The 60948-nt window shown below is 37.2% G+C and overlaps 4 protein-coding genes and 1 pseudogene across 6 annotated transcripts; 1 reads left to right on the plus strand and 4 right to left on the minus strand.

The window, feature by feature from the left end:
- Positions 1-7412: 7412 nt before the first annotated feature.
- Positions 7413-10996, minus strand: LOC116197784 (receptor-like protein EIX2). The gene has a single exon (XM_031528030.1). The coding sequence runs from the start codon at positions 10853-10855 to the stop codon at positions 7637-7639; it is 3219 nt and encodes a 1072-aa protein (XP_031383890.1). The 5' UTR covers positions 10856-10996; the 3' UTR covers positions 7413-7636.
- Positions 10997-15483: 4487 nt separating this feature from the next.
- Positions 15484-35340, plus strand: LOC116195270 (pentatricopeptide repeat-containing protein MRL1, chloroplastic). 3 transcript variants are annotated; one of them, XM_031524334.1, is made up of 19 exons: positions 15484-16056; positions 26785-27490; positions 27630-27858; positions 28134-28197; positions 28369-28513; positions 28600-28715; positions 29150-29278; positions 29450-29623; positions 29737-29901; positions 30150-30290; positions 30681-30780; positions 31399-31507; positions 31613-31704; positions 32443-32533; positions 32961-33192; positions 33287-33379; positions 33815-33863; positions 34244-34337; positions 34742-35340. In XM_031524334.1, the coding sequence occupies exons 1-19, from the start codon at positions 15739-15741 to the stop codon at positions 34974-34976; spliced, it is 3282 nt and encodes a 1093-aa protein (XP_031380194.1). In that variant the 5' UTR covers positions 15484-15738; the 3' UTR covers positions 34977-35340. The 3 variants fall into 3 exon arrangements, 2 of the variants coding, with proteins under 2 accessions (XP_031380194.1, XP_031380193.1); XR_004154609.1 differs by lacking the exon at positions 15484-16056 and adding an exon at positions 25679-26053 and having other exon boundaries at positions 34244-34452; positions 34742-34883; XM_031524333.1 differs by lacking the exon at positions 15484-16056 and adding an exon at positions 25680-26053.
- LOC116195271 (putative HVA22-like protein g) lies at positions 16421-18690 on the minus strand. Its single transcript, XM_031524336.1, has 4 exons — positions 17782-18690; positions 17577-17675; positions 17406-17462; positions 16421-17291 (listed from the first exon to the last, which is right to left on the minus strand). Exons 1-4 carry the CDS (start codon positions 17808-17810, stop codon positions 17186-17188), a joined length of 291 nt encoding a protein of 96 aa, XP_031380196.1. The 5' UTR covers positions 17811-18690; the 3' UTR covers positions 16421-17185.
- A 320-nt stretch (positions 35341-35660) lies between the features above and the next one.
- On the minus strand, positions 35661-37256 carry LOC116197397 (annotated as a pseudogene).
- Positions 37257-52027: 14771 nt separating this feature from the next.
- On the minus strand, positions 52028-52630 carry LOC116198046 (auxin-induced protein 15A-like). The gene has a single exon (XM_031528357.1). The coding sequence runs from the start codon at positions 52515-52517 to the stop codon at positions 52185-52187; it is 333 nt and encodes a 110-aa protein (XP_031384217.1). The 5' UTR covers positions 52518-52630; the 3' UTR covers positions 52028-52184.
- Between the last annotated feature and the right edge of the window lie 8318 nt (positions 52631-60948).

Genomic DNA, 60948 nt, shown 5'->3' on the forward strand with positions numbered 1-60948 from the left:
GTGCGAATCCCACATCCCTTGTGCAAAGGGAAGATCTGATATTTATATATAAGGCCTAATGGAGATTTATGATTTATATGTAAGGCCTAATGATCTCATAAGCAGTTAGTACTTTTGAGTGATGGAGTTAGCGAGCACGTTGCACTTTATTAGAGAAAAATCATACAGGAGAATAGAAACCCCCCACCCACCCACCCCCCCCCCCCCCCCCAATAAAGATGAATCAAATCATCCATACCCTAAGTCTCCGGAGGATGAGGAATCAAAATTAATTTAATTTTATTTGTTTAATATAATTTTAGACTGAAAATTCAATTAAATAATGAAAAGGGAATCTCGTGAACGGTCAATGAACACCAAATTAATGAAAAAATCAGTTGTTCTCAGTAACCACAAACATAATCAACGGATATAGGTGTTACAATATATATATATATATATATGTATGTAACCAGCCATTTCTTTTTTTGGTTGATTTTAACCACCCATTTCACTACTCCACCACTATTTTCTCCCCCATCTTCTCTCTTTTCACTATTTTCTCTATCCTCTCTCCCTCTCTCTCTCTCTCACCATGCCAGCTACTTCGACTACGTTTGGTTCAATGGAATTGAATAGACGGAGAATAGAATAAAAATTTCTTCATTTTTTTGTTTGGTTAGAGAGAATAGCAAAATTTAGAATTATAATTATGATGTTTGATTGGCTTGAATAAGGAATGTAAAGAACAGAAATAGGGTGAAAAGACAGAAATGCCCTTCATACTAAATCTAATGAATTTTATAAGATAAATAGATAACTCTAATGACAATTTTTATAATTAATAAAAAATAAACATTTTGAATAATTTAAAAGTAAATAATTTTTACAAATTAATTATTTTAATTAAATTACTGAAAATTGTGATTATTAATAAAAGTAATTATTTTAATTAGAAATAGTAAATTTATTAATATTTAAATGCTTATTAATAATAAATTAATATTATTATTTTTTAATTGCAATTATTAGGAATAAGTATTTTTATTAATTAATATGTATAATTATCTAAATAATTAATAAAAAAATTTCTTAATAAAAACATATTCTCTTATAATAAAAAGTTACCGTACATTATAATTGAATTATTAATTAAATAATTAACAAATAATAGCCAATTTTACACCAACAGAGAAACATTCTTCAAATTTATCTTGAAATTTCATGTCTCCCAATTAACATATACAGTACAACATTCATCCCCAAAACAAAGGGACATACGCAGTACATATTGAACAAATGAGGAAAACATACACACAAACATTTTAGTATATCCAAACACGATATAACTACATATCGATCTCCCATGCTGTTTGATGGGGGAATCATTGCCTACAGGCATGCTCGCTCAAAAAGATAGCTCGACGCTAGCAAATTCACCTACAAAAGATTACTTCCAATTAATGAGATCTCAAACTAAGCAAATGTTTAATTATCATGTGAAACTTGTAATAAGAACGTGGGTCCGTACCTTGACAATCTCAGATCTCGAGCTAGGATGCATGACACCAGTCTCCTTAACCATAAGCAGAAAACACTGTGGCAGTAGAAACAAACACACAGCAGAAAACACACATCAGCAGAAGCAGTAGGAACAAACAACACTTTCCACAGCAGAAAATACACATATGAGTTAGCAAACACCATTTCTAGTTACCTTCGGCAGTATGAAACAACACTTTCAGCACTGAGAGGTAATAGCAAACAACACATTTCAAAGTACTGAGGCAGTAGGAACAAACACAACTGGAGATTAACTTCGATTTTTCAAAGTACTGAGGCAGTAGGAATAAACCCAACTGGAGATTAACTTCGATTTTTCAAAGCACTGACGCAGTAGGAACAAACACAACCGGAGACTAACTTCGATTTGGACCAATTTTGAGCAATTTGACCTCTAATTACAACATCTAAGCCTAAGACCCCAAATTGATGCAAAATGGACATTAGCCCCTTCGGCCGAATCATTAATTAAGTCAATTTTACACTAATCAAATCTAATTACTTCAATTGAACCTAATTAATCCAAATTGACACCCAATTGGACCAATACCCACTCGGTCACATCCATTCATCGTCACACATTCATCATGCGTCAATTCGAAAGAAAATTGGAACAATCAACAACAAATTATTCACATTCTAGCCTAATTAAGCCACAGACTACTAATTGACGCAATTAAATAGTAATCAAGCCTAATCGACTAATTGAGGGAGGAATCGCAGTCGGAGGAGTGCTTGAGAAAGCTAGGGCTTCGAGGAGGAATTGCAGAGGGTTGCAAAACATAATGTCGGGGAAACAGAGAGATAAGCGATGGTAGAGGATTGAAATTTCTGAGGAATTGTTAGGGCATTTTTGTCTTTTCACATTTATTTCGGGATAAGTAATGGCTATTCCGGACATTCAAAGGGGCTTTCAAAATCCTTATGAACTTTGGATTGTGATGCCCATTCAGAATACCTATTCCGTATTCCCGTGAACCAAACATCGGAATGTGTATTCCGTGCAGAATATGTATTTTGTTTCTTATCATTTCCTGCGAACCAAACATGCCCTTCTACTCTTTACTTTCTTTCTCCCATGATCCCATGACACAATTTATTCGTTTGTATTTTTAATTAATTTCGTTAATTGCGCACTACATAATAACATGTATATATATATAAGAAAATATATAACAAATAATTATAATTCTTAAGATAGTTTAAAAGCACAAGAAAAAAAATATACGATAGTCTGTGCACAACACGGGTATGTTTTTTTTTTATCATAAAAAAGAATATGATGGTAGTTTTAGTAACTTTATTTATCGAGAAAATAGCCATTTTAAAAATAAGAATAATAAATTCAAAGTTATTAGGTGTAGAGGAAGTTAAAGGTCAAGAGTAATTTTATTGTTTTTAACTACCTTATTTTTCTCCTAAACTCCCCACCATCTTCTCCATCTCATTAATATCTCTCAATCTCTCTCTTTCTTCTCTCTCTCATCCCTCATGTTTCGATTGTCTCGCCTGCTCTTACTCTCTCATCTCACAATCTGCAGTCTTCTTAAAAAAACACTCATTAATATTTTAATTAATGAAAATACTTTTTAAGTGCTATATGATTTAATTGCTATAAAAATGTATATATGTTAGAAAATTAAGAAAATAATTATATTTTTTAAGCGATTATAAAAGGGCAAGAAAAAAGTTACAGAACGCTATGCTTAGCACGAGCATGCATCTTGTATTACAAAAAGGGAAAAGGGTGAAATGATGTGACTTTTCCCAAAATGCCCATTGTAAAATAAAATAAAAATGAGCAATTAAAAGTTAAAATAAATTAAAAGTGAGTACTTAAATATATATGTTAGAAAATTAAGAAAATCAATTATATTTTTTAAGAGTTTATAAAAGGGTAAGAAAAGAAGTTATGGAACGTTGTGCGTCGCAATGCATCTTGTATTACAAAAAGGGTAAAGGGTAGAATGGTGCAACTTTCCCCCAAATGCCAATTGTAAAATAAAAATAAAAGTGAGTAATTAAAAGTTAAAATAAATTAAAATTTGTTAGGTGTAGAGGAAGTTAAAAGGATAAGTGAGTAATTTTATTAGTTTTTTTAACTACCCTATTTTTTCGGGGAATTCAGTGGAGCAATCAATAAGTTTGGTTGCACTATATCATCAAGTAAATTACCAAAAGTGTAAGTAAATATCAAGTATTTTACTAAAACACTAAGTAAAGTAATTCATAATTTTTGTGCTTTATTTCAAAATTTGAATAGGTTACTTCAAAATATATATAATTTGTTTTGAAATATGTACAACTTATTTTCTTTCTCTTTTTTTATTGTAGAAATTACTTTCTTTATTAGTAATTTACTAAATTGTAGTAATTTATCTTACCAAAAAAATTATAATAATTTATTTTGATTGCATGGCACAATCGATTGCAACGTAGACCTTCCCTATTTTTTTCCTAACAACTTCTACACCCTCCCTCCCATTATTCTCTCTCTCTCTCTCTCTCTTTCCTCTCTCTCATGATCTGATCCCTCATGTTTTGAGGCTCTCGCCTGCTCTTACTGTAGTCACTTTATAATTCTCATTTAAAAGAATTAATTTCATTAATTAATATTTTTAATTAATGAAAATACTTTTGAATTGATATGAATAATCTATAAACATGCTAGAAAATTAAGAAAATAATTATATTTTTTTAGAGATTATAAAAGGATAAGGAAAAAAGAGTTATGAGAGGTCATGCATAGCATGGGAAAATATCTTGCATGAATAATTGTTGAGCCTAGTGGCAGATCCAAGACTTGAAGTTCATTGGGTGCAAATGCAATCAACGATCTCTAGTTGTTTTTGAATCACATTATCAAATAATTTTTATATAACATATATAAGAAGAATGAGCGAAAACTTGAAATCTTCATATATCTATATATATATATATATAGAAGGGTAAATGACATCCCGTATCCTAACGTTAACATTTTTTTTTTCAGTTTTATTTTATACTTCATAAAACATGCAACACACCCCAACCTTTAGGTTCAGGTTTCAAATCTATGTCGTTGTTAAAATCCATTCATTTTTTACTGAAAATCTGACGTGACGTATAACGACACTGATGTGGACACATTGTGGGCCCTTTCTATATTGGCTAAGTTGAAGAATTCATCGGGCCAACTTCGAGCTGATGACCGTTCTCATCGCTCAAGCCATCGATTTGAGAGTTCTTGGATGCTAAGGAAACCTCATATACAAGACTACATGTTAAGAGCGAGTTTGGAGTCTAAAAAAAAAAATGAGTCAAAAAATGCCGTAAAATTGGTTTTCATTATGAAAGTTTGAAATTTCGGAGAGTTGTATCTCTTAAACCGTACAATAAAATTACGAGCTGTCAATTGATGTAGCTTCCTTGCGACATGGGGAATCTGACCATGTGAATTTTTCTGATCTAGAACGACTCTAATGGAATTCGCCATTAAAGAAGAATTCATCGGGTGAAATTCGAACTTACATTTCTCATCGCTCGGGCCACCACTTTGTAAGTTATTGGATGTTATGAAAAGCTCATATATAGGATTATAGGTTAGAAGTAAGTTGTGAGTCAGAAAACAAAGAATGGAGCTATGAAAATGTTGTTGAAACTCGGTTTTCATAATTTAAGTTTGAAAATTCGGAGAGTTGTATCTTTCAAACCATACAACGAAATTACGATGGACTCTGATTAGGTAAATTGTTTGGAATAAAAATGATTTTGATGGAATTCGCCATTAATGAGCTCTCGAGTTTTCTCTTTGATATAATGGTGAATTCCATTAGAGTGACACTCAATCATAAAAATTCACATAGTCAGATTACTCTAGTTGCAAGGAAGCTACAACAATTGACGGCTTGTAATTTCGTTCTACGTTTTGAGATATATAACTCTCTGAAGTTTCAAACTTGCATACCAAAAACCAATTTTAACGATCTTTTTATGGCTCATTTTTTCATTTTTTGACTCGAAACTCACTTCTAACATGAAGTCCTATATTTGAGGTTTCCACGTCAACACTGTTACATACTACCTCAGATTTTCCATCGAAAATGGATGGATTTAATAGCGGGATAGATTTGAAATCCGAACCTAAAAGTTAGGGTGTGCCGCATGGTTTATAAAGTATGTGATAAAACAGAGAAAAAGTGCAAACATTAGGATATAAGTTGTGATTTACCCTATATAGAATCGAAAGGTATTTTTGTCTTCCACGGGATGTGAAAAAATATTGTGGAATATCTTTTGTATTTAGACCTAAATTTTACAGGTTTTCTTTTTCTCATATGTATAACAGTGCGAGGGAAAAAAGTGGGTTTAAATTGCGTTTTATACCACATTTTCTTTTTTACTGTCTCCAAAGCAATGGAATTATTTTGAGTTGTCTTATCTGAGTGTCTAGTCACATCCTCTTGCTTTTTTTTTTTTTTATACTGGTCCAGTATAATGTCATCTGATAGGTGCAAAGTTGATGTTCATTCCCAGACTTCAGTTGATGATCGTGTGGGCTTTTTTTTTTTCTTTATCTGGGATCAGTGAGTGAGTTAAAATGAATAGTAAAGAAATGAGTTGTAATTTGCCGTGTTTATGGTCCGCGGGATCTGGACCTGACCTATATAGCGTGGCTTCGGATAATCCAAATGTTGTTTGTTTTACCAAATAATAAATTGTTAAATTTGGGAAAGTATAAAATTGAATTATTATTATTAAAAAAAAACCACAGTACAATTGACTCTTGAGATTTGGTTATTATTTTTTACAAAATATGTCTTGCGTTTAAACAACTATTTTGAGTGTTTCAGGATCGATTGAGACTTTTTAAATAAAGGAAGTGAGTATATCATGTCTATCGATCTCTTTGTTCGGTTGGTTCCATTCAATCAAAACAGGCATGTAAAGAAACCAAGATGAGCCCTAGTCTACGCAACCTATTTAACATGTGATTGTACGTAGCAGTAAATCTCTGTGAATTGCAATATGAGACCATTTATATATATATATATATATATATATATATAATTAATAGAAATATCGGCAATCAATAAAGAATTAAATTAATATGGAAAAACGCACACAAGTTCTAGTATCACTTTTGATACTATTGAAGGTGAAGGGGTGTCAATTGTCCCCATTACTACGTGTGCATGGATCCTTCCCTAATTGAATCGCATGGATACCTATTGTTCATTTGAATATTATGAATAATAATAAAATATTAATTGATTCCGACTCCATAGGCGACGAGTCAAATGAAAGTAAATAGATTTGAATTCTTATTCAAACCAAATAAAAAAAGTGTTATTTTGTTTTCTATTACATCTGATTTTACGTCATTTCATTCCCAATTGCTTTACTGTTTTCATACCTCAAACCAAACGGGTGCTTAATCCTATTGAGTTTTCTTTTCTTATATTATCTACAGTTATAAAGATCGAAAAACACCTTTCATCTTACTTTTAGTTTCCATTTTTTTCTCATAACAGTATAAATTTATTAATTAACCACTTTTGCATTTATGACATGATGGTAATATTTGAGATAAAACAATTACCCATTCTCTCTAAGTTTTCTCCCTCCTTCTCTCTCCCTTCCTTTTCTCTCCTTATTTGTGGTGCCTTTTTTCTTTTTTATATTATTAATTTTTTTCATTTTTATAAATTATTATTACAATCTTCGTTTTGCCAAAAACAATTTAATATCAAATTACTGTGACATTAACATATTCTTTATTATCATCTTTTTAATTTATCCGTGCGTAGTGCAGGTGCGCTCGATCCAATTTTGATTAGTGAATGTGTAAAAGTGGTGGCGATATATATAAACAAGTGTAAGAGTGCCCCTTAATAAGTTAGTGCCCACCAAATTATACTCGAACATTTTTTTTCACAGTATACAATAAATACTCATAAAATAAAGTTCAAATTAATATTCAGCATTGATATAGCATTTACTTCACAAAATAAATACTCATAAAATAAAGCTTAAATTAATATTCTGCATTTAATATATAAACTAACAGGGAACAACCTGAAATGATAGCAAGTCTTCTATGCTCTGCCTCTGCTCATTCTCCTCTCATTCTTGTTTTCAGTTTGGCCACCTTCAATGATACTGCCACATAAATCTTGTTTGCGATTTCTTCGGTGAATGTAAAGTAGGCAGCTCTCCAGCTCTTTTTGAATACCAGAATCCCGATTGCTCCCCAGAATCCAGTCGCAAACCCGAGCATTACAACTCCATAAAATGTCACCTTATCCAACGGATCTGAGCCACCCATGTTTTCCCTGCTCGGGGTCTTTGGAGGCGTGGGTGCCTCCTCCTGACCCGGGCACTTATTTAAAAGTGGATCGCCACAGAGTAAAGGATTCCCCGAATATATAGAATGATCGGACACATAAAGAGAATCTAGCTGACTGCTCTTTGGAATTTTACCTGCGAGGTTGTTGTCCGACAGGTTTAGGTGGCTTAACATTGTCAGAAGAGATATGCTCGGTGGAATTTCCCCTGAAAGTTGGTTCCCCGAGAAGTCGAGCGACTCCAGCCACTTCATGTCCCCAATCTTTTCCGGGATATTCCCTGAGAGAAGGTTGTGGGATAGATTCAAACTGTTCAATAAGGTTAGCAATGTCAGCTCGTGTGGAATCGGCCCGGAAAAGTTATTGCTTGAGAGGTCCAAAGAGAACATGAACTTCAGGTTTGTGGTGTATTCAAGCTCTCTTCCTTTCACAACCTCCGCCACTGGTTGTTGATCCCAATGGATCGAAGGGGGGGCCGGGGCAGAAAGTGCATATTGAGAATCATTCAGTTCAGGCGAGGATGAACGATGAGACATGCCAATCAGGGAGCCAAAGCAACGTGGAATTGTTCCATGCAGGTTGTTACCTGCCAAGTCTAAAATCTGCAATTGGAACAATGAGCACAAATGCATGGGAAGAGTTCCAGTGAAATGATTCTCTCGAAGTCTAAGAGTTCGTAATGACTGAACTTCCCGCCCGATCCATGCAGGTAAAACTCCGGATAGCTTATTCTCTCCAAGATCCAACATCTCCAATCCCAACAGGTTTCTAAAGGAATCTGGGACTTCTCCATGGAGACTATTGTTGTTCAGGTGTAAAGAGCTGACGACAAGATTTCCAATGGAACTCGGAATAACTCCAGACAGTCTATTGGATGAAAAGTTTATGATAGACGGCAAAGTTGCATTCCCCCAACAGTTGGGGATCCAGCCTGATAGCTTGTTTCTCGAAAGGTCCAAAGAACGTACAGACCTTAACTTACACAATGAAGCCGGTATTGGGCCGGTTAAATGGTTATCACTGAGAAACAAATTATACACTTCCAGATTTTCACCAATACTTGGTGGAATCGATCCTGAGATCAGGTTGTAGGAGAGATCCAATAACCCCATTGTTGAAGAGAAGTTCCAAAGTTTCCCTGAGATGAAGCTAGAAGTTGCATTCCCCCAACAGTTGGGGATCCAGCCTGATAGCTTGTTTCTCGAAAGGTCCAAAGAAATTACCGACCTTAACTGACACAATGAAGCCGGTATTGGGCCGGTTAGAAGGTTATCACTGAGAAACAAAAATTCCACTTCGAGATTTTCACCAATACTTGGTGGAATCGATCCTGAGATCAGGTTGTAGGAGAGATCCAATCTCGCCATTGTTGAAGAGAAGTTAAGAATTCTCCCTGAGATGAAGTTATTGGATAGATCTAATGTCCTCAATTTCAGTTCAGTTGCCAACCACTGCGGCATCTCCCCGGAAATGGAGGCATTGGACAGATATAGTGTATGGGCATCCTTTTGTGATCTAATCCACTGCGGGAATTCTGTTCCGAATCTGCAAGATCTCATCATGATGAAATTGAGTCGAAATGGAGGAGCCCAGTCAGAGTCCAACTTGACAGTCAAATGGTTGTAGCCGATGTCTAGGTACTTCAATCCCAAGAGATTCGTGAAATGCAATTCGGAAACCGTGCCTTCCAATGAGTTATAAGAAAGACCCAAGAATTCGAGCCTTGAAAGTTGTCCCAAACCCTCAGGAATAATGCCCGTGAAACGATTGCTTCTCAGGCTCAAGAACTCGAGGCCAAATGCACAGATTCCACTGGAATTTCTACTGATCTCCCCTTGAAGTTGGTTGCCTTCCAAATTCAAGAACCGCAGGCGGCATTTGTCTCTAATGAAAAACGAAAACCCTCCTTCAATGCTGTCAAGCTGATTACCCTCAAGATTGAGATGGACCAAGCCGTTAAGATCGCTGAACCAAATAGGAATGGAACAGTTTAGATCGTTGCCGTGGAGATCGAGATGTCTGATAGATGTCATATTCCGCAAGAAAGTAGGAACGGGGCCTTGAAGAAAATTAAATGAGAGGTCGAGGTATTGGAGTCTGGCGAGAAAGCTAGAGTTGAAGAGACCAGGGGATATACTGAATGCGCCGGGCGAGAAACAAGAGCTCATTGCCAAGTGCGATAGGGAAGGAAGCGTGTTGAGTACCTGCATCAGATCTCGTGCTTTTCTAGCAGGTACACCACTCAAGTCGAGGTACTTTAAGGCCACGAGACGAGAAATCCAGTGCGAATGGGCCAGGAGTAAACCATAATTGGGCCAGAGGGCTTGGAGATCGAGGACCTCTAAGCTGGTGAGATTTCCCAAGTGGGGAGGAACCGCTCCGTGAAAACCAACGTTCGAGAGGTTCAAGTAGCTCAGGTGTTTCATCGAACCTATGAATGCAGGGATAGGAGTGCTGCCAAGTATGCGAAGGCCGCTGAGGTCGAGGTGGTTCAGGTACCTCAGCCTCAGGAGGGAAGGGCTTAGCTCTGAGGCGTGGACTACTGGATCTGATGGTAGCGGGAGTCCCCATGGTGAAGGGAAGGCCCACGCCTGTAAAAAAGGGTCGTTTTTTACCTGTGTTACCTGGGGGAGTATTTCGAGCCTGATGACGTGTCCGGTGGCTCTATCGCAGCTCAGTCCTTCCCAGTCGCAGCAATCTTCTCCTTCCCAGGAGCGGAGGAAGCCATTCGATGAGTTCGACTCCTCAAGACTTTGCTTGAATTCGAGCAGCGCATCTCTTTCTTCTCGTCTGCACGACAGTGCAACTGAATTTCCATAGGAACAACGCCATGAGCTGCCTATGAGGAGCAGCAGCACACAGAATATCACGAAACCCGGGACTTGATGATATCTTCCCATGATCACGGTGCGGAGCCGATTGTGGAGATGTCTTCTATGGATAGACTCTGCCTCTTCTCGGCCACTTATCACACTATAATCATCCATAAACTTGGCTACTGGATGTAGTCAGTCCACGGGATCAAGTCAACATGACTAATGACATCCTCCCAGAACTTATCTTGAAACGTCGGGGTCCATATGACACGGGACTCAGGCATCCTCCCGAAAGCGCTCCTTCCTCGAAATTCTGCCAACTTTCCTGCTCTCTTCAATTTTCCATTATTCGGGCAATTTTGTGCCAAGAGTAGTCTATTTCTTTTCAACTAGATGAAAACTCATGCGTGAGTGACATGTGAAATGCTTCTAATTTTTTCAATTAAAATGATTATGTGATAGTATTATATTGATAGTAATCATATTACGTTGTCATAATTTAGTTTGTGTTGATGAGTATTATTTTTATTCCGCCAAAGTGACAACAAATAAGTTTAATATAGGTCGATCGCCCCTCCACAACCTTATATGACTGTTTTTGTAACATCCCGACAATTTTTTTCAATATACATATTTATAGATTTCATCTATTATTTTATTAAATTGAAAATTTTATATACCTGTACACACGTGTATGTGTGGGTAGTTTAATTTGATTTTATGATAACCTCATATTCCTTATCTTTATCAATTTAAATAAATTAATAATTTTTTTATGTGTACTTATTTGCAAGATAAGCTTTAATTTAACTTTCCATGTGTTGAATTCTCCTTCACCCTTGCCTTTCCACATTCCAACCCAATTTCATCTCGATTCATTTCCTTTTTTCCACCGCCATTCTACTTCAATACCGCACGGCCAAATGCGGTCAAATCCAAATCAATTTCATCCATTTCCACCGCCTTCTCTTCCCTTTAAATGGCCTCATGAACTCTTCTTTGTCATTTAAATTTCCACGGCCAAAACCATTAATTACAGAGAGAGAGAGAGAGAGAGAGGCCATGAGGAACTTAGGGAGAATATTGAGGGAAAAATATGAGGAAAATTCTAGAAAATAGAAAACATTTGGTTTTTGATGTTTAAGGTTCGGGAGATTTGCCAAGGTGAGTAACCTATTCTTAAACTAGTACTTTTATTATCATTATGTCGGTATTTTTAGAATTGCATTATCATGATTATGTTAATGTCACAAATCATGCATATATTTTTATATAATCGATTATGATATTTAGAAATGAGAAATGAGGTATTGAGTTTGGTAAATGAGATTGATGGGAGTCGGTAAGTCATATGGCGCCTTGAGCCAGTCATAAGCCGAGCAGTAGGAAAGGACTTCCTAGAGCAGAGAGGCTGCCAGTGTGGAGCTGCCACTGTGGTCGGGAGTTGGAAATGGGCACATGGATTATCTGAGTTCTGAAAGTCTCGATGACATTTGTATGATATTATTAAATCGTGCTATGATCCGGCTAGTTTAGGTTGTGGTTACTCATTGGGCGTCAAGTTCACCCCCCAAATATATTATCAGTGTTTTTCAGGTTAAAAGTGGCGGTGGATCGTAGCATTTTATCGGAATTTTTACTGGTTTGGTCGAAATTGTAATTGTCTAAGTATTCATAATTTGTATGAAAATTCATGTGTATTTATCTATTTTAACGTGTAAAAATTTTGGATCTTACAAATGGTATCAGAGCCTAGGTTTTTCGATCTCCTGAACCTGTGGAATATAAACTTATTTTCGATTACTTGAATTTTGGGGACGAAATTCTTTAAAGATGGGGAGTTTATAACATCCCGAGAATTTTCTTCAATATACATATTTGTAGATTTCATCTATTATTTTATTAAATTGAAAATTTTACATACATGTACACACGTATATGTGTGGGTCGTTTAATTTGATTTTGTGACAACCTCATATTCCTTATCATTATCGATTTAATATAAATTAATAATTTTTTTATGAGTACTTATTTGCAAGATAAGCTTTAATTTAACTTTTCATGTGTTGAATTCTCCTTCACTCTTGCCTTTCCACATGTCCAACTCAATTTCATCTTGATCCATTTCCTTTTTTCCACCGCCATTCTTCTTCAATACCGCACCGCCAAATCCAAATCAATTTCATCCATTTTCACCGCCTTCTCTTCCCTTTAAATGGCCTCGTGAACTCTTCTTTGTCATTTAAATTTCCACGGCCAAAACCATTAATTACAGAGAGAGAGAGAGAGGGAGAGGCCTTGAGGAACTTAGGGAGAATATTGAGGGAAAAATATGAGGAAAATTCTAGAAAATAGAAAACATTTGGTTTTCTATGTTTAAGATTCGGGGGACTTGCCAAGGTGAGTAACATATTCTTAAACTAATACTTTTATTATCATTATGTTGGTATTTTTAGTACTGAATTGTCATGGCCATATCAATGTCACGGATCATGCATGTATTTTTATATAATCGATTATAATATTTGGAAATGAGAAGTGAGGTATTGAGTTGGGTAAATGAAATTGATGGGAGTCCGTGAGTCCTGTAGCGCCTTGAGCTAGTCATAAGCCGAGCAGTAGGAAAGGGCTGTCTGGAGCAGAGAGGCTGCTAGTATGGAGCCGCCACTATGGTCAGGAGCTGGAAAGGGGCAAAAAGATGATCTAAGTTCTGGAAGTCTCGATGATATTTTTATGATATTATTAAATCGTGCTATGATCCGGCTAGTTTAGGTTGTGGTTACTCATTGGGCGTCAAGCTCACTCCCAAATATATTATCGGTGTTTTTCAGGTTAAAAGTGGTGGTGGATTGTAGCATTTTATTGGGATTTTTACTGGTTTGGTTGAAATTGTAATTGTCTGAGTATTCATAATTTGTATGGAAATTCATATATATTTATCTATTTTAACGTGTAAAAATTTCGATCTTACAAAAACAGTTGGAAAGTATATATTTCAATTGGAAAAAAGAAGAAATAGAATTTAAGAAATCAACTTAGGAAAATAAGACACAGTCATAATATTTTATAACTTGGAGTTGGATATATACATACATATATATACATATGATTATTATAGATTATAAAAAATAAAATCATAAGAAATAATATCTGTTTTTATTCAATATTTAATGGATGTGTATATTCAGAATTGTATATATTTTTAACTTCATACGTATCAAATCTCAATTTCTTGGATATGACGTCTAGCGCAAAATGAAAATTTTCAAAATATCCAATAAGATAAAATAATCATCAATTCAAAATATCAAACATTAATATTTCGATATATTTATGTAGTATCTCATTATTGTTACAAAATTATTTGTGAAACAGTTAAATATTAAAATAAAAAATTTTCGGATTCTTAATAAATAAAAATGCAATATTTCGATAAAATAATTATTTTTGACAAAATAGTAAAAAATAATTGATAAGTGATTGTTCATACTATATTTTCTTCATGTGATATAGTTATCAATATCGAAGAAAAATCCTTTCATGAATTAAAGTTATTGACCAAAACTCCCAAGAATTATATATAAAAATTGGATCATCTTTTGTATAAATTGTTCTTATGTTGTAAGACGTCATCTCATTGTAGGGTGGCACCTATAGGGTCCATCCAATTAGTCAACACTTGAATTTGAAGTGTGACTTGGGGAGCTTCAAACATAATGGAGAAAATACGCATGTAAAAATTCATCAAAAATAAAAAAAGGAGAAATGATCTTCATTCTAGAACCTACCATTTATTTTTGTTAAACATAGTAGAAAGAACCCGCATGTAACAATTCATCACAAAAAATAGGAGAAACGACATTAATTCAATAACCTACTGTTGATTGAATCTATCGGGTCCATCGAATCCTTACAATTTGAATCTCGATTGGGACTTGGAGAGCTTCAATCATAGAGGAGAAAATATGCATGTGACAATTCATAAAAAAAAATGGATTGGAGAGAGAAAAAAAGAGAAAAGAGCGGAGAAATGACCTTCGTTCGAGAAATTACTATTTGTTACTTGTCGAGGAACTCGAGTACTATAAAATACACATTTATAGTCAATTGAAGATATGCCTAAATTTAATAAAAGGAAATACGATATTTAAAATACCGCAATAATAAATATAGACTATATAATTTATATCGTAAATTATTGTGATGCCCTTATTAGACTATATTCTATTATAAATAATCTATATATTGGCCGATGAATACATAATGTATATATTCTAATGCATATTTTCATCCCTTGTATATATTTCATTGAGCTATATACATATAAATTATTCTATTATTAAATAATTAATTAATCAAATTTTAAAAAAATTATATGAGAATATTTCATTCATTTACAAGAATATAACAATTTCCTTAAGGTAAATCGATAATGTGTTAACGTGAGATAGTTTTGTTTTTTATTTTTAATAATGTGGTGCCATGAGATTTCAATTCGGACTTTATTTTCATATATATATATATATATAATAGTTAAAAGAAAAACCGAATTTATCCATGATGTGTGGGAACCTTAGGGGCGGTTTGGATTCAGAGTTAAAGTTACTTTGATTTTGATCGTGGAAATAGACAAATGAGATGTGATTATAAATTTGATTTGAAAAACATGTGCTTTTGTTGTATAGTGTGTTAAGTTAAAGTTAAAGTTAAAATTTTTGAATTGAAAAATGTGTATTTTTGTTATATAGTGTGTTGAATTAAAATTAAAATTAAAGTTAAAATTAATTGTTTTTGAAATCCAAACGAGACATTATCGTACTTGGGCCGCACCATCTAATGAGTTAGATCCGAGGCCGTTGGTCGCCCTTTCAGCATTAGCAGGAGCTATCCCTCATTGGCCAACGGCTGTGCAACGAGGGAGCGCCACGTCAGCAGCTCTGAGCTCACCTTCGTTTCCCTCGTCATCGTCATCCTATTAACCTCCTCCTCTCGCTTCGCCTCTGCTATCCTCGCTCACACTCTCTCTCTCTATCTGTTTCTCTCTCTAGACCTCCATGAAAGTGGGCTTCACCGCGAAGCCGCACTGCCTGACGCTCACCTCCGGAGCTGCGCTTTCTCCAGCCAAGCTCAGGCTGCTGCTGCGGGAGTTCCTCGGGAACTCTCACAAGCTGAGACGTCCCGGCGGGCTCCGCTCCAGGAGGAAATGCCGGAAGCTGAGCCTGCTTCAGCTCCAGTCTCCTCCTTCCTTACTCGTCCGATCTTCTTTCGGCCCAAATTCAGCCCTCGTGGTGGTCGTCGCCGTCGTCACTCTGTCTGCTATCTCCGTCTACTACTTCAACCGGTACGCCAGAAAGATGAAGAACGCCAAACAGGTCGGTAATCGTTCATTCATTCAGCAGTGTGCTCCTCGATGTTTCTTCCGTTCACGGTGCTCCTCCTGCCCCTCCCACCGGTCTTCTTGGTAGAATTGATCGGTGTCCTAAGACGATGTCTGAAAGCATGCACTTATTCTATTGCTTCTTCACAAAATGTGGAACCCTAATCATGGAGCCCGAGTCGGATTTTTAAAACATACACAATCTGAAATCCACATACCCATATACCATAAAAGTTATGAGGTGATTTCCATATCCATCAGTTACATATCTAAACACAAAAAAAAAAAAAAGAGAGTAGAAATGGGATGATCACAGCAGGGCATATGCCTTGGAGTAGCTCCATTTATGAACACCTTTCATTCATCGGCCACAATGAGAAGATTTTCGCCTTCTCATTCGGTTCATTGCTGCTTGAAACATCCCAGTTTTTCCATCTTCTCTAGTAGCTGGACTTCCCTTTAGTTTTCCATTTTCCGAAAACGGCACTTTATCCTGCAATGTTATGTTCACTTCTCTAGCCTTTGACTGACCAGGACTGGAATTCTGGGAAACATTTGGGCCTACGACTGGTGCTTCCCCATCATCACCAAATGACATAGCAGATGATATTAGGGGTTTTGCCTGATGGTCAATGCCTGCTCCAGGTCCTGATTCTCTTCCGCTATCACTTCGATGTTGCTGCAAATTTCGGTATCTAATCTTAAAATTGAAAATCTGATGTTCCTTCAGATGCTCTCAGCGTCAACAAGATTCAATTAACCTTTCTAATATGTTAGGGGAAGTTTTCTCCATTAGTTTACATAATCTGTTCGAATTTGAAACATGATCAAAGGCCTACTTCTTCACCTTATTTGCGTGTACAGGATCATTAGGCTGCAGAGACAGCGAGTGAGAGGAGGCGTACTGAAAAATCTCGAGAAACCTTGCGAGGCCATAGCCCGTAGCCTTTTGCCACGATATAACTGCAAGATCCCCTGCTTTGTTCCTCAGCTCCAGCAATTTCCAATCGATGGCATCTTCATGTTTTGCCAGAATATCCCTGCAGAAATAATTGTAGATGTACTCTGTTCCCTAAAACAAGAGACAAACATAAAAGACGATCCACGGCATAGCCTTGTACAGATCAATACGGACAGAGATTAGTTTTTAGATTTCGAAAGCATACATTTGTTTTGCTGTGCCAGAGATAGATGAAAAATGCCAATTTAGCCTCATCATACAATGGTAACCTTCAAGAGAGCAAGACATAAAACAGCGATTGACATATCGAAGCTTCCAAAAATCTGGTGATAAGATCAAGATTGCACTTAGTGCCTTTACGGGTTCCAAATAGAAACGCCTACCAAGACATGAAAGGGTCCCCGAGTCTCTCACACACTGTAGCAAAAGCTACTAGGATCCTAGAGAAACAAATAAATTACAGTATGTAAATGTCATGGACTTAGGATTTAAACTTAATATTTGAGATGAATATTGGAGACGGCAAAGAAATATCGATGTCCGAGCGTAGATACCAGTATTGACACCAGAACAGAAGCTGCTCGACCTGTGGCTGGTCCTTCTCGACCATCTTAAAGCACTTGAAGGCCGGGTAAGCATAACCGAAAACCAACCTGTTGGGGTGTTTAATTCTTTAACGATTTGTCATAAAAAAAAATAAATGGAAAACGATATGGGTACAGTAGAACAGAAAAATAGCGAAGATGACAGCATACGTACAGAAGCGCACTCGAAAGAAAAGATCCCATCAATGCCTTCCCCGCTCAAACATCAAAGAACAGTCAATTGAGTTTCTCAGAGGACGAAGACCTGAATGCACGAAAGTGAATCTCGGATTAAGAACTGGGAAATTCAAACGGAAAAGATGTGATGTTCCTTCCTAATTTCGAGTTAATTTGATAACCAAAAGATAAAACTAGAAAAAACATGAAAGAAATTGAACAAAAACTTGTAGTGAACTGACATATACTTAAAGTTCATGGTCAGTCATGGAATGGAAGCACAGCTATGATACATCTTTAAAGACGCGTGATTACAGATCAACAATGTAAAACTCACTGGAATGGACTCGTTGCCAGAAGGGGAAGTTTTGCAATGAAAATATGAAATGAAATCACTATAGGAATGCTTCCATTTTGTCTGGATTCTCCGTTCAAAACACAGACTTGTGCCCACAACTAAGTTGATTGCCGAACGCGTTCAACAATTTTCCACAGACTGCCTTTTGTGCATCACTGGAAAACTCTAATTCGAGTGCCAATTTTCAGAGTTTTGTACATCAAACAGTTGGTTTTTGCATGAAAAGCCGAAACAGCACTGGAAGGACTGGGCGTAGAGGGATGAAGACAGACCAGAAAGGGAAGAGAGCGTCTACCGGTTGATGAAACCATGACAAGAACAGGGCAGAGAAGATGTTCCGAGATAACTGCCTGCAACCGTTTTCTATGTTACTTCAGAAGGACTTTGGTTGTCCTTTTGCCATTTCCAGGAAACGGTGTTTTATGGGGAAGCGACGTGTGAGAGACGCAATAACTGTCTTTGAGGATTTCCCTCCCAAAATATTGCTACTTGGTCTGAATGCATAAATTTTAACAGTCGACTCTTATAAAAAAAAATCACAAGAGGAGTTTTATTTTTTAGTGAGTCAACCATAAATTGTGTTTCATGTTACTAGAATTTATGTAAGAAGAGTTTTACTTTTTAGTGGGTTGACCTGGATTAGACAATAAATTGTGTTTCATGTGACTAGAATTTATCTGTATTACATAAATTCAAATCATCTACTTTACAACACGCCCCATAAATCCCACATCGGTTGTGTAAGGGGAAGATATGAGATTTATGTAAGGCCCGATAATCTCATACGCAGCTAGTATTTTTAAGTGACGTGCCTAGCGAGGACATTATATATGGTATCAGAGGACGTTATATATGGTATCAGAGTCGACCATGGCCCACAACTATGCTGGATTGCAGGTAGGAGTTCTGGGGCTACCCACGAGTCCGAATCCGTGAGAGATATGTATTGGACCCCTGCATGAGAGCTTAGTGAGGACGCTGGGGCTAGGGGGAGATTTGTCACTCCCTGTGAATCACACATCCCTTGTGCAGGGGAGAAATCTACGATTTATATATAAGGCCTAATGGAGATCTAGAATTTATATGTGAGGCATAATGATCTCATAAACGGCTAGTATTTTTGAGTGACGGAGGTAGAGCACGTTACACTTTACTAAAGAAAAATCATACAAGAGAATAGATCCCCCCATAAAGAAGAATCAAATCATCCATATCCTGGGTCTCCCGTTGGATGAGGAATCAAAATTAATTTAATTTAATTTGTTTAATATAATTTTAAACTGAAAATTCGATTAAATAATGAAAAGGAAATCTCGTGAAAGGTCAATGAACACCTAATTAATGAAAAGATCAGTTGTTCTCAGGAACCACAAACATAATCAACGGATATAGGTGTTACAATATATATATATATATATATGTATATGTATATGTAACCAGCCATTTCTTTTTTTGGTTGATTATTAACCACCCATTTCACTACTCCACCGCTATTTTCTCCCCCATCTTCTCTCTTTTCACTATTTTCTCTATCCTCTCTCTCTTTACTTTCTTTCTCCCATGATCCCATGACACAATTTATTCTTTTGTAGTTTTAATTAATTTCATTAATTGCGCACTACATAATAACATGTATATATATAAGAAAAATTATAACAAATAATTATAATTCTTAAGATAGTTTAAAAGCACAAGAAAAAAATATAAGATAGTCCGTGCACAACACGGGTAAGTTTTTTTGTATCATAAAAGAAAATTTGATGGTAGTTTTAGTAACTTTATTTATCGTGAAAATAGCCATTTTAAAAATAAGAATTATAAATTCAAAGTTATTAGGTGTAGAGGAAGTTAAAAGGTCAAGAGTAATTTTATTGTTTTTAACTACCTTATTTTTCTCCAAAACTCCCCACCATCTTGTCCCTCTCATTGATATCTCCCAGTCTCCCTCTTTCCTCTCTCTCTCATCCCCTCCTATTTCGACTGTCTCGCCTGCTCTTACTCTCTCATCTCACAATCTGCAGTCTTCTTAAAAAAACACTCATTAATATTTTAATTAATGAAAATACTTTTTAAGTGCTATATGATTTAATTGCTATAAAAATGTAAATATGTTAGAAAATTAAGAAAATAATTATATTTTTTAAGAGATTATAAAAGGGCAAGAAAAAAGTTACATAACGTCGTGCTTAGCACGAGCATGCATCATGTGTTACAAAAGGGGGAAAGGGTGAAATGATGTAACTTTTCCCAAAATGCCCATTGTAAAATAAAATAAAAATGAGCAATTAAAAGTTAAAATAAATTAAAAGTGAGTACTTAAATATATATTTTAGAAAATTAAGAAAACCAATTATATTTTTTAAGAGATTATAAAAGGGTAAGAAAAGAAATTACGGAACGCCGTAACAATTTAATATCAAATTACTATGACATTAATATGTTCTTTTTTTGTCATCTTTCCAATTTGTCCATGCGTAGAGCAGGTGCGCACAATCTAATTTTGATTGGTTAATGTGTAAAAGTGGTGGCAATATATATAAACATGTGTAATAGTGCCCTTAGTGCCCACCAAATTAAACTAGAACATTTTTTTTCACAGTATACAATAAATACTCATAAAATAAAGTTCAAATTAATATTTTGCATGAATATAAAATTTTCTTCACAAAATAAATACTTATAAAATAAACCTTAAATTGATATTCTGCATTTAATATATAAACTAACAGTGAGCAACAACATGAAATGATAGCAAGACTTCTATGCTCTGCCTCTGTTCATTCTCCTCTCATTCCTGTTTTCAGTTTGGCCAATGATACTGCCACATAAATCTTGTTTGCGATTTCTTCGGTGAATGCAAAGTAGGCAGCTCTCCAACTCTTTTTGAATATCAGAATCCCGATTGCTCCCCAGAATCCAATCGCGAAACCAAGCATTACAACTCCATAAAATGTCACCTTATCCAACGGAGCTGAGCCACCCATGTTTCCCTGCTCGGGGTCTTTGGAGGTGTGGGTGCCTCCTCCTGACCCGGACACTTGTTTAAAAGTGGATCGCCGCAGAGTAAAGGATTCCCTGAATATATGGAATGATTGGACACATAAAGAGAATCTAGCAGACTGCTATCTGGAATTTTACCTGTGAGGTTGTTATCCGACGGGTTTAGGGGGCTTAACATTGTCAGAAGAGATATGCTTGGTGGAATTTCCCCTGAAAGTTGGTTCCCTGAGAAGTCGAGCGACTCCAGCCACTTCATGTCCCCAATCTTTTCCGGGATGTTCCCCGAGAGAAGGTTGTGGGATAGATTCAAACTGTTCAATGCGGTTAGTGATGTCAGCTCGTGTGGAATCAGCCCGGAAAAGTTATTGCTTGAGAGGTCCAAAGAAAACATGAACTTTAGGTTTCTAGTGTATTAAAGCTCTCTTCCTTTCATGACCTCCGCCACTGGTTCTTGATCCCAATAGGTCGGAGATTGGACCACCGCAGAACATGCAATTTGAGAATCATTCAGTTCAGGCGAGGATGAACAATGAGACATGCCAATCTGGGAGCCAAAGCAACGTGGAATTGTTCCATGCAGGTTGTTAGCTGCCAAGTCTAAAAGCTGCAGTTGGAACAATGAGCACAAATGCATGGGAAGAGATCCAGTGAAATGATTCTCTCGAAGTCTAAGGGTTCGTAATGACTGAACTTCCCACCCAATCCATGCAGGTAAAACTCCGGATAGCTTATTCTCTCCAAGATCCAACATCTGCAATCCCAATAGGTTTCTAAAGGAATCTGGGACTTCTCCATGGAGACTATTGTTGTTCAGGTGTAGAGACCAGAGGCGAACATTTCCGATGGAACTCGGAATAACTCCAGACAGTTTATTGGATGAAAAGTTTATGAGAGACAGTTAAGACGCATTCCCCCAACAGTTGGGGATCCAGCCTGATAGCTTGTTTCTCGAAAGGTCCAAAGAAAGTACAGACCTTAATTTACACAATGAAGTCGGTATTGGGCCGGTTAGAAGGTTATCATTGAGAAACAAATATTCCACTCCCAGATTTTCACCAATACTTGGTGGAATAAATCCTGAGATCAGGTTGTGGGAGAGATCCAATGACGCCATTGTCGAAGAGAAGTTAAGAATTCTCCCTGAGATGAAGTTGTTGGATAGATCTAATGTCCTCAATTTCAGGTCAGTTGCCAACCATTGCGGCATCTCTCCGGAAATGTTGGTGCTGGACAAACTGAGTGTATCGGCATCCTTTTGTGATCTGATCCAATGTGGGAACTCTGTTCCGAATCTGCAAGATCCCATCCTGATGGAAATGAGTCGAATTGGAGGCGTCCAGTCAGAGTCCAGCTTGACAGTCAAATGGTTATTGCTGATGTCTAGGTACTTCAATCCCAAGAGATTCGTGAAATGCAATTCAGAAACTGCGCCTTCCAATGAATTATTAGAAAGATCCAAGAATTCGAGCCTTGAAAGTTGTCCCAAACCCTCCGGAATAATGCCCGTGAAAAGATTACTGCTCAGGTCCAACCGTCATAAGGACGACAATTGCTCCAATGACCTTGGGATAGGCCTCTGCAGCTTGTTTCTCGAGAGATCTAATTCCATCAAGCTACACAGCGTTCCTAAGGAATTGGGAACTAGACCGGTGAATGAGTTGTGGTTGAGGATTAGGTGTTTTAAACTCTTGAGATTCCATAACCAGTCTGGCAGTTCGCTGGAATACCTATTTTCTTGCAGGCTCAAGAACTCGAGGCCAAATGCACAGAATCCACTGGAACTTCTATCGATCTCCCCTTGAAGTTGGTTGTATTCCAAACTCAAGATCCGCAGGCGGCATTTGTCTCTAATGAAAATCGAGAAACCTCCTTCAATGCTGTCAAGCCAATTATCCCAAAGATCGAGGTGAACCAAGCCGTTAAGATTACTGAACCAAATAGGAATGGAACAGTTTAGTTCGTTGCCAGAGAGATCGAGATGTGTGATAGATGTCATATTCCGCAAGAAAGTAGGAATGGGGACTCGAAGAAAATTCAATGAGAGGTCGAGGTATTGGAGTCTGGCGAGAGAGCTAGAGTTGAAGAGACCAGGGGATATACTAAATGCGTCGAGCGAGCAAGAGCTCAATGCCAAGTGCAATAGGGAAGGAAGCGTGTTGAGTACCAGCATCAGATCCTGTGCTTTTCTTGGAGATACACCACTCAAGTCGAGGTACTTTAAAGCCACGAGACGAGAAATCCAGTGGGAACGGGCCAGGAGTAAACCATAATTGAAATGAAGATCGAGGACCTCTAAATTGGTGAGATTTTCCAGGTGGGGAGGAACCGCTCCTTGAAAACCAACGTTCAAGAGGTTCAGGTAACTCAGGTGTTTCAACGAACCTATGAATGCAGGGATAGGAGTGCTGCCATTTATACGAAGGCCGGTGAGGTTGAGGTGGTTCAGGTACCTCAGCCTCAGGAGAGAAGGGCTCAGCTCTGAGGCTTGGACTACTGCATCTGATAGTTGCGGCAATCCCCATGATAAAAAAGGGTCGGTTGTTATTGTTACCTGGGGGAGTATTTCGAGCCTGTAACCTGTCCAGTGGCTCTATCGCAGCTCAACCCTTCCCAGTCGCAGCAATCTTCTCCTTCCCAGGAGCGGAGGAAGCCATTCGATGAGTTCAACTCAAGACTTTGCTTGAATTCGGGCAGCGCATCTCTTTCTTCTCGTCTGCACAACAGTGCAGTTGAATTTCCACAGGAACGACGCCATGAGCTGCCTATGAGGAGCAACAACACACCGAATAATCATCCAACCCGGGACTTGATGATATCTTCCCATGATCACGATGCGGAAACGATTGTGGAGATTTTTTCTATGGATCAACTCTGCCTCTTCTCGGCCACTTATCACACGATAATCCACAAACTTTACTGTATTTAGTCAGTGAACGGGTCAAGTCAACATGAAAAATAAAATTTTTCAAAATATCCAATAAGATAAAATAATCATCAATTCAAAATATCAAACAGTTATTTACGTAGTATCTCATTATTATTAGAAAATTATTTGTGAAACATTAAATATTAAAATAAGGAATTTTCGGACTATTGATAAATAAAAATGCAATATTTCTATAAAATAATTATTTCGGAGAAAATAATAAAAAATAATTGATAAGTGATTGTTCATACTATATTTTCTTCATATGATATAGTTATCGATATCGAAGAAAAATCCTTATAAGAATTAAAGTTGTTGACTAAAACTCCTAAGAAATATATATATAAATTTGGATATCTTTTGTATAAATTGTTCTTATGTGATAAGACGCCATCCCATTGTAGGGTGGCACCTATAGGGTCCATCGAATTAGTCACGACTTGAATTTGAAGTATGACTTGGGGAGCTTCAAACACAATGGAGAAAAATTCACATGTGAAAATTCATCAAAAATAAAAAAGGAGAAACGATTTTTATTCGAGAACCTACCATTTATTCCTATTAAACATAGTGGAAAGAACCCGCATGTGACAATTCATTACAAAAAAAGGAGAAACGACCTTCATTCAATAACCTACCATTGATTGAATCTATAGGGTCCATTGAATCCCTTACCATTTGAATCTCGATTAGGACTTGGGGAGCTTCAATTATAGAGGAGAAAATCTACCTGTGACAATTCATAAAAAACAAAAAAAATATTGGAGAGAAAAAAAGAAAAGAGCAGAGAAACGGTTTTCCTCCGGAAACTACTATTTGTTATTTGTCGAGGAACTTGAATAGTATAAAACACATATTTATAGTCAATTGAAGAGATGCCTAATTTAATAAGAGGAAATATGATATTTAAAATACCGCAATAATAAATGTAGACTATATAATTTATATCTTAAATTATTATGATACCCTTATTAGACTATATATTTCATTGTAAATAATTTATATATTGGCCGATGAATATATAATGTATATATTCTAATGCATATTTTCTTCCCTTATATATATATATATATATGTCATTGAGCTATATACATATAATTTATATAAACTATTATTACATGATTAATTAATCAAATTTAAAACAATTTATATGAGAATATTTCATTCCTTTATAAGAATATATCAATTTCCTTAATGTAAATCGATGACATGCCAATGTGAGAGAACTCCGTTTTTTATTTTTGCTGACGTGATGGTATGAGAATTCAGTTCGGATTTTGTTTATATATATATATATATAGATTAGTAAAAGGAAAAACCAAATTTATCCTTGATGTGTGGGAGCTTTATGGTCCCGGGACCCCACTATAGATTGAGTTAGATCCGAGGCCGTTGGTCGCCCTTATAGCATTAGCATGAGCTATCCCTCATTGGACGGTCCCCGGTCTCCCGAAACGGTTCCGTTACGGGACCATAAAACTTTCCCGAGACAACTCCTGTGGGTCCCGAAGACTGCCAACGGCTGTGCAACGAGGGAGCGCCACGTCAGCAGCGCATGAGCTCACCTTCGTTTCCCTCGTCATCGTCATCCTATTAACCTCCTCCTCTCGCTTCGTCTCTGTTATCCTCGCTCGCGCACTCTCTATCTGTTTCTCTCTCTAGACCGCCATGGAAGTTAGCTTCACCGCGAAGCCGCAGAGCCTGACGCTGACCTCCGGAGCTCCGCTCTCTCCGACCAAGCTCAGGCTGCTGCGGCGGGAGTTCCTCGGGAGCTCTCACAAGCTGAGGCGTCCCGGCGGGCTCCGCTCCAGGAGGAAATGCCGGAAGCTGAGCCTGCTTCAGCTCCAGTCTCCTCCTTCCTTCCTCGTCCGAGCTTCTCTCGGCCCAAATTCGGCCCTCGTGGTGGTCGTCGCCGTCGTCACTCTGTCTGCCATCTGCGTCTACTACTTCAACCAGTACGCCAGAAAGAAGAAGAACGCCAAACAGGTCGGTAATCGTTCATTCATTCCGCAGTGTTCTCCTCGATGTTTCTTCTTTTGACGGTGCTCCTCCCACCGGTCTTCTTGGTAGAATTGAGCGGTGTTGGTAGTGATACTCTATTACTCTTTCCTAATCGGATTGCTTAATTGGCTTCGGTGAACTACATATTACACGAGAGCTGCAATTTTGAATCTGCCAGTGGTTGGAACTTAGTGATGATCTCATCTTCATCTATAGAAAAATGATGCCGAATTTAGCTTGTCAAGATGATTTTTTTTTCCTTTTAAATTTAAAAGTTAAATTTTCAATGGAGGTATCTGAGGCTGCGGAACTCTTAGAATCATAACAATACTTAAGGTCAGCATTTAAATTGCATCGGATCATCGCAAGCTCCAGGATGTTAATCTTGCTCAGGACTTGAACTTCGATTTTCAAAAGATAGTGGTTCTAGGCTGCTCTTACAGAATGATTGGTTATAATGGTTGTAAGGTGAACCATTGTGTGGAATGGGTTGAGTTTTGCTACACGGAGATACAGATGGCCGATTTCTGATTTGTTATCTAGAGAATTTTCTATGTCCTGTGACAGCCTCTGTGGCTGGCAAGATTAGTGATCACTGTGAATTTATGATGAATTAATAGGATTCTAGGTTAATCGCCTTCTTTCTTTGTAGAGGATTCACTGGTCGGCAATCTTTTGGCTACAATTGATTGGGCAATATGTGTCCTCTTTTCCAGGTGTCTAGTACTCCAAATCTTGGACCACCCCAGACGGGCAGGGATGTCTTGAAAGATCTCAGTTCAAGTCAAATTATAGTTAATCAATCTATTACGAAGAAAAAGTCCGTGAAAACAAATGAAAGTGAAGAAAGCGACCAGAATTTGGTGGAGAGAGAACTTCAGCCGGTGCTGCAATTTGGCGAATCTGCCTCAGTTGGTGAAGAGACTTATGCATCTTCACAAGGCTCCCATCAGACTTCCAATGTTGTTACTTCTGTTGTTGATGACTCCACGATAGATGGAATTAAAGTTTTTCCTTGTCTGACTGTTACGCCCAAGTCAGATGCATTAACACAGCAGATGGCTGCAAATGAACAAATGGAATCCCTGTTGGGAGTAAAAAAAACAGAAGTGGAAAGCGACCATGAGATATTGGGTAAATCTCAGCATGCTGCTACTGATGTGCCCACATCGGTGGGAAAACATGATCATGTAGAAGCCAGCACAAAAGGTGAAACTACTGGCCACAATAGCTTTCATGAAGAGTCTGTTAGGGCTGAGCTTTACACATTCTATGAGTCACAGCAGTCAGAAGCAGAACAGACAAAAGCATCTTCTCCTTCCACTGTGGTGAACGGAAATGTCAACGGCAATGGGCTTTCTTCACTGATGAGGCATTCTATGTTCAAGGGATATAAGTTGTCAACTGATGAACACTCCAATGGTAATGGTTATGCCTCTAAAAGTTCATTATAGTATAAGGTGCATATACCATATTGTTTTTAATGTTTCAGTCCCAACATCTTCTCACATTTTACATTCTATCTAACAGAGTATACTGAAATAAATAGACGTTCTCACAGGCAATGTGCAGAACAATGCAGTTGTCTCATTAAATAAAATAGGTTCTTCACGCAAAAGGAAAGGCACTGGAAAAGGCTCAGGAATTCTAACAGGCAAGGAAAGGAAATACCTGCCACAGAACAACTTTGAAAATCCATCCCAGTTATATGAGTCAAATGGAGCTTTGGATACTGAACACTGGGCTGCGGAGCAAATTAGCACTTACAATCATTTGCTGAGAAGGGGGAGGTAGTCTCTTCTGAGTTGTCTTCACCAGAAACTCTTATGCTACTGTTCTGTTGAATGTGTTAGATACTGCTTGTCCGTCACATCTCCATGCCTTCGTTGCTCAATTGTACAATTGGGAGGTTTCCTTTACCTTTTCATGCTTGCAAAGTGCAATCTTCATGTTGACTTTCTTCATGTTGACTTTTTCATGTTGTGCTTATACTGTTTTAGAGTTGGTAATTACTTCAATAATAATCAAGCATCTTCTCGTCATGGTCTTCATCGACTATCGGCAGGGTGCGTGAATGTGTAAAATTGCTTGAAGATATGGAAGCAGTTGATCTATTAGATATGAACAAGGTACATGTTTGTCTTTTTGAATGCTAGTCGCTACTGCTCCTCTTGTAGTTTGAGGTCTTTTCTTTTCTTTTTTTTCTTCCCCCCACCCACCCCCCCCCCCCCCCCCCCCCCCCCCCCACCAACTTTTTTGCCTCAGTTTGGGTGGAATTTATCCACTACTCGTGATTTCAGGTATATCATTCAAGATTCTATGGTACGTGCAAAAGTCGTAAAGCTGTTGAAGAAGCATTCAGCTTCACCAAGTTGATTAGCAATCCAACCTTGAGCACATTTAATATGCTGATGTCTGTATGTGCAAATTCCCAGGATTCAGAAGGTTAGTCTCTCTTTTAAACTTATCTAATGATATGTGGCTTCTAGCTTCCTGTCTCTCTTAACTCTCGTGTCCATGTATCATTTTAGCTGCTTTCCGAGTTCTTCGGCATGTCGAAGAGGCTGGACTGAAAGCTGACTGCAAACTTTACACTACTCTTATTTCTACTTGCGCTAAATGTGGAAAAGTTGATAGAATGTTTGAGGTAAGTCTGGCGTTTCTGCTCCTCTGATCATTCTACTCAAATAAACTTCAATATGCAGTTGAAATGGTATCTGATTTTTAGTACCTCATTCTTCCTTTATTCAATCAAGATTTAATTGATCTTTTGGCTCTGTCATTCAATAACATGCTTATGTTCGCATAAATCAGTTAGAAAGTATTACTTGTTGCCCAAGGTTGTGGATAATGGACAGTTAATTTCTAATACCTCACTTTTCACTGTTCAAGAGGTAATGCTGAAGTACAAATTGATAACTTCAATTTGAGATACTGCTATTATCATCGAAGTTCTATTTTTCCAGCTGCAAGTCCACTATGATCCTATTATGCAGTTAGTAAAGCTTCAACTTTTTGTAAGTATAATATATTGTCCTTGTTGAGTTTACCCATATTGTTGATTACAATTCCTTTCTTTAGGTGTTCCATGAGATGGTCAATGCTGGAGTTGAACCTAATGTTCATACATATGGGGCACTTATTGATGGTTGTGCTAGAGCTGGCCAAGTTGCCAAGGCCTTTGGTGCTTATGGGATTATGAGGTCCAAAGTACGATTCCATGGTTTTTCCCCTCTGCTTTGAGTATCAGTCGACTGTACTGTTAATTCTTCTTGCTTCTTGGCAATAGTTTATTGGTGGGGCTTAATATATATTTCTCTAGTTATTTGTCCCTTGAGATACCCTGCGAAATCTTTACTGCAGAGATTCTTTGTGCAGTAGAACGTGAAGCCAGATCGAGTGGTATTTAATGCCCTCATCACTGCTTGTGGTCAAGCTGGAGCAGTGGATCGTGCTTTTGACGTCTTAGCTGAAATGAGGGCTGAGATACATCCAATAGACCCTGATCACATAACTGTGGGTGCCCTGATAAAGGCATGTTCACATGCTGGTCAGGTAGGGCAGCTAGCTTCTTACTAAATAAAAGAGTTGCTCTTCTTTTATTGTCTCTCTCATGTGCTAATTCTGGCATTCTGTTCACTTCATTTAGTATCAAATGTTGTTGATAGGTTGATCGGGCAAAAGAAGTGTACAAGATGATGGATGAGTACAACATTAAGGGTACCCCTGAGGTCTACACTATAGCTGTTAATTGCTGCAGCTTGACTGGTGATTGGGAGTTCGCCATGACTGTGTACAATGATATGATAAAGAAAGATGTGGCCCCTGATGAGGTCTGCATTGAGTTTCAGAATTCAATGTTATTATGGTAGAGCAGCAAAGAAAGTAAAGATTTTTAGTCAGTTGACCAATAGCTTCATGATTAAGTTCAATTGATTCTGCTGCTTCCATTCATAATATTGGATTTCCCTTTTGGTAATAAATATATCATGCAATGAGTGGCATTCTTCAATTATCTTACATCACTATTATCATGGAAAACCAAATATTCATCAATCTTTTTGTTTGATACTCAATGCAGATGTTTCTCAGTGCATTGATAGACGTTGCCGGGCATGCTGGAAATGTTGATGCTGCTTTTGAAGCAGTGAATAAAGCGAGGAAAGATGGAATGCATCTTGGAATCATCTCATATAGCTCGCTTATGGGAGCTTGTAGTAATGTATGTCAATTGTGGGCCTGAATCTTGCAGTCTTAAGTCTTCTGATCAATGTAGAAAAGGGCATTATTTTTTATACTTTACTCAAAAATTAAAAAGATGGATCCTGAAATATATATTTAGCAGATAGTTATTATTTTGGTTTTTCTTTTGCCAAGAAATTAATTCAATCAAAACAGAAATCCAACCGGCCAAGCTAGCTGGTTAATCAAGTCAGCAATAGGACAACTGTTAGGACAGTATTGGTTTATATTTTGTGAACGCTCTTGAAGTTCTTCTGTGGCCTCTCCATGTTTTTGTAGTGTTCGCTAGTTCTTAGGAAACTATGACATTAAGATCACACGACCCATTGCTCATATCCTGGAGTAAGAGATTCTTAAACATTTGTTTCAGGCAAAAAGCTGGGAGAAGGCTCTTGAGGTATACGAGGACATGAAGTCTATTAAAATGAAACCAACAATCTCAACCATGAATGCTTTGATCACTGCATTGTGTGAGTCTTAACTAGTTCCATGCTATCACTTTCTGCATATTGCACTTTTTGGATTAGCATTGCGAGTAATCTCATGTAGCTGGACTGAATCTTAATCATTTTGGAGAAGGCATTGTTAGTATGTTGAATGCTTTATGATGGCAAGGCATTAGCAATTTCATATTTGGGTTACCTAGAACCTTGTTAACCTACGATCAATTTTTGATGAATTCAGTGACCTTTTCTTTGCAATAATGCCCATCATTTGACTAAGCTTAAAGGCCTATAAACTGCTCATCAATTTATTTAGACTGATTTAAGACTGCTCGAGACTGCTTGAGAGGTATATTATTAATATACTAGATACAGTTCTTTCTTAAGGTGTTATTGGGAAGCTCTACTTCTGTTCAACCACTAGTGGACAGAGATAGCTTTTATTCGCAGAAGATATTTGAGCTTCTGGCGAATCTCAAACTCCGTACTGTTAAATTATCAATGGTTAAGTTTGATGCCATAGGCTGCATTTGTGCTTCGTTCTTTGGGAGGTCAATGGATGTGAAACTCTTGTTCAGATAAATTATGTACTACGGTATTTCTTGCATTCTGTATGATGAACAATACAATTTTGTTGAAGTGCAGGTGATGGGGATCAGCTACCAAAAGCAATGGACATTTTGAGAGATATGACTACTTTTGGTTTGTGCCCGAATGCAATAACATACTCAATACTCCTCGTGGCAAGTGAAAAGTAAGTGCATTGAAGATATCCTTTCTACAAGATTTTTTTTAACCAAGATTTTAGGAGCTTTTATGTTCTGTCTCTTAATGTGCAAATTTACCCATCCATTTGTAGAAAGGATGATGTGGAAGCTGGCATTACACTTTTCTCTCAAGCTAAAGAGGATGGTGTTGCCCCTAATATTACCATGTGCAATTGTTTGATTGGTAAGTCCGAAGAAACAAGAAGGGGTTCTTATGCCTCTGCTCGGGCAAAAGGAGTTCCTGCAGCATATTTATTCTAATGATGATAAATGTTTCTAGACCTTTCATCTTATTCTACATTGATATTTTTTTTTTCATGAAATGCAACTCTAGATAAATAATAAATTATATTATTTTCTTAAGCGGTCATTCTGGCTGATCACAGGGCATATTTTACAAGCCAAAAAAAAAAAATCTTCTGCAGTGGATATAGTAAATCAATTGCCGTGGTCAAAAGCACAAGCAGAGCTAATTTAAAATGCTCAAATTGAAACCTCTGATTTGTCTATTGATGAGATATTCCAGACGCATGTGACGTTTAGTTGGTTGTTACTGAAAATGACAGCTAGGTCTTTATTCTTTTTTTCATTATAAGGGAGGCCTATAGGCCTAGTACAATGAAATAGAAATCCTAATTACTAATACAGGGGCACAAGTAGTCTCATGAGATATCAAACCTGGAACCCCCTGGTTACTTCTCATTAACCTTGTTTATCTCTTGAATCTACAAATGCACTTGCCATTCTGTAGAAGTCAGGCTTAGTTGCCTATGAAGAACTGCAGATTTACGTTTATCATCCTGTCAGTCAATAAAGTTATACAAACTTGTAACATATGCAGTGCTTTTAGGAGCATTATTTTTCACAATTACTTCTCCAGTATTGTTAAATCTAAGCAGCTCTTGATCCGGTCTCTTTGAAGGAATGTGCTTGAGAAGATATGAAAGGGCATGTGCACTTGGAGAGCCTGTTTCATCAGTCAACATGGGGTGGCCACAGATTAACAGTAAATGGTAATACAGTTCTCTTGCTTTCTGAGTTGCAATGCTCTTATTGTTAATCCATGAGATGTGCTTGAGCATTCATGGAAAAAATGATGTATCTTTTGACTCGCTTACATCTTAGCCTATGATAAATTTCTCCATTCCGTTCCTGCACTTTGTTTTGAACATTTACTTAGGATATATGCAAACTATTTTGGATGGAAGTAATAGCGATCTGACTTATGAGAAAAGGTGTGAATACAAGACATTTTAACAATTGCTACAGAGTAACTACCACAGCATGGAGATGCTGTCTGTGTTTTCCTTCAAGAACCTTTGCTTTGACAATATCTGTGAGATGACAATAATAACTTTTGGCTGAAGTGATACTGCATCCTTTTCTCTTTTTTTTTTGGGGTTTTATTTTATTTATTTATTCAATTTTTTCCCGGTTCAGGACCTCACTGGCCTTGACAGTCTACCGCGAGACTATTGCTGCTGGCATCACCCCAACCAATGAAGTTGTTTCACAAATTTTAGGATGCCTGCATTTTCCATATGACATATCCTTGAGAGATAAAATCATCGAGAATCTTGGAGTATCTGCAGACACATCGCGATACTCTAATCTTTGCTCCTTAGTAGAGGGTTTTGGGGAGTATGATCCTCGTGCTTTCTCGTTACTTGAGGTAATATCAGTTCGCTATGTAACTTTCCATGTGCATGAGTTGGTTTATTCTCATCACACTGTTTAGTTTCTCAAATTTCTGATTGTTCTCACAGGAAGCTGCTTCCCTTAAAATTGTTCCATGCGTCTCCTTTAAACAAAGTCCACTTGTCATTGATGCAAAGGCTATGCAAATTCACACTGCTCAGGTGTGTCCTCTTTTGAACTATAGTAAAATGAATTTCTTTGGCATTTGGTTTTCACATCTTGAGCATATTGAGCTCTTGAAAAGCTGCTAAGTTACTGCTACGTTATTGTAGATATGTTATTTGATAACACCTGGTGCAGTCATTAAATTTCATGTTGTTCAAAGAAATGCTAGTGTAATTTCATGTCATATACAGATATTGTACTTTCAAAGGTGTCAAGTCATACTGATAATCTTGGATTACTGATGCCATTGATTATCCTTCTGGCTCTTTTGGGGTGCTTAAAAAGGAGTTGACACAGTGATATCACTGCTTTATAATGCGTTGTCTATTCCATTCTTTTGCCTTTCCATTATCTCAAACAAGAAGTTTGTGATTTCCGAAAGAACAGAAGCATCTTCACAGTTTTGCTGATGTTCTGTCGAATTGTTTTAGGTATACATCTTGACGGTCCTAAGAGGCCTTAAGCATCGACTTGCTGCTGGTACTTACACTATCCTACTTGTTTCTATATTGAATTTATCAGTTAATTCAGTGCCGTGATGAGTTGTCATTCTTTGTATCATAAAGCCACCACCTCTTTTAAAAGGTTAATCTCCTCATCTGGGCTCTTGCCAAAATTCACCTCATGTTCATAATTTAGCCTGAATTGAAGAATCATTTATACGCTTTTAAGGGCAATAAATTTCTCGAGTCTTGGAAACAATATGCAGGATTCTGTCTGCCTTCCCCTTCTCATAAGTCTAGCCTGAATCGAAATCCTTTCCTGTAGAATTTGAGCGTAGTATCTTTACACAAATTGTTTCTGGACAATATCGTTGCTCAGCTGAAATAAGTAATGGTTCTGTTTTTCCCTTTCTGCAGGTGCAAAGTTACCCAACATTACCATTTTACTGCCAGTAGAGAAAACTCAAATTGCATCTCCTCACGGGGAGAAAACTATTAATGTTGCTGGAAGGTAACAATATCCATTCATATGATTTGACATTCATTTTAGTCTTTCTTGTTGCAATCAACTCGGCATGGATGAGGGTCGACGCAATACGCATAAGCTACTGCTGGGATTAAAAGTTGTATGTGATTTCATACAGTTATGCAATTCTGTTTTCACATTTGAATTTCGATGAGCTATTCATATAGATTGTTGAAAGGTGCTGATCATCATTGGCATTCTCATGAAGCAACATGGTTTACGTTGGACTTAAAACTTTTGCTGAACATATACTCCATATACATCTGATTAAACTCGTTAGAATGGGGTGTTATTCCATTCAGTTAGACCATAGTTAATCTCGATTTTCTTTGTTTAACTACTGTTTCATTGGTTTGACGGCCGCCCAAATTTGCCATTTTCATCTACAGGATTAGCCAAGCAGTTGCAGCACTGCTAAGAAGGATGAGATTACCATACCAAGGAAACGAGTCATACGGGAAGATCAGAATAAATGGGCTTGCACTGAGCAGATGGTTTCGACCGAAGCTTGCATCTCCGTTCAGTGGAAAGCATGGGGAGTTCGGTTCTCCTCTGTCCAGAATAGGAAAGGGGATTGCTCATCAGCAGCGGAACATTAGAACTGGTAATCTGTCCTTGGACTAGTAGCTGAGCACAGAGCCTTAATTGAAACCAGGAAAGAGCATCAAGATAGAGCGCGCATTTTTCCCCATAGACAGGCTTATAAAATCGACTCAGAGACCAATGTTGTGAGGTTGAGACTTGAGAGCTCCTTTGGTGACAGTTGTGAAGCCCCATTGGATTTCTCATTCTACAACTGCAGAGTGAGATGACCAGTTTGATCGAGAGCATATTTTTGTCAGTTGCCCATGGAGTATTCTCAACATTGACGCTGGCTCTTTGTCCTGTAATACTATGATGCTTCGAAAAACCATGGTTGTAAAATAGGGGCTGTAATTGCTCCAAAACATCGTGTTATAGAGAAAATATGGCCGTTCTTTTCGATTTTGTTCCAATCATAGCATGTTATTTTCAGCGACTTATGAATGTCGCAGTTATTTTCATATCTAGTTATATACAAAGGAAATAAGAAGACTGAAGATGATCCATGTTCATTCACTTTTTGTTAGATTTTTATTAATCGACATGTCCTGGTTGAGAGGTGCTGGATCTCTCTGTTTTTGCAAAATTTTGAATTTCTCAAGTTGCCCAACACATCGAAGTAATCGAACTAAGCGTGCTCGTATGCATACCAGACAGGTTTTTTCACCAAGAGATGAAGATGAAGTGAGAGAGACGGAGAAAGCGATTTCATTTTCTTCATATTTGCTTTGTACATCCTACATGTACTGTACAGTTGCAGCAACAAATAATGGCCCGATTTAGATACCAAATAAAGAATCGTTGTCACTTTACGAATAATAAATCAAAGTCTGAACAGCAGCACATCATCTCTCAACGGATGCTAATATGAAAACCTGAGAAAAGCATTCTGTGTCACTTCCTATGCCGGACTGAAAATGTTCCAAAATCTCAGTCTCTCGTCCCCTAAAGCCGCCACCGTGCCCCTGTCTGGGCTTTGCTCCCTGTGGAGGAATCTGGACGGGTGGCCCTCCCCCTCTGCCAACTTCTTCATTGATGGGTACTTCCAAAGGATGAATCCGTGCTGCGCAAACCCGTGAGAGCTTAGCAGCACCGGTTCGTTCCTGTTCCACACCAGGGTGCACACCTGAGATCCCGTGTCAACTGAGTTCAGCATTGAGCCCCTTTTTGTGTTCCAGAACTTAATGCATCAATCAGTATTGCCCCCTCCAGAGGCGAGTAGGTTTCTCTTGAATGGGCACCAAGCGAGGGCTCGGACAGAGCCACTGTGTTCCTCGAACCTGTAGATCCACTGGTGAGTCAACGGACGGGACGAAGGTGACTCCGTCATCCATATCATGTCCCATATGTGCACAAGATTATAATCCCCGCCACTTGCTAGCTGCAACCCTGAACGTGACCACTTCAGCCCGCAGATATCCCCCGGTGCCCACTGTAGGACCTGACAAAGTGCTGTCTCGTCTGGAAGTTGTTGTTCACAATCTTACCGTCTCGCCCACTGGTCGTTAATATATGACTGTTCCAGGATAGTGAACTGACCCGCCCATTGTGACAAAGTCTCAAGGTCCCCAACTGCACGGAAAAAAAAGCACAAATCTCAGATACATAAAATTAAATAAGAAGAAACTTTAGTGCCAGGAGGCCATTAATCACAAACCTGTTTAAGAGCTTCGGCATCCCAGATCTGAACATGAGAGTAGGTCAAGCCAACCGCAAGGTCACGGCCATTGGCAGCCTAGCTGAGGCTCGTGATTGGCCCCTTTTCAGCGTTGACCATGACCACCTCCGTGATGTCAGAATTTGAGGCATTCCACAGGAACAAATTGTTCTCGAGACCGAGCTTTACAATGTTGCTTCCCCCCCAATCGAGCAGGTTCATGTAGTAGTCTTCAATCAGACCAGGAGCATCCAGATTCCGCTCAGGATACTGTCAACCACAACAGAACACATATCAGAAGCAGCGAGAATATACATATACATATACGTATACGTATTGGGATCTGCCATCGACACAAATACATAGGACATTAAAAAGAACACAAACTTGACTGGGGGTATGGTATCCTACCTTAGGAATCCGAGGTCAAGGCTTGGCAGGTCTCGACAGAGGCGAGATTTGTGCGAATGGATCATTGACGGCAGTGGTGGCTTGCTATTATTGAATGCCAAAATTCGGCCCCGGTTCAGGCCAAGCGCCTCCACTAACATCTCCTGGTACAGGGAAACCACCCCTCCGTTCTCTGTGCCCAGTTTCCCTCCCATGAGCATGAAGTGAGCATAATTGAAGTCCATGGCAGCCCCGCTCAGGATGAACCTGTCCATCTGTGTCCCACGTCACAATCAGAAAATTACGCTACAGGGTTTTATAAGGGTTTAAGATTTATGCGATTAGGAAACCCCTGAACTTATAAAATCATCAATCGGAAAATTAGCATTTAGGGTTTTGATTAATTACATGAACAGATGGAAATTGGCAAACAAGATTGAGAACTGGCCATTGAGATTTCAGGGTCCAAACCGATCATAGAACAGGCGAAGAAGACGAACGAGAACGGAAGCTGACTAAGATATCAGACAGCAGACATAGACAAGGAAGAGGGGTCTGGTCTGGTCTGGAGTGAATTTTACCGTGATCTACAAGCAACGAAGTTTTCCCTCCTTTTCCTTGAAAGCTGAGTTCGTTGCAATTTACAACTGTAGCCTGTCTTTCTTTACACAAGTACTCCCCCAACTATCAGATACTTACGCTTATGCCCCAAAAGTTCACGACTTTACAACTGTTGCCTCCTTTTTTTAATTTCGATATGTACCATGACATCCGAAAACTCAATGAGCCCCGACTAATCTAGTCGAGCTCGATTGACCCATTAAAGGGTAAAATCCTCTCAGCTTATATTTTTTTCTGTCTACATGAGTCGAACCTGAAATCTTACTTATTGGGAAAAAGCGCCGAACTAGTTGAAACTCAGGTCGGTATTGTTGCCTCCTCCTCTTTATATATAGTTTCTAGCTATAGATGTTATAGTCAAATAATTTTCTTTTTCCTCTTAAAAAATCATATAGATTAAATGCTTTCTTTTTTTGAGATATCACAAGATGTTAAATGGTCCTTATTCGTAGGTTAGTTTTCTTCTTCCTCTTAAAAGGTCATATAAATTAAATGCTTTCCTTTTCTTTTTTTTTGAGATATCACAAGGTGTTCACTGGGTACTCGGATGTTAGTTTGGCCATGACCATTGGTACATTCCAATTAGTTTCAAACCCCTCCTGCGGGAAGGTAATGCAAATGCACTGTTCCATACACATATAGAGCTCAGTTTATCAATTGCACTACACAACTCATGATCAAATGTTGTCCTTTTTTTTATCTAGGGATAGATAAAATGTTGTCTTTAATGATATGGAACAGTAATACCATTTATAAACTTTTGGTAATGTTAAAAAATTTATATTTTATTGTGTTTATGTATTATTGCTTGAACTTATAGGGCGCATTATGAAGTACTGAGACTAATTGCGTCAGAGTGTCAGCTTGGCCATGGCAATAAGGTTCCCATTAATTGAATTTATTTTACTGCTCGAAAGTAAATCTACAAGATTGAAAATAGAGGCCGCCCGGTTCACATTTCAAGAGAAAACTTCCAAAGAGATAAAACTGGTTTTTGGACATTTTAAAATTGAGAAAAAAAATTTAATACTAAATTATTTATTGAGAAAAAAATATCTATAAAATTGAAAATACAATTCAAAACGCCGTATAAAATTGTTTCCCACAAAATTTCTTCCATCTTGGCCTGCTAACTCTATGATCGTATATTCTCAAGTCCGAGCACAAACCGGGCGAAAACAACAATCACCGCTCAATTCTTCTGAAATCAACAGACTGAGTGATTCAATATCAGGCAAGCGAGCGCATGAATATCGTACTTGGGAAGTGAATCCTGGCTCAACATTGTACACTCGTTTGACCATACTTCAAACTATGAATAGAGTTCTATTTAGCACCTGAGAAGAGAGAGTAAAGGATGAATATCAGTAAATTGAGTGTCTCATAGGCTCCATATGTGAAAAAAAATTATGGTACCAAAAAAAAATGAATAAGAAAAAATGAACAAATATGAGGGAAAGAAAAATTCCACCAAGTTATAAGATATATACTCCTGCAAAGTTAAACTTGTCATTAAGTAACAAATAAATAAATCACATGCTATATCTAAATGGTAAACTTAGATGTTAAATTTATGTGTTTATTAGTACTTTGAAATAATTGTAATCCTTGTCAGTTGGCACGAATCACGATCTTTCATATTTACTTAAAATTTAGGTGGGAAATTAAGGGATATACAAGAAAGTGTCTTCGTTGCACGGGATATAGTAAGGCCGCCCATTGGATGCATGGTTGAAGTCGATAATGGATAAGGGAGTTAATTATAATTTCAGAGTATTTACATAAATAAACTGCCATGCCATGTAAAGCTTGAATTCTCATACAATATTCTTCTGCAGATTCTAAGGTTGCGTTTGGTTTCATAATAGGATTTTAAAATCAGATTTTGATTTTGAAAAGAGTGGTATAAATGGGGCCCACCATTTGACTTTGTATGAGTTATGTTGTTTTATTGTGAAAAAAAGTAGTATAAATGGGACCCACTCTTTGACTTTGTATGAGTTATTTTGTTTTGTAATGAGTAGAGTTAAGTTAGAATTGTAATTCTAAAATTATATCCTAAAACCAAACGGGGCCTAAATTCTTCTGCACAGCCATAACAGCACCATCCTCCTCCTCTCGAACATCCTCCATGCGCCTCGGAAGCACACTTCTCTCCTCTCTACTCTGCCACTAAAAAGGGGTTCAGCTTCCTCCTCGAATTTGCTACAAGCTCAGGCTTCCTTCGACCTTGGTTCCCTCCGACGAGGAGAGCGCAAAGCTCGAGGTCGGAAGAACCCCGAGTCCAAGATACATACAGGATCGGTGGCCGACGGAAGGGAGCCTACGGTCGACAACGGCAAGAGATAGCTGACTTTGCTCTTGTTGACTGGGAGAGGGAACGAATCACCCAGAAAAAGCACCGACAAGGTCCGAGAAGAAGTGAGCAGCGTCTTCTGCTCAAAGGTCACTTCACCGCCGCCTGCTCTACCGCTCGATCCCTGCAGGAGCAGGCAGGGACAGCATCATCATGGCCGCTGAGATGGCGGCCCTTGAGAAAACGGGCGATCGGCACTGTTTCCAGGTATAAGAGGCAGCAGAGGTGGAGGAGGACGACGAGGACGAGGCGTAGGACATGTAGCGAGAGGTGACCTCCCAGGCGCTGGGCCGGCGCGGATGGGGAAGAGCCCTGTCGGGATCGGAGGGGAGCAGAGGCGGCCTTGTATGGTTCGAGCGAGTCGTTGTCGCCTTGGGGTTTATCGTTGTTGACACAAGGAGATGAAGGAGAGGAGAGGTGGAGGAGACTGAGTGAGTGGGCGCAAATTTTGAAAGTTGAAAAGATATGGACTCTTTCTAAAAAATGAGTGGGCTAGCTTACATCATGTAATTCTCTAATTGGTGTAGTTCATATCTGATGTGATGATTTAAGAGGGACGGACTATATTGATGTTCAGTATTTTAGGACATTAAAAGGTGTGATGACGAAAACCTAATTGATGTAAAATAATAATTCGAGAACGAAACTAAAACCTACAAGGACTAAATTGATACATAAAATGATAAAATTGATACATAAAGGATTAAATTGAGCCAAATCCTCTGATTGAATAAGCGAAGGACCAAATTTACGTAAAGTCAATCAGTCAGGACGAAATAATTGATTTACTCTATAGTTGTCAATGGTGAAGATTACTACACACACACACACACACACACACACACACACATATATATAAAGGCTCCCAAAATAAATGCGATAAATTTGTTTCTTTTTTCTTTTGTTTATTTTTTATTTTATTATATTTGTAATTGTTTGCATATATAAAACCCGCCCATGGTTTCTCTCCACCAAAGTGAGGGTAATTGCTGTAGACCAAAAAATTCATACAGATTTATCATCTCTTGCTCTCGACCTTTTTGTCTTTATGATTTTTTGCACATTCATCCTATGAACTCTCCATGTCATTATTTAATGCAAGCAATGCCCATGGTTTATGATTTTCTGGCACATGACACATTCATCCTATGAACTGTCCATATCATTATTTAAAGCATGCAATGCCCATACCTAATAATAAATGTACCAGGCACGGGGAAGAAAACTTCTACCGTCTTTTAAGGGACGAATTACGACTTCATATATACCGTCTAATTAATTTTCTCTATGTATGAATCCCACAATAAAAATTCTTTTGACGATAGATAAAGGCCATAAACGGGATTGATCTATGACACATTGAGTCGAAATTATAACTATGGTACATGCAAGTGATTTATTTGTGTTTTTCAAGTAAATTACTTGATTTCAAATAACTTTTTATTTTTTTAACATAATTTACTTTAAGTAATTTTTTTTCATTCGTTTTAGTTATAAGTAAATTACGCATTGAAGTTCTTAAAGTGAATATATGAATGTATTGGACGTGCAATCTAAGTGCATGCATGATAGAATTTTCACATGAAACAGCCTTTTATGGGTAGATATCATTTTTATCTAAGTGAAGCTCTCGATACGGAAATATCATTTTTATTTGTTCTTATTTTTCCTTTTTGGGTAAATAAACGTGCAAAAGCTAGCCAACTTTTTTTTTCTTATATCTTTCATCTTGATTTTTTTTTTCGCTGTCAAGTATAGAGTTATAGGTACAACGACGACAATCAACATGGGAACATTATAACTTATACGTACTGGTTTATTTTACATGGAAAAACTTATTTTCCCGATTAAGAGTGAGAACCATGGGTGTAGAAAGGGCTAGATGGGATATGAAAAATAATTAAAAGTAAGAAAAATTCCACTGATAAACTCAGGACTTCTTAATTCTAGATCAAGAATAATGCCATTCCATTATATTCTTTTTTTTAGAATAACTTTTTGAAATGTGTGGTCCAAGAGATAAAGCTCCCACGTCCAAATCTTTTTTTTTTTTTTTTAAAAGAGGCAAATGACACATTTATTACCACATCTGTATTTTTCTTCCGCTTATATATATGTCTTTCGTTATAGGTTAAAGACTTATCATGTCTCACCGGATAAGAGAAACTACAAAATTCATCAGCAAAAGGTAAGAGGTGAAATACGAATTAGTTCATCAATATTTGTGAAAAAAGAAACCAACAAAAAATGGTTTGGACATGGGAGATTTATTTCTGGAGCAAATTGAACAACTGTGGTTTTAATTTAAGATAAACGGAAAATTATTTAAGAAAACGTCGGTTCGTTATCCTTTTCTTTTCAACTTAATTTCACCTTTTGATGTACAATTATTTTCAGCTTCATTATTAGTAGCCGATTTAGGTTTTTGATTTTCTTTTATTAATTTTTATTTTTGCTTGATTTAAACTCGATCACTTATCTAGCTAGAAAAAATGAAGGTAAAAAGCAATTTATCAGAGGAGTAACCACGAGACATATTTGGTGAGTTCGCAGGCTGTGCTCCAAATTGACAGACTTTTACATGCAGTGAAAGAGTTCGAGACGCACTAAAAGTACTTTGTAATCAGAATCAACTAGACGTTCTAACGGTAGGGCACTGTTCGATCTTCGAGAAAAAGGGAAAAAAATAAAAATGAAAAGAGAGAGATCTATGTTCTCATTTGTATTCGGCCCCATCCTATCAATCAAGGATGGATACAGGGGGCGCTTGTGGGATGTCGTCAGCCCCCTTAAACTCGGGATGCATTACAAAATTTTCAATATATCGTGTCCGATTTTTCATTTTTTAATGAAATTATTCTAATTCCCCCCACCTGTTGCCTTTACGATTTTACTACTAATTCTCTTTACCTCCACTTAAATTTCGATCCCCTTAGACTAAATTTCTAAATCCGTCCCTGCTATCAGTCCCACATCGCATTGAAGTAGGGTCAGCTGCTCAACGAGAGCATCTTTCCATCTTCTCAATTGTAACTGATGCGACTTTAGCTGAACACTCAGAATTTAATCATAAAAATGCTAAATCCATCTAAGAAGTTTGCCTAGCTAATAATCTTCCTAATACCACAGACATAAATAGTCCTCGAATGCTGTGTATATTATAACTAACTCATGTCATTATGAGTTGAATTTTTGAACTAAGAGGACTTTTTAAAGATTGATTATTAGAAGGATATATAACGTAATTTGAAGCTTGAATGAAGAGTATATGATTAATAATTACCACATAACAGCTGCTTATTTCCACATAAATAGCTACTCTCTATCGGAAGCTATAAAATTAAGATCTCTTTATCATAGAAAAAACAATAGAGACAGAATTGGACTGAACATTCGTATTAGTGGAAACTATGTATGAGAAACCAGTGAGCTCAATAGGTTATTGCTCCTAACGTTCTCATGAATTAACTCCATGATAAGCGTGCAGCCGGGACGTGATATTTAGGAAGGCCTCCTCTTTGCACGGAATCGTGAGGCCGCCCACGGGATGGTCGAACCCGAACTCCTCCTCAGCTTTGGCGAGCAAGCCCTGGAATGAGGGGTGGTTGAGATAAGAGACCGGGACCAAAAACCTCTTCCGTCTATGAACCGTTGACTGGTCATCGTCCTCCACGTACACCGGCACATGGCCCCTTGGCACGCGATGGCCTGAAGTCGGGCTTCTCCTGGTAAACGACTGCAGCTTCAGGACTTCCTTTGCGGTCGCACTGATGGATCTCAAGTGGATACCCATATGAGATTGAATATATGTGGACTTTTGTATAGCTATAGCTTTTGAGGAAATTCGTATAGGACGAGATAATATATGTAAAGAGGATGATGAATATGATCGATGTTGCTGAAAGTTGTGGAGTTACAGGGCCCTTATATAGGACAGACGTAATTGACATATTTATATATATATATATATATATATTTTTCTTTTCCGTAGAGAGAGATGAATAGTCTTAACAGTCTAATAAATAAATGGGCCTTTATCAACATGAAATGGTTAATGATGTTCGGTACTTATTATTATTCTTAAATAAAATTTCGGGATCGAGTTCTATGAATTGAGAAAATTCACGTCGGAAAAATTTACCCCTTAATGAACTCACTTAATTTTAAATTGAAATAGTCCTGAGTGATTGGATTTTTAGATATAACGCCAAAAAAAAAAACAAACGGGGCTGGGGGCCGAGCGAGAAGGTCGAGGGTAGGAGAATGAGGGCCCCCCCACCCTCTCCTCAGAAGTTTCACATGGCTTTGCTCATCAATTTCCTATGTCCTTTTCTTTTCCCCCCCTTAAATAATCAGTTTCTGAATCTATTGATGGACTCAATGCTAAACTCATCCCAAATGTTGCTTAAAGTTTATGTGAATCTGGTATGAGATAAGAAAAGAGAAAATAGTAGAGGTATCCATGAAGTTTTAACTGACGATTAGAGCCGAAATCGGAATAATCTTGTAATGATTTCAAGTTAATTAGTGCGAGTATTGCTGCACCTAATTTCCTTTCTCTTAGGCAAAGTTTTAGCTCTATGAGTCCACATCAAACATGATTTACTACTCGTAAAACATGATGTAGGTTTCTCTTATTGTTTATAGAGTCTATCCCATAATAGTTTAATAAAGGCAGTAGATAGATCAAAGTTCACTCTAGCTAAGTACCATTTTTAACAAAATGCATGCGTGCATCATTCGAAACTATGCTCACTTTTGTGTTCATTAGACCTTCAAATAGATGCAACATCGGTCTCGCATATGGATATGGCCCTAGAGGGTTCAAATTCATGTATCCATGCACGCATGTGTCATGTAGACCATCGCTCAGACTGCACAAATCCGTAAATGTAGATCTAGCATGAACTTTGATACGTACATAGTATATCAATTGACTTGATGGTTATCAACATACATACATTAATGCTGCGGGTACCATTATATTACATATATATATCCATCCAATCCAATCCGACAATCATATGCAAGGGGGAGAGACACAGACCCATTCCGTTTCTTTACAGACAGAAAGATATCTATAAATATACACACATCACGAGCAGAGATCGATAGAGAGTTAAGGCTCAGTTGTCAAATGGGAGATTGAGAAGTTTTGTTTGGTTTCTTTCTGAAAACCAGCGGCCGTACCCCCCGAAACTTCGGAGTGGAAACATAAATATATTGTTTTCCTTTCTTTGTTTTAAATTTCCTTCATTTAATTCCAACCTTCTGAATAAAGGGCCACTAGGCCACTAGCGTAATGACGCACGCTTTCGTTTGATTAATATTGTAGATTCAATATTTCCATTTATTAGTTACTAAAATTTCTATTTCATTATATTAAATCCATGAGGTCACTCTTATAATCGAAAAAAAATTCCAATTTTCTAAAATATCACACGAGTCTAATTTAAGTTTGGAGCCAAGGTGAGAAAGGGGGTATAACTCAGTTGCACATAGCTACACATCCTCGTCTGTTAACCAAAATGTTGCGGGTTCGATTCTCGAGATGAAACTATCCGTACTCATTTAATAATTATTCGAATTTCTATTTTATTATACTAGACACATGAGTTTATTTTATAACAAAAAAAAAATGGAGCTAGCTTCCCCACTATATGGTTTGAATTTGGATAACCCAATTGCCAGTTAACTAGGGATACCATCATCTTAGTGGTGTAGCCAAGAGATATTGATTGCATCCTATTTCTCAGTATATATATATATCCATGTCCAATAGTACTATATATTAAATTCTCACCTCATCAGGTATCTCATTGAGTTCTTTAAAAGTCAATAGATCTTTGGTTACAACAATCCGCTGCATGGCAATTGATATTTTTTCAACCCAATTGGGAATAAGACAGGAGTTTTGGGTCAATCATTTCATGAGGCCGTCAGACGACTCAGACGTACTTTCGATGCCCTCGCAGAGGAACTGAATAATACTATTAGAATACTAGTGGCATGTGAGAGAAAAAAAGAAAAAAAAAACTTAATGATTTTGGCGCGGAATCTCCATGAATATATATATATATATATGTCGAACATAATTTCCTTTACCAAATCAAAGCATATGTTGAGAAATGTGGCATAGCAACTCCCGTTTGATTATTAAGAAATTTCAGATTTGATTCTCGCGGTGAAATTATTTGTGTCCTTTTATTAGTAATTAAAAATTTTAATTAATTATATTAGATTTATGAGCCACTGAACCTTCCTTATAATCGAAACCTATATATAGCCACCATGACATGTATATGTCGAAACTGTTAAGATGAGCCATAAAAGGGTCATAAGGGGTTGGAGTGTTCCAATAGGATATGAAAGAATCGGTTTGTCGGCGGGAGGAAGTGGTGGCCAACTGCAAGATACCCCCGCGGCGACTCCCAAACTCCTCTAGGCCTGCACCGCAGTTCTTTTTGTTTCATCCTTCTTGTTCTCTTTATTTTCCAAAAACAATTTTTTTTATAATTATAAAAAAACGAATGGAAAATCTAGCAGTTTTGATTGAAAGTTAACGGAAAGATTGAAACTAGGAGGGAGGTTGAGGATGAGACAAAATCATGTAGTCCAACAATATGACCTAAGCGATGTTTTCTCTATACAATTTTAGTTAGTAATTCAATCGGATCTAAAATTCCAGGTTTAACTCGTAAAGGTCGAGTTTAATAGTCTATTGTTCGAACTGATCAAGTATAATTGGATCAAACTCGAAGTTGGTTTATAAATCCAATAAATTTGAAGCTTGAAAACGTACGAAAGAAAGAAGCTGGGCCGAGCATAGCCCAAGCTCTCGTGTCAAACAAAGGATACCCTTGATTGTTCTTGAAAATTGAGATTTTTCTTCTTGGGAATTTGGGACATTAAGTGACGCACATCAATAATTAAGATTTTTCTAAAACTTTTATAACATGATAATATGTCAATTGAGCGATTTCTTTATCATATTTGGCTTCTCACAGATTAGAACGGATGAGACTTTATGTATTGATCCATGGATAAATAATTTGCAGAACAATACCGGTGCGTTTGGTTTCGGAATTAAAATAACTTTGATTTTGATTGTGAAAAAGGACAAATGAGATGAGATTATAAATTTAATTTGGGAAACGTGTGTTTTTGTTGTGTAGTGTATTGAGTTAAAGTTAAAATTAAAATTTTTGACTTGGAAAATGTGTATTTTTGTTGTGTAGTGTGTCGAGTTAAAGTTAAAGTTAAAATTTTTGTGATTTTAACTCTGATTGTACATATCCATGGTGAACTCCTACATAATGATTATTTAGTCCTCTCCAATTGTTATGTGAATCTAATTGCTACATGATTCAAGTGATTCAATACTTCATCCTCTTAAATAAGGTCTTTGATTCAAGTCTTGTGAATGAAGAAAATACATTATTGCAATAATTTTACCCCTTCAATGGGTCGACTCGGCTCAAACTAGATTATTTGTAATATGTTAGACTTCTAAAAATGAGAGCATGGGTGTGCGGGTTTGGGAGCTATTTTTTTTCACGATACTCGAACTCTACCTCACTGGGATAAGTTCCAAAATTTTAGAACCAGACTCTACCATGTTGGAACCTAGAATTGGAACTTATTAGGAACCTTAATTATACTATAGATTCCGGGTACTTTGTTGGAATCTGTACTTTTTTTCTCTTCAAGCACAATAAATGAAATAATTAACTAAAATCGAAAAGATCTCATTCACAATCGTGCAAAACAAATAAATGTCGACATAAATTAATCTGATCACATTCATCCACAGAACTAAAGGATTTATGTAGTTCTTTTTAGGATTATATATAGACCAAACAAATATGCAACTAAAAGATTATGTAATTATTTAGCAAAAAAAGGATGATGTAACTCTTCTTAGTAGATAAAGCAAATAAGTTCTTCTTAGAATTCTATAGCTACTATATCGCATATAGAGAATTATGTAAATGTAAAATAATTTTTTAAGAAAAAAATATAGGTCATGGGTACTGGTTCCGTGGATACCCTATATGTTGGAATCGGAATTGGAACATATTTTCGCCGATTCCTTAAATTACTATTCAGACCCTACCATATTTTTAATTGGAGTTACTCGGATCCTATCCTAACGGATATGTTCCAATCGCTTTCTAGTATACACAGTATCAATGCACACCCTAAATGAAAGTACTGAGAAAAGAAAAAAAGGTCAATCTGATTATTTAATTATATTTTATGATGCAAATCAATCTAATGAGTCCTAACGTAGATTTTTTTTATTTAAACCAAGTACAATCCCCTGAAATAAGTATATAAATTTCTATATTGATGATAATTAATAGGAGATGTGGGACGATGCGTTGTGAATCTCGTGCGATGAAGATGCTCGATACATAAATATATATATATATATATATATATATATGAATTCATTAAATTTTCTGGCAACATCATTTTCACTTGTCATTTACTAGGAAGGACAATCATGAGCTCAACTTGGAAAAGGAAGGACCTCTAAAACAAATAGTGCAATAAATAGCAATTTCTATTTTCTAATAGGAAATGTCATAATAAATAAATTATATGTAATATTTATTTTTAAAAAAAAAAGTCTTAGCCCATGGTTTTGCCTCTACACTTGCTGGGTTTCTTGGTGAAGTCCAGCGTGACTTTAAATATAGTGATAGTATTTTGCTAAATTTAGATCGGTCCGGAAGTCCTGAAATTGACAGTGTGTTTAGTTTTACAGTTGAGTTTTGATTTTAATTGAATTGTAATGATTGTGTTGTTAAATTATGAGAAAAAGTGTGAAAAAGTAAATTGAGAGAATTTAGTATTAAAAATTAAATTGAGTACAATAGAGTTATATGTAAATTTATGTATGAGATCTGCCTTTTTGACTTTGAAGAGTTGATTTTTATTATGTAGTGAGTAGAGTTAAAATTAGAGTTAAAATTTTAAAATTCGATTGCGAAATCAAACGGAGGGGTTGTTCTCTCTGCCTTATGATTGAGTTTCAGAGCACTGATTTCATGACCTGCCCCCGCAATCTTTCCTATTTAATGCATTATTGCCCATACTGCTGAAGAAAAACTAACATATTATATATCACTTTTCATGCATGTTCACGTGCTCTTTCATCACATCTTTTCGAGTCACATGTGCATAATGTAAACTATCATGAAAAGCTCATATATTATATGGGGACTGAACTCACCAAGAAGATCTCTCATCGGGGTGGAATTATGTGATAACATGGACGTAACAATAAAATTGTAATAATTAACAATATACATGATAGTGATAATTTTTACTCTAAATTCGCAAGATTTGCGATCAGTCACATCTAGCACCAATATATACTTATGTGTCCACAATATGGTACTCCGATATGTAAATATAAATTATCACACTAAACCCATTTAACCAACGATTTCTTTCTTAAAACAGGACGATTCAATATTAGTTCAAAGAATTAATTAATAGCCCGTTTAGGACAAATTGCTCCTTTTCTTTTTCCCTTCATGTTCATCAAACTGACTTTCAATTCATGGTTAGTCATGTTCTAAATACGTTTCAACAATTAACATGAGTTGATTCAAGTGTGTTTCGACGTTTGTTTTTCTTATGTAGGGTCTTCGAGTTTGAGTGTTGTGAGTGGAGAAAATCCATTTTTAGAAGAGCATTACTCAACTCGAATCTGAATTAGTTGAGATTTATTGAGTTTCTACGGAAATAAATTTAACACAATCCAAAGGTTTGGATATCCCACTTGGGCCAGTAGTTAAATATAAGCTTTATCAAACAATATTTATATTGACCATATGCACACAAATTAATATGCGACGAAATTAAGGGAAAGCAACATATACATATATTTATATTAACAAAATATGGGCAGAAGATGTAAGATTTATTTATTACTGTTAGTGTAATTAACAAATTATTAAAACACACAATATTATTTTTTTGGGACAATAAAACACACAATTTTGTTAGAAAAGATCAAATTCCCAGTTCATATATATTTGGCATTTCTCTGTTCTTCTGATAAGTAACTCATTGATTATTCTGAAGCTCTAAATCTGATGATGATGAGGTTCTGAAAAGAACATATTTATCTACGGGGCACTGGGCAGTACTTCTGCAATATATCTCATGATTGAGTATAATTAAGAAATGGCTGCTGCAGTTTTCTATTTTATTAGTTGATTTGCACGTTCTTCGTCCCTTTAAAATATGAACTATTTATATATGCATAGATATATATATATATATGTATATTTATATATAGTACAATATAGCTTGATCATGGAGATCGAATAATTTACTCAGATGCATGTGAGCAGTTCCAGAATTTGAAATCAGTGCCCCAGGAAATGCCAAGGCATTTATATATAGGGGGAGCTACAGCAACAATAGTTTACCCCCTTATGATTTATATATGCACATTTATTTGCAACTAAACGAGTTATTTTTTTAGAAAATGGGTTTAGTACACTAGCACAAGTTATGGATTTAGAACCAAAGATTTCGGATCCATTCTTATTAGTGGGATTTTCTCATACACGTCCCTCCATTTTACTTTTCATATTATTTGTATTGAACCCATAAACTTTTCTTATTATCAAAAGAAAAAGAAATTTTTTAATCTCTCTATAAATATATATATTTTTGTAAATCCTCTACCAAAGAATTTTATTTTAAATTAAAAATACCTGATATCAATTAATTAATTTTAGTTATGAAAACTATATGCCTCCAAACGGTTCCGAAAGGTTTTGGTCTATAATAATTAACTTATATTACTACATAGAGAAAGTTAATAGACAATTTTAGCCTTCAAATTGTACAAAACAGAAGCACATTTCCTATTCCTAATAAGATGTTTCATAGCTGGCTCTGGCTCTGGCTCATGGCTACACTCTCCTTTCTGTCATATTAAGTTGGATAAAATCATAGTATATTATCAAAAGAGCATTTTCTGCGATACATATTCTTCGCAAAGATATGGCATATATAGGAGTGATAAACGAACTTAAGTGGGATGGATCGGGGGAGAGGGCTGAGGGAGACAATTGCCGCCTTCCCTAAATACTTGTATATTTGCTTCCTCAAAGATCCGATCCCCTCTTACTCAAAATCCTAGGTCCATCCTCCCTCCTCGTGTATTTGGTAAAATTATAATTTATCAAGTTATTTGCAATGATTTATTTCTTTTTTCAGTTACAAATGAGACTCATATGTTTAATATAAGAAAAATGGAAATTGATGGAGTCGGGATCGAGCTTCAAGTCCTGATGATCTTCAAGATCCGATTTGCACGAACAACACTCCAAGCTAACCTGCATGAAGGGACGTCGAGGGTGTTCCTCAATTTTTCCCTCCGATGCTTAAGTCAATCTAGGGTTTATTTCAGTATTGCATTCACCAGAGACAGCGTACCTGACATGCTTATATAGGAGAGATGATATATTGAGATATTTCCGAGATACTCGGGTAGAAATATATTTAGTGAATATTTGATGATATGAACTATTCTTACTGAGAAAACACGAAAGATTATGCTACATGTCCTAGAGATACTCGACTAGGCCCAGCCTAGCCGCTGGCTTGGGCCTGTTGGGCCTCGTCGCTTACTCTTTTGCCTGATGGGCCAGCATCACAGACTTGCATGATGGGTCTGGACTCGGGTCGCTGGGTCCGGAGTCCATCAAAAATGAAAACTAAATAAAAGGCACATGTAATTCCACTAATGAGAATATAATATCGAATATCTTATACTACACCTCTTTCTCATTCACCAGAACCTATTTATTTGTTTATTTTAATGGCCAGACCGTATCATCTTTTTTATTAGCATCCTTGATTGTATTGAACTGTGCAGGCTCCTGTTTTTGGCAAATTCGTAAACTATAATAGTTTTCAAGCATTTCATTGCCAATTCATTTACCATGCATGTTGATTGAAAACTATTTACATATATGATGAGAACTAAACCATCCATTAGCTGATGATGATTTTGTAATCTTTCATAAGGTAAAAACCATCCATTTACAAATTCCGTGTAGCATTTACACAGAAAGAATTAGCAAAGAGCCAAAATGTTGCAAAAAAATTAAAGAGACGCACTCTCCCTTTTGTGTCCCTTACTCCGCCTCAAGATTATTCCGGTTTGTTTACGCGGAACGTTTTCTCATGATCAGCAATTTAAGGCTGACGTTAGGCTGATGAAGTATTCCTCACTGCACGGGATCGTGAGGCCGCCCATGGGGTGGTCGAACCCGAACTCCTCCTCAGCCAAGTTCAACAAGTCCTGGAACAAAGGGTTCTTGAGGTACCATAAGGGGACCACAAACCGCCTCTTCATCTCCCCAACATAGACCGCAAAGTGGCCCTTCGGGACGTTACTCGTGGTGGTGAGAGCCGCCCGGATTCTCTCCGAGAGGCTCCGGTGGAACTTCTTGTGCTGCTTTCTTTGGCCCATGTGCTGCTTTCTTTGGCCCATGTTCCCCATCTTCAACTGGATTCCCATAAATGTACAAAATCTGGATGATCAGTTGGACAAGAAAGCAGAGCTAGAGAGAGATTGTATTTAAAGAGAAGGGTTTTAGTTTGACTGAGGGAAAATGTTGGGTTGATTGGTCAATTTCGTCTGATCAGAAGCAATATATATAGAGAAAGGTGCATGTGGAAGAGAACCTTTTTAAAATGTTTTGGGGATAGGATTTGGAGTCCAATAGGGCGAAGTTTTTTAAACATATCAGGTGAGATAATAGGTTAAGGACCACATGGTTTTGCCTTATTTGTCTAAGACATGGTGTCCTACCAACCTCTTTCTCTTTTCCTCTTTCTATTTTTCTCTACTAGCTACCCCATCAATATATATCAAGTACCATAGGACCATAGCTGGTGGTCCATGTCGTCCCTTCCCCGAAAAATGTAATTTGAACATAAAACAGTTCCTGAACAGATGCTAATGTTTCAATGACAACTCAATGTTTCTCTTTTCGAATTGAGATGTTCGAATATCTTGATACTGACATATCCAACTGAAGAGCGCTTGTTTTACATTATACTTTCAATATGACTACAAAGATCGTCTGACCGGGTTGATATCTATATCCAAGACCTTTGATTTCAAATTCTGTAGATTCTGTCACAGTGGTATGCTGTTAGCGGTATAATGACGTCTAAAATGAACCTTACCAGCTCGAGGAACATAAAATAGAACATGTGCCTGCAGGGGCCTTGTGCAGCTAAAGGGTTGTGCAAAGAGTCAAATTTCACATGGAAAAATGGAAAAAAAATAAAAATTCTAAAGTTTATAAAAAGATTGGGTATCACAACTTACAAGTTCAAGCTTTTGAGTTGGAGATGGACTAAATCTCTTATAGACTTAGTGGGAATTTTATAAGTCGTGCATAATTTTGTTTGACCAGAATGAGGGCTTTTGATGTTGGGCATTTTCTTGACAAGGAAACCTATTGAGATCATCAATAATATTTAAGTGTTCGTGGGTTTTGCTTTGAAGCTTTGAACTTAGCCTTGATTTCAATCCATTTTAGTGCCCAACAGCAAAGACCCCATGACCCTATTTGGAATAGGGTACTGACCCTTAGAAAGGGTAGGGCCCCCGAGTCACTTCCTCCACGGGCCACGACCAGCTTTGGAGAGACAAAGGTCTCCACTTGCATTTTGTAATTAACATTCTATAATGTTTTAACTTGCTCTTACCTCTGTCCTTCTAATTGGTCTTTGGAAACTGTTACCAAATTTCAAAATTTACAATTTTGTGGATTTGATCGGGTTCGATTAACGAAGTAATTCAAGGTCTCATATTTTACAAGTTCGTGCACTGTATAGATCCTTGCTAATATTAATATCATTTATATGAGTTTGGAGAAGAGTTCTGCATTTACTTGATTATGTGAATTTATCGTTTTAGATTGACAATAAATTACAAATAGAAAAAGAAATCTATAGAGAAGGGTGTATTGCATTAACATACTGTTGAGAGTTAAGTCCCACATCGAAAATATAAAAGGAATTCCACAAGTTTATAAGAGATTGTGTATTACAACCTATCAGCTCGAGTTTTTGGGTTAGAGATGGGCTCAATCGCTTATAGGCCTAATAGAAATTTTAAACATATGCTTTTGTATAGCAACCTACAATTGCAAATTCAGTTCTCGTAGTGCCAATCCATAAATATAGTTGGAGAGAAAAGAAGTAAATTATATCAAAAATTGCAATTTGATGTTATATTATTATCCGATAAATCTTAATATGCCATGAATTTAGTGCAGTGCACACACCTCGTGTAATAATTATATGAGATTTCAGATTTGATTCCCGTGAACAAAATTACTTATGCCCTTATCTGAGACTCTTTGCAATTGAAAAAAAGAAGAATAAAAGTTAGATACCCCGTTGGCCCATATTTTTTTAAAAGATAGCACATATATATATATATATATATATATATATCAATCAGTGAAAAGATTGGACGCACCCACAACAATTTTGATGCGAAATTTGAAAATATTATGCAAAACCTGCAACGAGTAGTGTTCCTCCAAATTATAATTTCTATAGCACTTAATGCTTTATTTGTAGGAATTGAGTTTATGTATATATACTCACAAGGTGGTTTTCAAGCATGCTCAAAATGTCATTCTAGGAGAATAAGCTGCTCTGCTTTCCGGGGTTACGGGGACACTCATTGCGAATGATTTCCCTCCCCATGTCTCGGATCGTATTGTGCATCTCCAATCGGTTCTCCGCTGCAATTTCGATAACGCTTCTTTTGAAGAGGTTTCGCAAGCCAAACTCGACACATAAATCACATGCCTCTGCTCTCTTAACTACGTGACCCTTATCCCAGCCAACGAAGAAGCATGCAATGTCGAGGAATAATTCCTTCTCATTGTCACTCTTGAGTGCATCATAGCTTATTTCCAAGTATTTTTTGTACGTCACCATGAGGAGTCCCTCTTAGGTGGTCGAGCGCGCTCTTCCATTCTCCCACAGTTAGATCGAGCAAGAACGAACCCAGTACTTTGAGAGCGGATGTAGGCCTTTACAGTAACGAACCGCAGCTTCTGAAAGCTTATTGAATTCTTCTATGATATTTTTCTTTCTTTTCAGTTGACATATGGAGAGCTAAAATATTCTATGTCACAACTGAAAAGGCCCGCCTTGCCGTCGGATCAGGAGCATTTAATTTCACTATTCTAATTAGGTTGTTGACTATATTAATTTGATTATCCATTCTATGCACTCTTGGTAAAATAAGTTATTTAAATCGACTTTTTTTTTTCCTTGAGTATGCCAATTGCCGATGGAATATTTGTATGGATATACCATAGTTTTCTGTCCTCGACAATTATTTACTATATTAATCATTCAGGGCAAAAATGGCATCCTATAGCTTCTTTTTTTTTTTTTGGGGTTGGGTGGGGGGTATATTGCGTCGCATCCTTCGTCACAGTTTTGCTGAAAATTAAGCAGTTATACAACTACATTTTGATACAGAAGAAGCAATAAATTGTGCAAAACGCTGGGGATCTACACGGCTTTGTTACGTCCCGGATTGTGGATCTGTAGGACCTTCCGATCCCTATGTTTTTCTTCACTAGAAGATCAATTGGACCATAACTTTCCAAGATTTACAATGTAATCCTTTCTCAAAAGAATTGGAAAGTTCTTGCCTATGTCTCTTCTCATTATGAGAAAGTCTTACATGTAACGAAGTTCACGTGACAAAATCACAATCCTCTAGAATATTTTAATTTATATTTGTTTTTAGAAATATCACAAAAATAGAAATTTTTAAGTGTTCTGTGATTTTACCACGAGACTCCATTACATATAATCATTACAGACTGTTTCATCAAAGATCAATTACTGACATTCATATATAACACATACACACACATATATAGAGGCATATTTGCTATTGTTGGGTGGGGGGGGTGGGGGGTTTGGGGTTGGGGTTTATGGATGTAATAGTTCAGTTGATCCTGACATAATTAAGCTCAATGGATGCATGGAAAATTGAATGCTTTATGAAATTTGGGATTTCCTTTTTAATTTTATCCATTTATTTAAATAAAACTTTAAATCTCTTAATTACCAAGTAAATGTTTGTGCCATTTGTACTTCACCCCTTTCTTATTTTATCCATTTATTTATCTTTAGTGATTTTCGTGCACTGCATGTGTTTGGCCATGCATCGGGGGTCAAATCTTCATGATCGTGATTATAATCTCCAGTACGTAGCTGCAATTTGAAGAAGATTCTCAAAATCTACCGAAGTGCTTCAGTTGCATGCATGTGGCAGCTGCTTCATTAGCATTTGACAATCTTGATTCAGATATTTTATTATCGAGTACTTTTTCCTCTTACATACATATAATACAGATATCACCATAATATATACAACATATATATAATATGAATTTTATTTTACCCAGAAAAATATAATATGAATTTTTTTAAGAAAATAAATTGCTAAATCAAGAATAAGAATCGGATACTCGTCTCTAACTGTCATTTAAAGTGTATATATATATATATATATATATATTTGGGGTGAATAAAACATAAATCTTTTAACAGAAATATCGTAGATGTACGCTTAGGACAAATTAAAAGTTACGAAAGTAAACATTCATATAAATTAATGAGGATGTAATATGAAATGCAAAAATACATTTCCTGTATGTTAAAGAGAGAAAATCACATTGGCATCTTATACTATCCTCTTTCTTATGAGCTTCTTTTTTTAAACGTGCATTTTATAATATTCAATAATTAAATATACATGTCCTATATTTATTTTAATCTAGCTAATTTACACATGACGTTTTTATTATAATATTCAAGAATTCTTTGAAAAAATATTTGTTACCATCATGAAAATGTATTTACTCGTCAAGATTTTCATCTTTTGCTATGGTTATAGTAGATAAAGAATAAATTTTAACAAAATAAACTATAAAGTTGATCGGAAATAATAACTACCAAATTCGTAATAGGAAATGATATTAGCAGTGAAAGTATGTTTCTCTGAAGATTGTAAAATAATACACGTAAATAGTAGCGAGTATGATCTCAATGAATTAACTAAGATGGGATGGAAATTTTTTTACAAAATATAATAAAATTAAAAAAGACCACAAGAAGCAAAGAAACTAATCTATTCATCGATTTTTGTGTTTAGGGCGTTTTGATGAGTATAATAATGAGAAGGTTCGAGCTAAAAAAATGGAACAAATTATTTATTATCTTTTTTTATGAATTAAATCAATTCATTTATTTTTTTAAATATGAATAATAGAACAAAATGGGTATATTTAAGAAGTTTCTTTCTTGTCCCTTTTATTTTAGTAAAATCAAATAAATATAAAATATAACAAAGTAAATATTAAAATATGTGGGCAAAAAAAAAGGCCCAAAGTTAGAGGCCAATGGGCTCTCTTGCTTCACAGTTATGGATTACGTAAGAGTTTATGGGCCGGACTGAAACAAAGCCCATTACAGCCTTCAGACAGATGCCCTGGTCGAGCGTGTAACGGTTTTTTATCGAGTTGCTTGCCATCCAATACAAGTAAAGTTAACTTTCATTTCAAGACAGAACTTACTCTGGCTCCATCTGTTTCAAGGACATAAATTCCCGGGGAACTTCCCTTCTGCTGGCGGAATCAATTTCATGACAACTAAGTGATGCCGGAGATGTTAAGTGTGCTTGTTTCAGGCCCCCTCTGTTTGCTTGATGATGCTTGGAGGGTGGCCATGCAGCACGGCTCCATTGATGAAGTTTTGATGAATGCTACAGTGGTTTTTGCGTCTCGGGTTAATTGATTATTTGCAGTGGATAAGTTGAGCTTCGCTGACCCAAATAAGTCTTGCCTGGTTGAGAAGTAAATTTGGGAGACCCTTATTATATATCCCTTTCATCAGGGTCTTATCATAGTCATCTGAAAGCCAATGATAACATCTTTCAAAGTAACTTAGTCGGAAAAGGAGCATTTGGTTTAGTCTTCGAAGGAATTATTCGTGAGGATGAAGCGAGACTGATTATCGTGGTGCTTAACCAGTTCAGGAGAGAAGCGATCGAGTGCTTCGTGACTGAGTGAGGCTCTGAGAAATATCTGGCATCATAACCTCAGCAAGGTTCTCCGGACATGCTGGTGTATTGATAACTGAGGAAACGAGGATTTGGGTTCAATAGGAGCCTCAAGAATTGGCCGCATACGTCTGATCTCGAAGAGGATGAGTCTACTTCACAGGTTGAACATCGCGGTTGATATTGCCCATGCACTGGACTATCACCATGATAAGATTGCTACATCATCGAAAAGAAACTCCATCATTAGGTGTTATAGGAGAATACAGATTTTCTTTGCATTCCAAGGAAATCAATGTTTTCATTGTCAGATGTCTCGGTTTGACATACCGAATACATTTTAGATAATATGCTTCCTAGTTTGAACGGACCACACATGCTAGGTCGGTAACAGGCATCATTCTAAAAGATTGCGTGTTTTCTCATCTCTTTGAAGTTCGACCAAAACCTTATCAGAAAAGCATCACATGAACTGATCCAGCATTCCCCGACTTTTTATGTGGATAGAATGTGGATATACATCTGATACACGGATTAGTCTCTTCCTCCCGTTTTCTAATCCGGAATGGTCTGTTGGAACCGAGGCACAATATTAATGGCAATAGCCAGTAGGCCACACGGTCTGCACGCTGCGCAGCATGGAAAATGCTCCATAGAGAAAATTAATGAGAAAGTCTTTCTATTATAAGGAGACAAACCCATGTGGTTCGGTAGGCATCTTTGTCCTTTAAACAATGCTGTGAGGTCATACTCGACTGGCAATTTGGCCTGGCTGCATTCCATAAGTATATAAGAATCGGCTGCTCAGAAGATGCAACCAAACAGAGCTCAAAAAACTTGCCTGCAATCCAAGTCCTAAGGACTATCATCCCTCACGAAGAAAAGACTTGCTCCTCGGGTATCACGGCTATTCGATTCCCGAAGTTTGTAAATGCTAAGCACATTGTTTGTCGGGTTAACCAGTCACCTGAGAGTGCCGATGTCCCAGAAGGCCACATTGCTGTCTATGTTGGAGAAACCCAGAAAAAGAGAAATGTGGTCCTGATCTCGTACCTGAGGCATCTTCTTTCCAGGATCTGCTATCTCAGGCTGAGGAGGAGTCTGGGTCCAATCACCCCATGGGTGGTCTCACGATCCCATGCAGGGAGGGAGATTTTATCAATCTCACATTCAACATTTAGGCTGATGGAGAATATGTAACAAAAAGAGGTCAATGGCCTCTTCCTAGGAACTAATTTAGGCAGACCAATTTGGTCCATAGAAATTGAATTGTGAATAGAATGTAAATGTTCATTACTTGCAGCATTGCAAACGACTTTTGGACTCGCATTATTTCTTTTTACTTAGATTTTCGGTACTGCTTTCAGTTTTCATTCAAAACCTCTGACAACAACAATTAGGACGAATAGAAAACCTTTGCTAACAACAATTGTATATAGACTAATGGATTCATCTCATGAGATACAAACTTCTATCGGAATTTTGGCAAGATTAGCATCAGGTTTTCTCATCTGAGAAGCAGAGATTGATGTTCCTTGGAGTGTAGTCCTCAATTGTAAATCCGGATGTACAAGTTGATGGACAAAACCATGTGATTTTTGTGACCTCTCAGGTGTCTATGTCTCGTACTGGGTCCCTCGTAATGGCTCTTTGGGCCCCAACAGCGTAAGACTTTCAGTAGGTCCTGCAACAGGTCTTTGCAGTGAAAGACGTAGGGTAGGGTACCATGTCGCTCAAATTTCAGTCCTAAATTATCAAACCACACTGAAGCAATGAGCTAAAATCCCAGAAGCCAAAGAACTATAAGTCGGTTGAATGAAACACTCAGATAGTCAGATTAGCTTTCTGTTCTGTTTAGTCCGAAACATACCCTCTTTAGTGAGCTTCCATCCATCTATAATTATGTAGGACTGCATCGAGAGCAATTGAAGCATTTGACTTCTCAAGCAGTTTTCAGCATATTTTAAGAAGATGAAGTCCCACTACGACGGCTCTTCACTTGTTGGGTCATGTTCATGCTAAACACATCATCGGCCAGTCGCTTTCAATCGTGAAAGAAGGATTCTGTTGTTTGTGTCTCGTATTTAGTCATTTTATGGACATTTCAGAGTCTCTAAATGCTATGACACATTTCAGATTTGTCAAGACAACAGAGTGGAGAAGGCCTAGGCTCTTCACCGTACAGCCCAGGCCGTGAGGCCTCAGTTCAGCCCGTGTCTCTCTTGCTCTGTTCAGCCCGACTTTCCCCGTTTTTACCCGATTGGTTTCCTTCGGTTTGGGTCACTTAGACCCGGTTCTCTCTACATTTTTAAGGCTCCATTCTCTTGTAAACATTAAGATAAGTCATTGGGTTGAGAGTGTAAGTTGAGAGAATTTTGTATTTGGAGGGTTAGAGTTTCCACTTGCTCTTTGATTTCTCCACCATTTGTACTCCGATTTCTTGCTCGCTAGTGAAGATAGAAGCTCGTCCTTTATCCGTGAATGTTTCCATTTTGGTCACCTTGATCAAGAGGGTTTTACCACGTATAGTGGTGTGTCCTTCTGTCCCCTCCTCTACTTTGTCGTTCTTGAGTTTGGTTTCTTCACTTCCACCGCCAACAGATTGTCTTTGAAAACTCTAAGAGGCCATCTTGCAGTCTATGTCGGAGACGAAAATATTGCACTTTGAACGAGCCTTCCCTGCTCAGGAACAGTTGGGAAAAGATCTGGCAAACTCATGTATATTCCTTTCCTACACTCGACTTGGAAATCCCAGCTACATGTGCAGCTACATGGTAGGCACCGAAGCTTCACCAGTGTTAGATCGAGAAACTTGGGAATTCTGTTAAATGAT

Source organism: Punica granatum, chromosome 2, assembly GCF_007655135.1.
Source record: "Punica granatum isolate Tunisia-2019 chromosome 2, ASM765513v2, whole genome shotgun sequence".
NCBI lineage: Eukaryota > Viridiplantae > Streptophyta > Magnoliopsida > Myrtales > Lythraceae > Punica > Punica granatum.

Bases quoted from the DNA above. Each gene is read 5' to 3' on its own strand.
- LOC116197784 (XM_031528030.1), bottom strand. From the start codon at position 10,855: ATGGATGATTATAGTGTGATAAGTGGCCGAGAAGAGGCAGAGTCTATC.
- LOC116195270 (XM_031524334.1), top strand. From the start codon at position 15,739: ATGAAAGTGGGCTTCACCGCGAAGCCGCACTGCCTGACGCTCACCTCC. The intron at 28,514-28,599 runs GTTAGTCTCTCT...GTATCATTTTAG, and splicing joins AAATTCCCAGGATTCAGAAG to CTGCTTTCCGAGTTCTTCGG. The intron at 29,279-29,449 runs GTACGATTCCAT...TTTGTGCAGTAG, and splicing joins ATGGGATTATGAGGTCCAAA to AACGTGAAGCCAGATCGAGT.
- LOC116195271 (XM_031524336.1), bottom strand. From the start codon at position 17,810: ATGGGATCTTTTCTTTCGAGTGCGCTTCT. The intron at 17,676-17,781 runs GTACGTATGCTG...ACACCCCAACAG, and splicing joins TTTCTTTCGAGTGCGCTTCT to GTTGGTTTTCGGTTATGCTT. The intron at 17,292-17,405 runs GTAGGCGTTTCT...GCTCTCTTGAAG, and splicing joins GGGGACCCTTTCATGTCTTG to GTTACCATTGTATGATGAGG.
- LOC116198046 (XM_031528357.1), bottom strand. From the start codon at position 52,517: ATGGGAATCCAGTTGAAGATGGGGAACATGGGCCAAAGAAAGCAGCAC.